Below are 72,089 nucleotides of genomic sequence, written 5' to 3'. Positions count from 1 at the left end.
AAGTGGAGCATTTTGCAAATCAACTTTAAATGATAGTAGAAGGGGGGCGCCTTGGAGTAATGGTGGAATTGTCTTTGTGTGACCTCAAGGGCACGGGTTCATTTAAATAGGTTCACTGCTGCCAGCAGCGGCTAACATTGTTGAATTATTTAAGTGCATTCACTTCAAATATTTTAACTCTGTTTTCTGATTGTTTCTTCCTATTTTGATAGGGGTATACTGTATATGTATAGGCAGCAAACTGGAAATGGTACATTCATTTTTTACCATTTTTTCTTATGAATAACTTGTTAGCTTAAAATTTTAGTTTTATTTTTTTGTAGTAGAAAGTTTGTGAAATGGTTTAGAACTTGTGTTGACTTATGAATTATTGAACTTCTTTAATTGTCGTATTTGAATTCTGTTGTCGTTAAATTTCATTAAATCAAGATTTTGTTAGCTATTGTGTATTTCGGTTTGTCGATTTCAATTTACGACTTTGCATAATAGTATGGTAGAATTTTTTTTGATTTGATTGAAAAAACCAAACAAACCGAACCAAACCAAACCGATTTTAATTGGTTTGGATGACCTTGACAAAAAAATCGAACCAAACCGAACCGCACTTTAATTAGACGATCGGATCGGATGATTTTTTCCTAAAAAATCGAACCAAACCGCACCGCAAATACCCCTAGTTCACATCTAGGAAAGCTTCTAAAAGCCTGGCACTAGGTTCCGTGGTAGGGACACCTTAAAAGTGCGGTAGTGACAGGTTGATGACAATTGCCAGACTTTAAAAGCATGGCAATAATAGGTCTGTATCAATAATATTTTTTTTCCACAAAAAAGTATGGTAAAAAAGTTAGCACGGGAATTGATCCAAAAAAGCTATAGAAAATTGACTGCGGCGAAGCATGCAACCCTTCCTATTGCACCAAAGGCCAATATGTTAGCCTCATAAAAGTCATATATCTCAGATTTTTTTATTTTTATTTTTTTTGTCAATAGATTGGTCAATTTTTAATCTTAGGTATTCTAATGTATTGGACAACTTCCAATTCTAAATATACAACATATTCACACACTCCTCACACATTTTATTATATTTTTTCTCCAATATACTCTCTAAAATTTGAACTCTAGACTTTTAAAATAGAGAGAAAAAAAATGCCATATTATATCTCAGATTTTGAATCTCAACTATAGCTGAGTGAGTGTATGTGACCAAAAAAAAAAAACACACATGCAACCTTTTGAAAAATGTGGCTTGTAGTGTGTAAACATATGAACTCTAATCTTTTAAAAACTCTTTAAAATATTACATAAAATAATTGTTAAAATAATTTGAAATGTATAATTTTTAAAATATTTTAAACTTGGTTTAGAATATTTTTAATAACTTATAAGATATAATTAATTTTATTCATTCACAAAATTTTAATTTAAAGCCCGATGAAGTCTAATTTCTCGTACTTTATTGTACGTATTTGTAGGGGTTTCATATAAATTCTTTATGCTTTTTGTTTTTAATTGACTATATTTGTGATTCTTGATGCTAATTATAATTGATGACAAATTAGTATAATTTTTAGCTATAAATTAAATAATTCCGCTATGTTACTAACAGTATTTTTGTCAATATCTGTCAATTCTTATTTATAATTATGTTTAATGGAAGTGTCTTTGTGGATGTGTCTAATAAAAATATCTTTTTTATAAATGTATTTAATAGAAGTATCTTTATAGATATATTTTTTGGATGTATCTCTTTATATATGTGCTTAAAATATAATAACTAATCATTGTTAGTAATAAGTTGGCAGATAATATGTTGGTACCTATACTTTTCCTAAATTAAATATGTTTAAATCTTTAATCATCCACGTGGTACCTTATTATGTTTTTAGCGTTTCAGGTCAAATTAGGTTCAAGTAAAAATATGGAACATATGGTCAAAAAAAAAAAATGTCACAAAACATAAAGTTCAGCATACTCGGCCTCGTTCAAGTGAGGATCTGCAGCCCAAGTCAAGCTTCGCCCAAGCGAAGAAATGTGGCCCAAGTGAAGCCTCGCCCAAGCGAGATATTGATGCCCAAACGAAGTAGCGTTCAGGCGAGATTTTGTCACCTAGACAAAAGTATTGTCATATGCCTGTGTTAATTAGCACGTGGGCTTGCAATTTGGGTCCCAAAAAAGTCCCATACATTAGATTTTTAAAGTATTTTAAGAAAAATTCAAGAAAAAAACACCAAATCGTTTTTTTAGTTTTACTTTAATTCTCTTTAGTTTTAGATTTAAATTTAGTTTAGGTGTAATTTTGCCCTTATTTTTCATGTGCTCATACACTATTTTACTTGAAGTATTTGTTAGTTTCTTCATCTTATTATTTTAGTAGTAATCTAACATTAAGGCAGAAATGAAAATCCACTACCCTATATTCATTTTCATCATTATTTTCAGATTTTGTATGATGATGGATCCCTCCCCCACCAATCAAGTTCTTTGTGGTTAAAAACTAGGAGGAAGAAACATACATTTTTGGGAGTGAATTACCAACTCGATTTCTATTTATTTTTTAAAATGATAATGCGATTCTTTGTAATATATAGAAACGATCTATATTGGTCCTTATTTTCTATTTTTGTGACACAACATAGTCTCTATAGGTATTTTTTGTCAATTGTTAATGAAAAATACTGACGTATCATATTTAAAAATGGGCAAGAAGAGTTTAATTGTCTCTAAATTCAAATTGATTAGGAATTTATTTGTCTTTATTCTTTAAACAATATCTTTATTAAATTTTTTTATTTATTATATTAATATTCTTTTTTCAATAAATTATTGAATATATAGTATAATAAGTACAAATTAATTAATAAATTATTCAAATTTAAAATATCATTTATTATGAATTATTTTTAAATATAATTTTTAAATATATAAATAATAAATATTAAAATTCGATAAATACATTAATAATAATAATCCTATAATATACTATTAGTATTATGATTTAGATAATTTTCACAATAAAATAAAAACTAATGACATATTATTTAATATACAGTAAAACTTTTTTGAGTAATAACAAATTTAATTTTTTTTATCTCTTTAAACTAAATTAATAATTATATTTGATATCTTTGCACTAAAATACACTATGAGTAAGCTATTAATACTAAATGAAATAAAACATAATATATATATATATATATATATATATATATATATATATATATATATATATATATATATGGAGACCATTTATAAACTCAACAAACTCAAAACATCAATAATATTATTAATCTATTAATAATATTTTGAGTAAAATATATGTAAATTATTTAATTGAATTTTAATATACATAAAATTTTAGTTAATTCACATTATTCTTATATTAAAAAATTTTTATCGATCTGTACCTTATGAGAATATTTATCATATATTAATTAATAGATTAATAATATTATTGATGCTTTGAGTTTTTTGTGTTTATAAATAGCCTCCATAATATATATATATATATATTATTTTATTTAGTATTAGTAGCTTATTCATAGTATATTTCAGTGCAAAGATATCAAACATAAAATTAAATTTGTTATTACTAAAAATTTTTTTTACTATATATCAAATAATATGTTTATTAATTTTTATTTTATTATAAAAATGATCTAGATCATAATACTAATATTATATTATACGATTATTATTATTAATGTATTAATCGTATTTTAATATTTATTATTTATATATTTAAAATTTATATTTGAATTATTTATTTAGTTTCATAATAAATGATTTTTAAATTTAAATAATTTATTAATTAGTTTATATTTATTATACCATATATTTAATAAAATATTAAAAAAATATTAATATAATAATAAAAAATAATTTAAAAAAGATATTATTTAAAGAATAAAGATAAATAAATTCTTAACTAATTTGAATATAGAAACAATTAAGTTTTTGTCCACTTTTAAATCTGACACGTCAATATTTTTTATTTAAAGTTGATAAAAAAATACCTATAAAAATTATATTAGGTCACAAAAATAAAGAATAAAAACTAAAGTAGATCGTTTTTATTGTAAAAAATTATGTTATCATTCTAAAAAATGACAAAGATCGATAGTTCACTCTACTTTTCGGCCGCCGGGGGCTATTCAAAAGAATTTCTAAATTATTGCCTCTTTCCTTTGGGTGTTAGTTAACTAATATCTTATGTTCACTGGTTTATTGGTTAGGAGGCAAACCAAAAATCTAGGCAGCCCCTCGCTCCCTTTGGGCATGTTGGGCTTTTCCCACGTGCAGCCGTCTTGATCCCAGTATTATATTCTATAGAGTACAAATTCAAAAGTCAGACACGATAAACGGCCATTATGTTGGTGCTAATTGCTGAATGGATCCGAATAATAATAATTGAAAATAGTAATCATAATATGGACGAAATTATTGGTTGTATCAAATGCATCTTAATCTATAACTATTATTACATATGAAAACAAAAAACAATAAAAAAAAACTAGTATACATCATGCATGAGATATGATAATATTAGATGTAAATAAAAGTTATAAAATATAAAATATAAACTAAAAATAAATTAAATAATATATATATATATATATATAATTGATTTTTATTATGTACATAGTACTTTTGCATAAAATATTTGAGTAGTATACTTACCTTCTTAAATGGAAATTTTATTATCGTCACTTTAAAAAAAATAAATATAAAATATTGAGTGATTTAGTAGTAATCATTTTCTTTGTCAAAAAATGATTATGCATAGTATTTAAAAGGGATTTGAATTTTTTAAAGTTTGAATTTCATTTTAGAGAATAAAGTGTGATCTTTTATCATTAATTTCATAGGTGGGATTAAGAATAAATATAAAAGAGAAATTATTTAAAGATAAAAAAATCATATTTTATTCTCTAAAGTGAAATTCAAATTTTAGAGGATTCAAATCCTTTAAAAAAAGTTAAAATTGCTAACGTAAAGATAGAAAGAAATATTGTCGAAATATAAAAGGTTAACATAGCGATATAAATAAATATGCATATTCTGATTTTTTGTTTTGATACCTAAAATATAAATTTTTTAACAATACTGGTTTAGATAATTCTCAGGGATTAAACCAAAATTTCACAATATATTGCACACACTAAGTTTTGATGAAGATTAATTTTCAATTTTTTTTATTTATGAAGCTTGAGGTCAAATTTTTAAACACATTTTACATTCGATATTTATTGATATTAGTCTAATACATTTGTTTTTTGTATTTAACTGTATTTTAATAAAAAAATCATTTTTTTTAATATGCTTAGATATACTTAAATACTATCTCAATATATTCAGTTTTACTTTTAACATATATTTTTAAAATAATTTTAAAAATAGTATATATTATTATTTATTAAAACAAAAAATACTTTAAATATTTTATATAATTAAAAAAATATTAATAAAATTTAAAAAATCAATTTATATTTTAATATTAATAAAATATTAAATATTTATAATTTATTTAAAAATATTTTATATTATATATATAATATGTCTACACAGCTTATAAAAATTTAAAATTCATATATCTTCATATTCCGTGTCTAAAATAACAACACATCAAAAAGACATAATTTTACTTGATAATTTTCTAGTTTACAAATAACAACACATCAAAAAGACCTACGAACCAAAAAAAATTTATACATCTCTAAAATACGTTTAATGCATTCACTACTAGAAAACTAGTTATTACAGACGGATATTTCCGACGGATTTTATCCCACGGAAATACAGAGGGAATTTCAGAGGAATTTTTTGTCGGAAAACAAAAAAAATGAATTAGCATAAATTACAGACGGAAAAGAGAATCCGTCGATAATTCCGTCGAAAAAATTAATTTTTTTTCGTAGAATGATTATAGACGGATTTTCCGTCTGTAATTAAGTAGACAAAACGCGCATTTTATTAAATTATTACAGACAGAAAATCTGTCTCTAATTTAAATGAAATCCGTCGGAAATATTGAAAACCCTAGTTTTATCACGCTCCATTCACACCTAGTTTTCAAATGCTGTAGAAGGCTCATCCCTCCAACTCTTCGCCCTGCACCCCGCCGCCAACAGCTACCGCAGTCTCTGCCGCCACGGCAGCCACGCAGCTCCCCGCAACCCCCACAGCCTCGCAGCCCCTAAGCGGCGCAGCCACCGCAGCCCCTACATAGACACAGCCTCCACCGCCACCGTAGAAGATCTGTCGCCGTCGGATTCTGAGCTTCTTTTCATTCCAGATCAGCGCTTTCTTTGTCAGATTTCCTTCGCCAGCTGGTAGATCGCAAACCCTAACTTTTCTATTCGTTCGTATTTTGTATTTTTCTAATTACTTGTTGGAGATCTATTGTTTATGATTACTTGTTGGAAGGTATCGATGCCTTGATCTACGGCGGCAACAAATGAGTTTCAACATATTGCTGCGACATAAAGTTGTTAAACTCATTCGGAGATATCTAGAAGACATCCATGGTTTTGTTGAGGTACTGTTCTCTGATTGTTAGTTCATCATTTCGGCTATTTTCTCTCTTTAATGATTTATCATGTTTCCACCTTCCCTTGCTACTTTACTTCGGTTGTTGATACTTGGCGGTTGGTATTCCAGTGTTGATCTTTACCCTTTTCTGGTCATAAGGTAGATTGAAACTCCAATACTGTCTAAATCCACGCCAGAAGGTGCCCGGGATTATTTAGTTCCTTCAAGAACCCAGGTAGTTAAATATGTTTATGTCATGACAGTGTTACAACTGTTCTTTAAGAATCTTTTTCAGTCAAGACAGTAACATGAGAATATGGTTATAATTTGAATTTCTCAGATATTTCTCTTATCATTTATTTATACATCATACTATTGGGATCCTCCCTGTAAGTTAGAACAACTTTGCACTAGATTTCTCTAAAATATTGGATTATTATTTTTCCCTTTTTAATGTGTTCCAATTATAAATAAAGTAAAGATTAAGACTTTTGATCAAGACTGCTGCTTCTGTTCCATGTCTTAGGGTTAATTCTGGTTTGGTCAAGCCTGGTGATGTTGGAAGGTACTTCTAACTCTTTTATTCATCTCTGCTTCTTTTAACTATTAATATTATCTTTTTATTTTTTATTTCTATGAATTGTCCAGACAAACTTTAGTTAATGATATTAGTTTGATAAAACTCTTTCTAGTGATACTGGATAATTTGAAACATACATTGAAAATAAAGCTTGTCAGAGTTTGCAGCTAGGTTGCCTCAATTAAGAGCCGTTGTTCTGCATAGTCCCATACTTTCTGGCTTAAGGGTCATGTATCCGGTCAAGCACACATACTGGTTCGACATATATAAGGTAGTATATATTTTTCTATTTCTAATAATTTTCTCATTCATACTCCTTGATCTAATTTGAGCTCTTTGAGTTGTGTTCTGCAGAATATCGACAAAATTCCACTAGTTAATTGTCCTGTTCTTATAGTCCATGTAAGTATGCTTCAAAGAAATTCTTTGTGCTATATAACTGCATCTGTTATTTAGTTCTATGTGCTTAGCTTCGTGACTATTTTCAGTCTTTCGACATTTTTGTTTTCTTACCTTACTGTCTAATATGCTTTTTTAGAAATACTAGTGAAACAAATATATGTAATAATAACATATAAATTAACTAAACTATGGATTTAATTAATCATTACCCGAGCAAGATTAAATAAAATTGGAAAAGAAAATAGATCTATGTTAATGAATAAAGTAACTTACTCTCTTGTCCTCCAAATCTTTGAACAGCATGAACAAATCAATTTTGATGGATGCCACCGTGCTTCAAAGAACTTAGTCAATTTTGATGCAGATAAAGACAAGATTACCTCTTTATTTACTTCTTTTCAAATTCTAACACATGGCTACAAGTCACTTACGTTGCCAATACTAGTTGTTGTTTTTGCTAGCAATCCAAATTAGTAGGGTGGTTAAAAGGAATATTGATTGCATGTGCAATGAGTTGATGAACCTTTCTGAAACCATAAAGCTAATTGAAACCAATTATTAGCTTAACTAGGGCCTAAAATGTATATGGCTAGCTGATGAGCGGATAATTTGTACGCTTTTTGGCATTGTTTTTAGTATGTTTTTAGTATGATCTAGTTAGTTTTTAGTATATTTTTATTAGTTTTTAGTTAAAATTCACTTTTCTGGGCTTTACTATGAGTTTGTGTGTTTTTCTGTGATTTCAGGTATTTTCTGGCTGAAATTGAGGGATCTGAGCAAAAATCTGATCCAGAGACTCAAAAGGACTGCAGATGCTGTTGGATTCTGACCTCCCTGCACTCGAAGTGGATTTTCTGGAGCTACAGAAGCCCAATTGGCGCGCTCTCAACGGCGTTGGAAAGTAGACATCCTGGGCTTTCCAGCAATATATGATAGTCCATACTTTGCCCAAGATTTGATGGCCCAAACCGGCGTTCAAAGTCACCTCAAGAAATTCCAGCGTTAAACGCCGGAACTGGCACCTAAATGGGAGTTAAACGCCCAAACTGGCATAAAAGCTGGCGTTTAACTCCAAGGAGAGTCTCTACACGAAAATGCTTCATTGCTCAGCCCAAGCACACACCAAGTGGGCCCGGAAGTGGATTTTTATGTCATTTACTCATCTCTGTACACCCTAGGCTACTAGTTTTCTATAAGTAGGACCTTTTACTATTGTATTTGACATCTAGGAATCTTGGTAGCTATCTTTGAGTTTTATGCTATCTTAGATCATTGGGAGGCTGGCCTCACGGCCATGCCTAGACCTTGTTCTTATGTATTTTCAACGGTGGAGTTTCTACACACCATAGATTAAGGTGTGGAGCTCTGCTGTACCTCGAGTATTAATGCAATTACTATTGTTCTTCTATTCAATTCCGCTTGTTCTTTGTCCAAGATATCACTTGTTCTTCAACTTGATGAATGTGATGATCCGTGACACTCATCATCATTCTCACTCATGAACAAGGTGACTGACAACCACTCTTGTTCTACAAGCATACGAGGCTTAGTGAATATCTCTTGGATTTCTGATAACACGATGCATGGTTGATCGCCTGACAACCGAGTGCTCGCCTGACAAACGAGCCAGCCATTCCGTGAGATCAGAGTCTTCGTGGTATAGGCGAGAACTGATGGCTGCATTCAAGAGAATCCGGAAGGTCTAACCTTGTCTGTGGTATTCTGAGTAGGATTCAATGATTGAATGACTGTGACGTGCTTCAAACTCCTAGCAGGCGGGGCGTTAGTGACAGACGCAAAAGGATCGATGGATTTTATTCCGGCCTGACCGAGAACCGACAGCTGATTAGCCATATGCTGTGACAGAGCATGGGAACATTTTCACTGAGAGGATGGGAGGTAGCCACTGACAACGGTGAAACCCTACATGAGCTTGCCATGGAAAGGAGTAAGAAGGATTGGATGAAGACAGTAGGAAAGCAGAGAGACGGAAGGGAAGGCATCTTCATACGCTTATCTGAAGCTCTCACCAATGATATACATAAGTATCTCTATCTTTATCTTTATGCTTTATTCGTTTATCACTATACCCATTTGAGTCTGCCTGACTGAGATTTACAAGGTGACCATAGCTTGCTTCATAGCAACAATCTCCGTGGGATCGACCCTTACTCACGTAAGGTATTACTTGGACGACCCAATGCACTTGCTGGTTAGTTGTGCGAAGTTGTGTTTATGCCATGGTATTGAGCACCAAGTTTTTGGAGCCATTACCGGGGATTATTTCGTGTATTAAAAAGTATTGATCACAATTTCGTGCACCAAGTTTTTGGCGCCGTTGCCGGGGATTGTTCGTGTATGGACAACTGACGGTTCATCTTGTTGCTTAGATTAGGTATTTTTTTTCTTCAGAGTTCTTAAGAATGAATTCTAGTGTTTCATGATGATCTGTTGAAATCTGGCTGGCTGAGAAGCCATGTCTAATCTGATTGGACCGAGGTTTCAACTAATCATCACAATAGCTTGTTGATCTCTATCAATCTTGCTATTGGAGCAATGATCTGCTAAGGCTTGGCTGGCCATTGGCCATGTCTAGTGTTTTGGACCGAAGCTTTCTCTGAAAGCTTGGCTGGCTGTGAAGCCATGTCTAATTCCTGGACCGGAGTCTTAGACTAGCATTGCAATGATTCCTGGAAATTCAAATTGAGAATTCTGAAACCTTTATTTTCATATAATTTTCGAAAAAAAAGCACAAAAAAATTCACAAAATCATAAAAAAACCAAAAATATTTGATGTTTCTTGCTTGAGTCTAGTGTCTCATCTTAAGTTTGGTGTCAATTGCATGCATTCATTCATGTGTCTTAAGGATCTTCAAGTAATTCTTGATGATTTCTTACTCTGATCTTTGAATTCTTTTGACTTGAGTGTTTATGTGTCTCATATAGTGTCAGTAGTATACAAACTGCTAAAAATATTTGATTATTGTTGCATTTTGATTATTAAAAATCCAAAAATATTTTTAATCTGTGTCTTTTCAAGTCAATAATACAAAGAATTGAAGATTCAGAACATACTGCAGAGGAATTATACAGAAAAAGTTGGGCGTTCAAAACGCCCAGTGAAGAAGGACAGACTAGCGTTTAAACGCCAGCCAGGGTACCTGGTTGGGCGTTTAACGCCCAAAGAGGTAGCATTTTGGGCGTTAAACGCCAGAATGGATACCATTCTGGGCGTTTAACGCCAGGATGGCACAAGGGGGAAGATTTTGTTTTTCAAATCAATTTTTTTCAAGTTTTCAAAGTTTTTCAAAATCAAATCTTTTTCAAATCATATCTTTTCAATCAAATGTTTTCAAAATCAATTTCTTTCCTTTTTCAAAGATACTTACTAACAATTAATGATTTGATTGAACATCTCAAGTTTGTTGCCTTTTCTGTTGAGAAAGGTTTAATGTTTGAATCATATCTTTTCTTGTTAGGCAAGTCATTAATTTTTAAAATCAAATCTTTTTTTTAAAAAAAAAAAATTTGTTTTCAAATCATATCTTTTAAAATTGTTTTCAAATCAAATCTCTTCAATCATATCTTCTTAACCACATCTTTTTCAAAATAAGTTTTCAATCAAATCTTTTTAACTTCTAATTTCAAAATCTTTTTTCAAAAATCACTTGATTTCTTTCTCACTTTTATTTTCGAAAATCAATTAAGTGTTTTTCAAAATGTATTCAAAATCTTTTTAATTGAATTTTCGAAAATCTTCTTCCTCTCTTCCCACATCCTTCTACTTATGGAGTACTACTCCTTCTTAATGCACAATTCGAACTCTATCTAATCAAGTTCGAATTCTTCTACCTTCTTTCTTCTATTTTTCTTTTCCTCTGACACCTCAAGGAGTCTCTATACTGTGACATAGAGGATTCCACATTTTCTTGTTCTCTTCTCTTTCATATGAGCAGGAGCAAAGACAAAGGCATTCTTGTTGAAGCTGACCCTGAACCTGAAAGGACCTTGAAGCGAAAGCTAAGAGAAGTTAAGGCACAACTCTCTGTTGAGGACCTGACCGAATTCTTCAAAGAAGAAGACATGGCAGCCGAAAATAACAACAATGCCAACAATACAAGGAAGGTGCTGGGTGACTTTACTGCACCTACTCCCAATTTCTATGGGAGAAGCATCTCTATCCCTGCCATTGGAGCAAACAACTTTGAGCTTAAGCCTCAATTAGTTTCTCTAATGCAACAGAATTGCAAGTTCCATGGACTTCCAATGGAAGATCCTCATCAGTTTTTAGCTGAGTTCTTGCAAATCTGTGACACAGTCAAGACTAATGGGGTTGATCCTGAGGTCTACAGACTGATGCTATTTCCTTTTGCTGTAAGAGACAGAGCTAGGACTTGGTTGGACTCACAACCTAAAGAAAGTCTAGACTCATGGGAAAAGCTAGTCAATGTCTTCTTGGCAAAGTTCTTTCCACCTCAGAAATGGAGTAAGCTTAGAGTGGAAGTCCAAACCTTCAGACAGAAGGATGGTGAATCCCTCTATGAAGCTTGGGAAAGATACAAACAATTAATCAGAAAATGTCCTTCAGACATGCTTTCTGAATGGAGCATCATAGGTATTTTCTATGATGGTCTCTCTGAACTATCCAAGATGTCTTTGGATAGCTCTGCTGGAGGATCTCTTCATCTGAAGAAGACGCCTACAGAAGCTCAAGAGCTAATTAAAATGGTTGCAAATAACCAATTCATGTACACTTCTGAAAGAAATCCTGTGAACAATGGGACTAGTCAGAAGAAAGGAGTTCTTGAGATTAATACTCTGAATGCCATTCTGGCTCAGAACAAGATATTGACTCAACAAGTCAATTTGATTTCTCAAAGTCTGTCTGGAATGCAAAATGCACCAAGCAGTACTAAGGATGCTTCCTCTGAAGAAGAAGCTTATGATCCTGAGAACCCTTCAATGGAAGAGGTGAATTACCTAGGAGAACCCTATGGAAACACCTATAATTCTTCATGGAGAAATCACCCAAATTTCTCATGGAAGAATCAAGAGAAACCTCAACAAGGTTTCAATAACAATAATGGTGGAAGAAACAGGTTTAGCAATGGCAAGCCTTTTCCATCATCTTCTCAGCAACAGACAGAGAATTCTAAGTAGAACCCCTCTGACTTAGCAACCATGGTCTCTGATCTAATCAAAACCACTCAAAGTTTCATGACTGAAACAAGGTCTTCCATTAGGAATTTGGAAGCACAAGTGGGACAGCTGAGCAAGAAAGTTACTGAACTCCCTCCTAGTACTCTCCCAAGTAATACAGAAGAAAATCCAAAAGGAGAGTGCAAAGCCATAACCATGGCCGAATTTGGAGAGGAAGGAGATGAAGTGGACGCCACTGAAGAAGAGCTCAATGGGCGTGCACTGACCTCCACTGAGTTCCCCAATGAGGAACCATGGGAATCTGAGGCTCAAAATGAGACCATAGAGATTCCATTGGACCTACTTCTGCCTTTCATGAGCTCTGATGAGTATTCTTCCTCTGAAGAGGATGAGTATGTCACTGAAGAGCAAGTTGCTAAATACCTTGGAGCAATCATGAAGCTAAATGACAAGTTATTTGGAAATGAGACTTGGAAGGATGAACCTCCTTTGCTCACCAAAGAACTGGATGACTTGTCTAGGCAGAAATTACCTCAAAAGAGACAAGATCCTGGGAAGTTTTCCATACCTTGTACCATAGGCACCATGACCTTCAAGAAGGCTCTGTGTGACTTAGGGTCAAGTGTAAACCTCATGCCTCTCTCTGTAATGGAGAAGCTAGGGATCTTTGAGGTACAAGCTGCAAGAATCTCACTGGAGATGGCAGACAACTCAAAAAAACAAGCTCATGGACTTGTAGAGAATGTTTTGGTAAAAGTTGAAGACCATTACATCCCTACTGATTTCATAGTCCTAGAGACTGGGAAGTGCATGAATGAATCCATCATCCTTGGCAGACCCTTCCTAGCCACAGCAAAGGCTGTGATTGATGTTGATGGAGGTGAACTGATCATTCAAATGAATGAAGAATCCTTTGTGTTTAAGGCTCAAGGATATCCCTCTATCACCATGGAGAGGAAGCATGAAGAGCTTCTCTCAAATCAGAGACAAACAGAGCCCCCACAGTCAAACTCTAAGTTTGGTGTTGGGAGGCCACAACCAAACTCTAAGTTTGGTGTTGAACCCCCATATTCAAACTCTAAGTTTGGTGTTGGGAGGTTCCAACATTGCTCTGAGTATCTGTGAGGCTCCATGAGAGCCCTCTGTCAAGCTACTGACATTAAAGAAGCGCTTGTTGGGAGGCAACCCAATGTTATATTTTATATATTTTCCTTTGTCATTTTATCTTATTTTGTAGGTTGATGATCATGAGAAGACACAAAATTAATTGAAAAAGCAAAAACAGAATGAAAAACAGGAAGAAAAATAGCACACCCTGGAGGAAGAACCCACTGGCGTTTAAACGCCAGTGAGGCTAGCAGTTGGGCGTTTAACGCCCAGTCTGGCACCATTCTGGGCGTTTAACGCCAGAAAGGGGCACCAGACTGGCGTTAAACGCCAGAAAAGGGCAAGAAACTGGCGTTAAACGCCAGAAATGGGCACCAGCCCGGCGTTTAACGCCATATTTGGCACAGAACGCAAATTTTCTTGCCACTTGGTGCAGGGATGACTTTTCCTTGACACCTCAGGATCTGTGGACCCCACAGGATCCCCACCTACCCCACCACCCTCTCTCTTCTTCTTCACCCATTCACCAATCACCTCAACACCTATTCCATCTTCACTCCTTCATTTTCACACAACCTAAACACCACTTCCCCCCTCCTTGGCTGAATACATAAGCCACTCCCTTCTTCCTCATTTCTTCTTCTTCTACTCTCTTCTTTCTTCTTTTGCTCGAGGACGAGCAAACCTTTTAAGTTTGGTGTGGTAAAAGCGTTGCTTTTTCATTTTTCCATAACCATTTATGGCATCCAAGGCTGGAGAAACCTCTAGAAAGAGAAAAGGGAAGGCAAAAGCTTCCACCTCCGAGTCATGGGAGATGGATAGATTCATCTCAAGGGTGCATCAAGACCACTTCTATGAAGTTGTGGCCTTGAAGAAGGTGATCCCCGAGGTCCCCTTTTCACTCAAAAAGGGTAAATATCCGGAGATCCGCCATGAGATCCGAAGAAGAGGTTGGGAAGTGCTTACCAACCTCATTCAACAAGTCGGAATCTTGATGGTTCAAGAGTTCTATGCCAATGCATGGATCTCCAAGAACCATGATCAAAGTGTGAACCCGGATCCAAAGAATTATCTTACTATGGTTCGGGGAAAATACTTGGATTTTAGTCCGGAAAATGTAAGGTTAGCATTCAACTTGCCCATGATGCAAGGAGATGAACATCCTTACACTAGAAGGGTCAACTTTGATCAAAGGTTGGACCAAGTCCTCACAGTCATATGTGAAGAGGGCGCACAATGGAAGAGAGATTCAAGAGGCAAGCCGGTTCAATTAAGAAGGCATGACCTCAAGCCCGTGGCTAGAGGATGGTTGGAGTTTATCCAACGCTCAATCATTCCCACTAGCAACCGGTCCGAAGTTACTCTAGACCGGGCCATCATGATTCATAGCATCATGATTGGAGAAGAAGTGGAAGTTCATGAGGTTATAGCCCAAGAGCTCTATAAAGTGGCGGACAAGTCTTCCACCTTGGCAAGGCTAGCCTTTCCTCATCTCATTTGTCACCTCTGTTATTCAGTTGGAGTTGACATAGAAGGAGACACCCCCATTGATGAGGACAAGCCCATCACGAAGAAAAGGATGGAGCAAACAAGAGACCCCTCTCATCATGAGATCCCTGAGATACCTCAAGGGATGCACTTTCCTCCACAAGACTATTGGGAGCAAGTAAACACCTCCCTAGGAGAATTGAGTTCCAACATGGGACAACTAAGGGTGGAGCATCAAGAGCACTCCATTCTCCTCCATGAAATTAGAGAAGATCAAAGAATCATGAGAGAGGAGCAACAAAGACAAGGAAGAGACATTGAGGAGCTCAAGCACTCCATAAGACCTTCAAGAGGAAGAACAAGCCGCCATCACTAAGGTGGACCCGTTCTTTAATCTCCTTGTTCTTTATTTCCTTGTTTTTCGAAAATTTTCATGCTTATGTTATCCATGTTTGTGTCTTATGATCATTAGAGTCTTAGTGTCTATGCCTTAAAGTTATGAATGTCCTATGAATCCATCACCTTTCTTAAAAATTGTTCTTAATTGAAAAAGAAAAGAATTGCATGAATTTTGAATTTTATAACAGTTTAATTATCTTGATGTGGTGGCAACACTTTTGTTCTATGAATGTATGCTTGAACAGTGCATATGTCTTTTGAATTTGTGGTTCATGAATGTTGGCTCTTGAAAGAATGATGAAAAAGGAGACATGTTACTGAGGATCTGAAAAATCATAAAAATGATTCTTGAAGCAAGAAAAAGCAGTGAATACAAAAAAAAGAGGAAGCAAGCGAAAAAAAAAACCGAAAAAAGAAAAAAAAAGGGAGAAAAAGAAAGAAAAAGAAAGAAATAAAGTTGTGATCCAAGGCAATAAGAGTGTGCTTAAGAACCCTGGACACCTCTAATTGGGGACTTTAGCAAAGCTGAGTCACAATCTGAAAAGGTTCACCCAACTATGTGTCTGTGGCATGTATGTATCCGGTGGTAATACTGGAAGACAGAGTGCTTTGGGCCACGGCCAAGACTCAATAAGTAGCTGTGTTCAAGAATCATCATACTTAACTAGGAGAATCAATAACACTATCTGGATTCTGAGTTCCTAAAGAAGCCAATCATTCTGAATTCCAAAGGATAAAGTGAGATGCCAAAACTATTCAGAGGCAAAAAGCTAAAAGCCCCGCTCATCTAATTAATACTGATCTTCATAGATGTTTTTGGAGTTCATTGCATATTCTCTCTTTTTTATCTTATTTGATCTTCAGTTGCTTGAGGACAAGCAACAATTTAAGTTTGGTGTTGTGATGAGCGGATAATTTGTACGCTTTTTGGCATTGTTTTTAGTATGTTTTTAGTATGATCTAGTTAGTTTTTAGTATATTTTTATTAGTTTTTAGTTAAAATTCACTTTTCTGGGCTTTACTATGAGTTTGTGTGTTTTTCTGTGATTTCAGGTATTTTCTGGCTGAAATTGAGGGATCTGAGCAAAAATCTGATCCAGAGACTCAAAAGGACTGCAGATGCTGTTGGATTCTGACCTCCCTGCACTCGAAGTGGATATTCTGGAGCTACAGAAGCCCAATTGGCGCGCTCTCAACGGCGTTGGAAAGTAGACATCCTGGGCTTTCCAGCAATATATGATAGTCCATACTTTGCCCAAGATTTGATGGCCCAAACCGGCGTTCAAAGTCACCTCAAGAAATTCCAGCGTTAAACGCCGGAACTGGCACCTAAATGGGAGTTAAACGCCCAAACTGGCATAAAAGCTGGCGTTTAACTCCAAGGAGAGTCTCTACACGAAAATGCTTCATTGCTCAGCCCAAGCACACACCAAGTGGGCCCGGAAGTGGATTTTTATGTCATTTACTCATCTCTGTACACCCTAGGCTACTAGTTTTCTATAAGTAGGACCTTTTACTATTGTATTTGACATCTAGGAATCTTGGTAGCTATCTTTGAGTTTTATGCTATCTTAGATCATTGGGAGGCTGGCCTCACGGCCATGCCTAGACCTTGTTCTTATGTATTTTCAACGGTGGAGTTTCTACACACCATAGATTAAGGTGTGGAGCTCTGCTGTACCTCGAGTATTAATGCAATTACTATTGTTCTTCTATTCAATTCCGCTTGTTCTTTGTCCAAGATATCACTTGTTCTTCAACTTGATGAATGTGATGATCCGTGACACTCATCATCATTCTCACTCATGAACAAGGTGACTGACAACCACTCTTGTTCTACAAGCATACGAGGCTTAGTGAATATCTCTTGGATTTCTGATAACACGATGCATGGTTGATCGCCTGACAACCGAGTGCTCGCCTGACAAACGAGCCAGCCATTCCGTGAGATCAGAGTCTTCGTGGTATAGGCGAGAACTGATGGCGGCATTCAAGAGAATCCGGAAGGTCTAACCTTGTCTGTGGTATTCTGAGTAGGATTCAATGATTGAATGACTGTGACGTGCTTCAAACTCCTAGCAGGCGGGGCGTTAGTGACAGACGCAAAAGGATCGATGGATTTTATTCCGGCCTGACTGAGAACCGACAGCTGATTAGCCATATGCTGTGACAGAGCATGGGAACATTTTCACTGAGAGGATGGGAGGTAGCCACTGACAACAGTGAAACCCTACATGAGCTTGCCATGGAAAGGAGTAAGAAGGATTGGATGAAGACAGTAGGAAAGCAGAGAGACGGAAGGGAAGGCATCTTCATACGCTTATCTGAAGCTCTCACCAATGATATACATAAGTATCTCTATCTTTATCTTTATGCTTTATTCGTTTATCACTATACCCATTTGAGTCTGCCTGACTGAGATTTACAAGGTGACCATAGCTTGCTTCATAGCAACAATCTCCGTGGGACCGACCCTTACTCACGTAAGGTATTACTTGGACGACCCAGTGCACTTGCTGGTTAGTTGTGCGAAGTTGTGTTTATGCCATGGTATTGAGCACCAAGTCTTTGGAGCCATTACCGGGGATTATTTCGTGTATTAAAAAGTATTGATCACAATTTCGTGCACCACTAGCTTGATCTAATTTTGTTATATGTATACATTGTTTCTGGTAAAAATTAAATTGCAACTAAATCAAGCTATCAACTGTTGGTGTAATTTGTCATTTTATAGAAGAAATTAAAGATAGTATCTATTATTGCTTGTTTAGGCTAACTCTTTAACTTGTTTCTTAGGTTATGGCTACAATTTGTTTCTATTATAATTATAATTTGATCCTTGTTTTTGGTACATTTTTATTATTATTTATCTTGAACATAACATTAGGTATTTGATTTTGATGTCTTTTGCAGACTAGTGGATCATTATATGGTGCCTTAATTGGTTCTGTTTTGGCCTTCAATGTTGCTGACTACTTAGGTAATTATCCCTCTAACTGGTTATCATTTTATATATCCCTTTCCTGGGGAAGTTTATGACAAACTTCAATTTTAGGTAGAAGAAGGGAGCTGGTTTCAGCATTGTTATATCTTGTCGGAGCACTCGTAATAGCACTAGCTCCAAATCTTCCTATATTGGTGATAGGGAGATTTGTTTATGGTATAGGAATTGGATTGGTATGTTCTTTTTTACCAAACTGATACATCTAAGTTTATATCTATTAATTTCTGCTTTATTAGGGTAGCAAAATCATCTAGGCAATTTGAGGTGTAGGATTTACTATTGTCATATACTGAATTCATTGGAAGAATATAATCTCGGAGAAACTATATCTATGAGACACATTGCTTAGAACTTAGCTTCAATACTTGCTTTAGGATAGAAGCCTTTTAGCATTGAGCACTATATATATATACTGCAATAGGAATAAGTACACTTCTACATTTTCAAGCGAAATCGTAATAGTACACTAAACATATTCAGTCATATATCTTATTCTATCATAATTAAAGTTTAATATTTTATAGGAATGTATTAAACCTTTTTTTTTTTTGAAAAAAAAAGATTTGGTTTGAATCATTAAATTTTTCTGTAATTCTTCTCTTGCTCTGTTACTATACAATGAGCTAACTGTATCTCCATGCTGTATCCATAAGTTTGTGTTTTAATGTTGCTTCTTTTGTTAAAACGGGAGAGAATTTTTTTTTATAGATTTGAAGTTTAAATATTAGATTGGCACTCCCTTCGGTATTTTCTTTTTCAATTGATTGCATTTTGTCAAATGAAAGAGCCATGTTTGTCTATTCAATATACCGATAAAAGACTCCCTTCTTATCTCAGACTTTAGTTTTGGTATCAATATACCGATAAAAAGACTCTTATTTATATGTTGTATTGAGAGAGGGATGAGATAAGCGACATAAAGTATTAACTTCTTTCTAACGTTGGTAGTTTTTTTGCATCCTGATTTATACTTGCTTTCAATATCTCATTCAAATTCTTTTTCAGGTACAAGCACAACTAGTTTGAGGCTAATGATCCTTATTAAAAATGTATTCATGGAATGAAAATGCACCTATAATGCAAGACCTTGTTAATCTGACATGGGTGTAAAGGCATGAGACTTGTACCATATCCAGTCACCAGTGGAGGTGATTAAATGAGCAGCTCCTACCACCTGTGAGTTTTAATTGTTGCCTTTTGGTGCTTTTGTGTTATCATGGTGACTGGTTGAATATTAGTTATTTAGATGTTCCTAGTTGATCTTACGATGAGATTGTATTTTCTGAACCATCTGAGGGTTTTCTGGCGCATGTGTAGAAATCTGCTATTGTTGTGCCTAGGCTTCCTGCTGTTTGACTTTGCCTAGCCCATGTGAGTTCTTTCAAATGTTCTTTTTCATTCCGCACTCTGTTAAGAACCCTTTAAATGTTTCAATTATTTTGGCTTATGCAGTACCAATTGAAACTGGGAATGGAAAGGAGAGAGGTACCAATTAAGTGTTTTGATCTCTGTTTTTTTGTTGTTCTCTCTGTTTTTTTCTGTTTTGATTCTTTGGCATAGATTGTTCTAGAGGTACCTTTATGAGTGAAGCAAAATTTGTCATGTGTACATTTAATATAGAGAAGTGAAGTTGGCAGTGATAATGGGGCATTAAAGTATACAAACCACTATTTGATAATGGTTCAATTGAGAGTTTTTGTTTAGCTCTTCGTATATTTGGTATTAAGTATTGATTGTACTTTGTTATGGCAGGTATACTTATTTTGGATAATGCTACTACTTAGCAAGCATTCAGCTACTATGTGGAGGTATTATGTCTCCAAATTTTACTACAGTTCCTCCTTTACCCTCCTTTAAGAAGCTCATGGTTCTTGCTTTCTAAGAAGAGATGTGATTCCTTTATGTACCGATTTTTATAGAAATTTGTTCATGCAAAAGAGAGTGCAAAATGCTTTAAATAATATGCTTATTTTTATTCAAGCATTCCAATTCACTCCAATTCTAATTTGGATTTTAATTCTATTTCAGTCAGGAGATGTCAAAATTAACTTTCAATATGGAGCTTGATGCTGCCAATGCAACTTAGTTATCTATTAATATTTTAGATTATCCTCTTTAAGTGTTAAGTAATTTGTGACATTCATGTAACATTGGGATGGTCATCTTATTTTTTTTGGGTATCTTTTTATTAAGACAATGAGATATTGGCCATGATGTTGAAAATACATCCAATTTTATAGGTATCATGTAATGAATATTATGTTTATTTATGTGATTTTTTGGCTTTCTTTTTTCAATTTACAGGTTTGATGGAGTAAAATTAGGAAAACAATCTAAAGTATTCATTTTGCAATGGAAAAATCAAAAAAAAAAAATATTTATCTTACTGACAGATTTACACGGATTTTTTTCTGTCTGTAATCAGAATGTGGGATGATTTTCCAAAGTTCAAATTACAGACGGAAAATCTGTCGGAAAATTTGTCTGTAATTACAGACGGAAAATCTGTCGAAAAATTCGTCTGTAATTACAGACAAAAAATCCGTCTGAAAATCCATTTGTAATTACAGACGGAAAATCCGTCGGAAAATCCGTCTGTAATTACAAACGGAAAATCCGTCGGAAAGTTCGTCGCCTTTGGGAAATGGATAGAAAATTTACAGAGGGAAAATCCGTCGGTAACTGCTAAAAATCCGTCTGTAATTTTTCGACGGAAAAAAAATCCGTCGGTAAATAATTTCCGACGGGGCTTTTACAGAGGGACAAAATCCGTCGGTAACCAAAAATCCGTCTGTAATAAAGACTAAATCCATCTGTAAATCTGTCTGTATTAATCCATTTTCTAGTTGTAATTGTCTAATAGTAACTAAAATCATTCTACTTGATTTATAACAAAAATAATAAAAGATCAAAGTGAATGATTATAATTAGTTTTAATAATTTAATTTTTATATACCGGTAATATTAGAAGAGTTTTACCTAAACTCATTATCAACAAATATAATTGATTTTTAAATTCATTATCTAAAAATCATTTAAAACCCAAATATGATTAAATGATCTGTAAACAGAATATTAAAATTAAATTCTATTTTTAAACACACATAATAACTAACAACAACAACAACAAAGCCTTGTCCCACTAAGTGGGGTCGGCTACATGAATCAAACGATGCCATTGTGCTATGTCATGTATCATGTCTACAGAGAGACTGTTTACATGTAGATTTCGTTTGACCACCTCATGGATAGTCTTCTTAGGTCTTCCTCTGCCTTTCGCCCTTTGTCCATCTTCCATCTCATCCACCCTCCTGACTGGATGTTCTATCGGTCTTCTTCTCACATGTCCAAACCACTTGAGACGCGATTCAACCATCTTTTCCACAATGGGTGCTACTCCAACTCTCTCCCTTATATCTTCATTCCTTATTTTATCCAATCGCGTATGACCACTCATCCATCTCAACATCTTCATCTCTGCCACACTCAGCTTATGTTTGTGCTCCCCTTTAGCCGCCCAACACTCCGTACCATACAGCATAGCCGGTCTTATAGCGGTGCGACTGTTTTGGATCCTATGATTTACATCCTGTTTAATCTCTCCATTATCCTATATGATGCACCCAAGATACTTAAAACTTTTAACTTTTTCTAGGATGTTTTCTCCAATCTTCACCTCTATATTGGGGTTTTCCCTTCTCAGACTGAACTTACATTCCATATATCCGTCTGCTACAGCTTAGCGCAGACCATACACTTCTAAAGCTTCTCTCCATAACTCCAACTTCTTATTTAGGTCTTCCCTTGACTCTCCCAAGGATGATATCATCGGCAAAAAGCATGCACCATGGCACAAGCTCTTGGATGTGCTCTGTGAGTACTTCCAGGACTAAGTGAAAAGGTATGAGCTTAAGGATGATCCCTGGTGTAATCCTATACCAATAGAGAATTCTTCCGTCACACCACCTTGAGTCTTCACACTAGTTGTGGCCCCATCATACATGTCTTTAATTGCCCGAATATATGCGATCCTTACTCTCCTCTTTTCTAAACCTTCCATAAGACCTCCCTTGGTACCCTATCATACGCTTTTTCCAAATCATAAACACCATATGTAGGTCCCTTTTACTACTACGATACCTCTCCATCATCCTTCTTAATAGGTAATCGCTTCAGTGGTAGATCTTCCTGGCATAAATCCAAATTGATTCTCTGTTACTTGTGTCTTTTCTCAACCTGTTTATCACCCTTTCCCATAACTTCATAGTATGACTCATAGCTTAATCCCTCTATAGTTTCCGCAACTTGTATATCCCCTTATTCTTGTAGATAGGTACCAAGGTGCTCTTTCTCCACTCATCAGGCATCTTCTTTGACCTTAAAATCTCATTAAAAAGCTTGGTTAACCAGTTGATGCCTTTTTCTCCAGACCTTTCCAAACCTCAATCGGGATATTATCAAGTCCTACTGTCCTGCCATTTTCATCTGCTTTAAAGCCTCTTTTACCTCGAAGTCTCGAATCCTTCGATAGTAGTCAAAGTTTGATCTTCTTCCCTTGTGCATAATCGACCAAGACTCGGAAGAGTCTTCTGTCCCTCATTAAATAACTCGTAGAAGTAACTCTTCCACCTTTCATTAATCTTCTCCTCTTGGGCCAACACCTCTTCATCCTTATCCTTTATGCACTTAACCTGATCCAAATCTCTCGTTCTTCTTTCCCGACTCTTTGCGATTCTATATATACCTTTTTCTCCTTCTTTTGTGCCCAAAGACTGGTAGAGACCCTCATATGCTCTTGTTTTTGCTTCACACACCTTTTGTCTTTCTTAGCCGCCTTATATTTTTCCCAATTATCTGCATTGCGGCATAAAGACCACTCTTTAAAAACATTCCCTTTTTATCTTTATCTTTTCTTGTATACTCGCATTCCACCACCAGGACTCCTTGTCTCTTGGTCCTATTCCTTTAGATTCACCAAAACTTTCTTTTGCTGTTCTTCTATAACTTCTGCCATCTCCCTCCACATCTCTTCCGCGCTTCCGTTTCCATCCCACTTTGCCTCTTCTCCTACCCGTCTTAGGAAGTTTCTTTGTTCCTCACCTTTCATCCACCACCACCTCGTCCTTGGGTTCTTCGTATAATGTCTTTTCCTTAACTTTTGCTCAACGCGAAAATCCATGACGAGCACCCTATGTTGTGTTGTCAAACTCTCTCCTGGAATAATTTTACAGTTAATGCAAATTTCGACTCTCCTCAACAAGAAAAGTCGATTTGAGAGCTTGTCATGCCACTCTTAGTTTATTTAAAACATTCTCCAAAAATAAAGTACAAATCAACTTTTAAATTAGTAGTATTAGGATCAAATCACATCATTGCTTTAAAAAAATATGAGAAAAGAGATATTTAAAAACGACGTTGTCCAACTGGAGATGTGGCAACAACAGTGATGTCGATGCACGTGACAGAACACCTAAACAACTTCGTTCCGTTTCATTATATAAGCCGACGAAAAGATGTAAAAAGTTTAATAATATCTATTATTTTGGAGAATGTAATTAGTATTTTTAAAAAAAATTAATTAATTCAAAGACAAAATTTTCAAAAGATCTAATTATTATTTTATTTATTGTCTAAAAAATTGTTTAATACATAAATATAATTGAATAACGGCTAAATGATAGTGCATCAAAATTACACATTATTTTTAAACTCACACAATAAATAAATAGATTTAAAAACATTCAATTTTTTCTCTAATAAAATTGTCAACTTCTACTGCATTTTGAAATAGTACAAGGCTAGTGCGACGTAAGCGTGACACCATCTTATCATCATCAATTTTATTTTGCAGCAGTTGTTTCTCGCAGTCATGAAATATAAAATAAAGGAAGGAAACAAAAAGGGTCGTCAATCAGGAAATTAGAGCAATTTAAAATTATATACATTAGTCAACTACCATATCAATATCAAATAATCCTCTCCCATACGCAACTATATATATGGCTTTCGCTTCCCCATCTTTCATTCATTCATCAACAACTCATTCTTCTATAACATAAATAGAAAAACAGAGAGAGACAAAGAGACACATAAATATAAAGACTTCCTTTGAAGATCAACGACCTGATGGCTGTAAAAGTTTATATTGTGTAAGCACTCTTCAATACATATAATGTCATTGCCAAAGTTTATCTACCATATGTTATAATAATTCACTTGCTTTGTAGAATTCTAATCATGTTTGGGCTATGTCCCTCTTTCTAGATTAGCTTCTCTACTGGATCAGTTTTGTATTATTGTTATTATTATCTTCTTTGATGAAATACAATATTCATTTTGTTATGTTATAAATTAAATAATTTTTTGTATGATTTTATTGGCAGGTATTACTCGTTATACGGACATGTAGAGAGACTAGCAAAAGAAATAAAGAAAGGTGTTGATTCTGTAGATGATGTTGAGGCTACTCTATGGCAGGCATGTTCTTAATTAAGTATTCTATATTATATATTCAAGTTAATTCATTCTCAGTAATATTATCTCATTACTAGTAATAGAAGAGTGTTTGACATTCATTTGTTTTAATGATAAGGTACCGGAGACTTTGTCGGAAGAGGTGCTTGGCAAAATGGGAGCACCATCGAAAAGCGATGTACCGCTCATTAACCCGAAAGAGCTACTGGAGGGTGACGGTTTCGTTTTTGGTTTTCCAACAAGATTCGGAATGATGGCTGTTCAGTTTAAATCTTTTCTAGATGCAACTGGAAGCCTATGGCAAACACAACAGCTCGCTGGCAGGCCAGCCGGAATCTTCTATAGTACCGGTTCTCAAGGTGGCGGACAGGAGACTACAGCGTAAGTATTTCACTTTCAACTATTACAATCATGTTACTTGTGTATCAAAAATCAGCTATTAAATCTACTATATATATAAAATATTTGTCTAAATATAAAATATATATTGAAAATGAATTAAATATATGTATTATATATAAATACATAATGAATAATTTGATAAATAATTTTGATGTACACATAGTATTTTTGAAATTATTATCAATCAATTCGTAATTAATAGGATTCATGAATGAAGTACCAATAATGATAATTGTGGAATCAATGGCAGGCTCACTGCTATCACTCAGTTGGTTCACCATGGAATGCTATTTGTCCCGATCGGATATACATTTGGCGGTGGCATGTTTGAGATGAATGAAGTGAAAGGTGGCAGTCCGTATGGTGCCGGAACTTATGCTGGTGGTGATGGATCAAGACAACCGACTAAACTTGAATTGGAGCAAGCATTCCACCAAGGCAAGTATATTGCCACCATCACTAAGAAGCTCAAGAAAGAATGAAACCATCCATAAATTAGGATGTTGAATCCTGATGAGTCTACTAATAGTTACTTGTCATATAATGTATTGAGTTTGTGTTTATTGCATGGAAATAATTGCTTTTTATTACCAAGAAAGCGCTTTGTACTCACGGTTATATTTTTCTATTTGTACCATCAATATTTTATTTATTGATTTGATTAGCTGATGAATAAGTAAATGGAACAATACTAAATAAATAACAAATATTATTATTTTTTGTTTGCACTTGGTTAATAATAATTTACATTTATATTTATAAAAATTTTGTATACAAAAAATATATAATTTATATAGATATTTATTAAAATTGATACACATGAATTAATATAATTTGTACTTATATTTTTTAAAATTTATATACATAAATTAATAAAATTTATTTATTAAATATAATTTAATATTTGTGTTAATTAAATAATAACAAAATAATTTTGTTCAGACGTTAATCAAATCTAGTATTTATACGTGTATTGTGAAATAAAATAAGAAAATCTCAGATTGAATGAACAATCAATTTTTCCAGTTTCATGTACTGAATTGAACAGTTTCCAGTCCTATATATTAACCCTCTGCCTTTTTTTGGGTATTAACCCTCTACCTTTGTATATCGAAACAAGATGTGATGGATAATGTGAAATATTAAATGGGTACATAATTTTTCAAGAACCCATGAAGATAAAAAACATAAGCATTGAAATTGGGCTAAGAAACTGGTTTTATTTTAAGAAGTTGGGTTAACCACAAAAACGAGCGGTTGGATATATAAAATTGGGTTAGTGTGATTGGTGATGAGCAACATCGATGATAGTAACATAGCACTCTTTTCTCTCTCCAATTCTCATATAGTCATTTTCTCTTCCTTTCGGACACGGTATTTCTGTCTCAAAAATACAAGGCAATATCCTTATTTTGTTGAACATCTTCCGTAGCTCTTGCCCGTAATTTCCAGCGGTAAGAATAATATCGTGCTGCTGCAAAATATAGAGAATAGCAATGTAAATTTCATTTATGATGATCTATGTCAAATTTTGAAGAATTTTCGTTCAGGACTTCAGGCTATCATAGGTAGAGTAGTAATACATTTTAAACAACAGTACTTTATAGGATTTGTGGGTAACTCGTTTTAATACTAGTCCTTTTTATTTTAATGAGCTAAGTATGTTTTTTCGTTTTTGATATTTTTAAAATTTCTTAAAATTATTTTTAATATTTATTTTGATTTAAATTTACACTTAATATTTGAAATAAGATTTAACTCTATTTTTGTTCTTAATTTTTTTTATAATTAATGATTAGTCAAAACTTATTTTTTACAAACAATTTCGCTAAATGACCAACTAAAATACTAGCTAATTTGAATAACTTTTCAAAATCATTAAAAATAAAATTTTGAATTTTTAAAAATAGAATTTTTAATTTGTAACCACTTTATTAACGTGAAGCCTAGAGGTGAGCATGAGTAGCAGATACCCAATTATATGTTCGAACTTGAACCGAATTAATTAAATTGGTTCTGGAAATAATGGGTAATTGGATTCGATTCGAACCAAACCGATGGTCTTTGTTAGTGATTGGTTTGGATATCGATTTTGGGGGTGCGAAACCCGAACTAACCCGCGAACCCATCATATATTAATTAAATAAAAAAATAATATATATATATATATATATATATATATATATATATATTACTTTTTCGTTAGACAAAGATTATTCACTATTAATATGTTTGAATTTTAATGAGATTAGCTTTTAATGTATTTGGTATTTAACATGTTTGGATTATTTCTATTGATGTTACATGTTTATTGTACTTGTTGAATTTTTAAGATAAAAATTTGGTTTTTTTATGAATTTCAAAGTTATCGGATATCCAATTACCCGAACCAAACCAATCCGTTCTTAATCGGTTTGGTTTGGTTCGGATACATGTACTAAAAAATACAAATTTGAACCAAACCGAACCAATTATATTTTGATTGGTTCGGTTTTAATTTTACCATGAACTTGAACCAAATCGATCCGTACTCACTTCTAGTGAAGCCCCATTTCATCCTCTCTCATCATGTTGTTGGTATCTCGTCATCAATCGTCCGTCACACTGCCACCGTATCCTCCACCACAACTGCTTTGTGGTACCTCGACGACGCGTAATGATTGCTGGAGCTTTAGGAAACAACGACACAAGAAGATGACATTTACGTAAGAAGATGACATTTACGTTGCGGAAGCGGCTACACTAGAATAATACATAAAGAATATTTCATTAGACTTATATGGCACATTTTTAATATCCTAATCTTATTTTTTTTTAAAAAAAAGAATGTTAGGGGACAGCAGATTTTGTGAGTTGTAGCCATCAATTAGTTATCAATAGTGTATTTAATGGTGTGAGGTTTCATTTAATGGTGGAGAATCACTTATTTTTATTTTACTGACTAAATGCTGACCAGATTTTAATAAATCTGATGGCCTTAAACTTTTCCTTTTTCAAAATCTTAATTTTTGAAAAATTATTCAAATTGACTTACAGTAAAATTGGTTCCTATACTTTCTTTTTTACAAACTACCAACAAAACTTAAGCCATCAGATCTGGTGAAAGAATCCAACCATAACAAAGGAATTTTTAACAACCAGGGTCTTGTTAAACTTGGTCCACTATTTTTGCTTCTAACTTTTATAACTTTTATAGAATATTTTTTTTTTGTTGATCAAACTATTAAACCAGGTTTTTAACTTTTTATCCATTATGAACATTTAATAAAAGTTAAAAATCAATAAAAAGAGTTATTTCTGGATGTCGACTACTTACCATGTAGATATGATATTGAAAGTTCATATCAAACAAGAAGATAGACATTAAAATTGAGCAGCATATAATCATATATACTGCACAATTCCGGCCATTACATCATAATCATTGGCGCACATGTAGTTTAGAGCTTCAACAGTACAAGTAGAGAGTTCAACATTACATGGGTTTATTATTTAATTATAGTACAACCCAAAAGGCTTCAAGAAAGGCATAGTTAATTAACTTGCCATATTGGCAATATTGTAGACACCATTGACAGCCATGTTGGGAACCCACATAACTGCCTTGTTTCCAAGGAAGTGGCAAGCAGTCTCTGTTCCAGGCTTGATTTTCAGCATTTCATAAAGAACTTCCGCATTCATGCCGGAAGTGTCGTGGTGGCAAACCGCTAACGCCTGAGTTCTCCTGCCGTCGGCTGCCACCATTGGAACCATGTATGCGGTGGTTCCATGGATTTCGTGACAATAAAAGACGGTGCTTTGAAAATTGAGCCTGTGACACATAACAGCCTTGTCTCCAAGATTGTGCACTCCCTCTATGGTGTAGTCAGTCTGCTTGTCCAAGAAAGAACTTGAAAACGGTTGAATGTTCTTTCCCAACTTGGAAACGGCGAAACCGATCAAAGTTGATAAGGATTTTGCGCAGTACTTGTCCTCGCCCTTGCCGGCTTCTCTTACGCAAGCATCCTCAAAGGTGAAGGACTCTTTTTCGAGGTCTTTAATTACTTTGCCCCATGTATATACTCCGTATGGTTGAGCAAACGGGATTTTGCTGAACTTCATGTTCATCTTTTTCCCAGGAAATAGCTCATGTTCGAAGAAGAACGTTTTTGGGTACTGTGTGTCGTCCACTTTCATCGGAACATCATTTATTTCAGAATCTGCACGCATTATCATACAAAAAACTCTTATTTTAGGATAATTCTACTCTATTAATCATTCATAAAAGAATTGCAATTATTGCTCTGCAGATGTGTATAGTGTATTGACAGGGGTGTGCATGTGGAGCAGATTAGGTGGAAATTTGTTAGATCTATACCAAGTTCTAAAAACCACACCTGTGGTGTCACCGAATCCATATAATTAAAGGTTTAAGATTTAATTAAAATTTACCTATATTTAAATTAAATATAATAAAATAATAAATTTATGTATAAAATATATAATTTAAAAAAATTAAATTTATTATTTTTAGTTGGTTAACAATTAAAAAATCATACCTGTTTCATCAATTAGTTTATTCTTTTATTTTGAATCCGACTAATTTGACAAACAATTTTTAATTAATCAAATTGGATCAGTCGACTAAGATTGGTTCTCATAACCATAATCCATAACCAACTCTAATATGTGACTGTATAATTGAGGAGTTATATGGACCTTGGGCTCCAGGCTTTAAAAGCTCCTTGAGAGTGTTAGGAATTGGAGTGTTTGGCCAAACTGCTTGCCAGTAATCTTCGTCAGGTATCAATTCTCGCCCACGGCTTCCTATTGCAAAAGAAAGCTGCACCGTACCATTTCCTCCAAACATAAGATATCATAATAATTATATTATATAAACATTTCATATAATTATTTTACTTTAAATCAACGAAACTCAAACCATATATGTGTGCCAGTGGTTTCTTCGGACTACGGTGGCTATAATTATAATGGCTATGATGGTTAAACAACATAAGTAATATTTAAAAATTATTTTTAAAATTAAAGTTATAATTTTTTACATTTTGATAACTTTCTGATTTTTATCTTTTAAATTAAAAATATTATTTATTTTAATAACACTTTAAATGTTGCTAAAACTATATAGTTATTATGTAATCCGTTAATGAGTTTCTCGTCTTATAAATTACCCACTCTTTCTTACTTTCTTTTATATGAGATTAATTTCAACACTTTTTACACTTATAACATTAACCTATTATAATCACCATCATTACATGCAAGATAGCATATGCATGTAAACGTAACTCTCTTAAACTGTATTTTTGGAAAAGCCAATTACTTATATATACGCATACATATATACTCCTTGTTTAAGGAATCAGCCTGCTACAGTTCTTGTTAACTCATCACTGCCTTAATATTTTACTTGATTTTATTTAATATTGACTATAATATTGTTAACAGTGAAAGCCAAATTAAATAAATGTTTTGGATGAAGAAAGTTGGTCTAAAGTTGTGGTAAGAGATCATAGAAAGTGAAATATAGATATTTTCCCGCAGTGAGGGTAAAATATGAGTGAATGAAGGACTATTATACTCTTTTTGGCGAATATATAAGCCAAATTAAAAAGCAAAAGAATACGAAAACTTACACAGAAAAGCATAGCAACAGCACATCGGAACTCCATTTTTATATATAATATAATAAGCAAGAGAATAGATGTGGGAGTGATCGATGCTTGCAATGAACTCACTTATTTATAGTGATACCGGTTCATTATTAGAGGTTTACGTACGGTACATATTTGGACACGGCGGTTATGTAACACAAGACGTGGAGCGACATATGAATTTTAAATTTTTATAAGACCTAGTATTTATATATAATATAAAATATTTTATATACAGTATGTCTAAAATAACACAACTAGAAAATGGCTTAATATAGACAGATTTACAGACAGATTTGGTCTATATTACAGACGGATTTTTGGTTACCGACGAAATTACCGACGAATTTTGTCCCTCTGTAAAAGCCTCGTCGGAAATTATTTACCGACGGATTTTTTTCCATCGGAAAATTACCGACGGATTTTTACCAGTTACCGACGAATTTTCCCTCTGTAAATTCTCCATCCATTTCCCCAAGACGATAAACTTTCCGATGGATTTTTCGACGGATTTTCAGACGGATTTTCCGTCTGTAATTACAGACGGATTTTTCGACGGATTTTCCGTCTGTAATTACAGACAGATTTTCCGACAGATTTTTCGTCTGTAATTTGAACTTTGAAAAATTATCCCACGTTCTGATTACAGACAGAAAATCCGTCTGTAAATCCGTCAGTAAGGTAAAATATATTTTTTTATTTTTCCAATTACAAAATAAACTTGTTTTCATACAAAATAAATATAAATTTAATATAAATTTTTATCTAATTTGTTCAAATATTTATAATATTACAAAAAATAAACAAATTCATCGTATTATAAAGCTAAAAAAAATTATTATAAACAAACAAGTTAATATAATTCAAAATATAAACAAAGTATATTATCAACTATAATCCTCAATATATTGTTCAAACATACTAAATTTTACACAATTTTACATATATTACAGAAAGATTAACTGAATTCTTTCTCAAAAAATGGACATGAATCAGCATCCATCAGCCATATGTGCATGAATTCTTCTGCCTATGAGGGGAAGAAATAGAAAAATAAATCTGCCTAAAAGAACAAATAGCACCAACCATCATATCATTTGTCTTTGTCTCAGCTTCTGAAGCTGATGCACTAGCACGCTCAGTCATTGTTGCATCTTGAAAGTTGGCTTGCTGCTCACCACCCTTCTCTTGTTTAGAAGCTTCTTCTGCAGCTTTTTTTGCAGTTGCTTCCTGCCTGGCTCTCTCTTCTTCCATTGAAACTCTTAAAGCAAGAGCTAGCTCGGGGTCCAAGTTTGGATCCACACCGAACTCAAATCCAGATACACCACCAGCTGCAGCAGCTGCAAATCCACTTCCACCTTCACCATTGCCAGTAAAAATAGGTTTGCTGCCACAAAACAAGGTTACAAAATTACTTCTCAATAGAGAAATCAAATTTGTTATTGTACTACAGGAAAGAATTAAAAAAGAGTCGGAGCAACAATGAATCCTCTAACACAAAAAAAAATAGGATGACAGAATAAGTATGACAAATATTTCACGAGAGCCATCTAAAGCATGCCATTTTTGCTACTTGGGTTTGGCAAAGAAAATATATGAAGGACGAGCCAATGTCTATTTGGTGAGCTAGTAAATAATTGGGGAAAGGATTAAAAGAAAAAGCACAAGAGTCCAAAGCCCCAAACTTCAATCAGATTGGAAGAAAACAGAACAGAATTGGATAGAAGCCGAGCAGATAATAAACAAATTCCTTAACTCACATGTATATCAAAGAAGTCCTGGATCAAATGGGAATCCTTATTAAAAAGTAAGAAATAGAAATAAAATAAAATGAATTGAATTCACAAACCTTATAAGCACATCAGAAAGAGCATTTGTACCAGTTGGAACATGAACAATGTGGCTGGTATCATTATTGTTTACAGCTGCAAGGAGTGCTTCCAGCTTCTCTGTCTTCCCCTCATCTTCCTCGCCGAAATTGACAATGTCAAGTGCAACATTATTCTTTTTTAACTTTCTTCCAATCATCTCCAATACTTTCTTCTCATGCTTTACAGGACTTTAGAAACCATGAAATGAGATAATTAGATGAGAAAATAGCTACAAACAAATGAATTAAATATTTTAGAAAGGGACAATTTTTTGTACCTTCCAGCAAAGACAATAATCCTTTGCTGCTGCTTCTTATTTTGCCAATGCTTAAGAGCCAATTATGCCACCTGAATGCCAGCGGCTAGGTTCATATCACCACCTATTTCTAATCCTAAATCAGGAAGAAAAATTTTCCTTTGGTCTCCCCATACCTGCTCAGACAAGGACAAGAAGGAGGAGCCAAAATCAAGTCATAACAAGAACAGGAAAGAACAAGAATATGCATGCAAATTCCAGATAAAATATCTCAGCAATTCAAATATATAGTTCATAAACAAACTTCATTCTATACTACAATCATAAACAAATATAACTCAGTATATGATGCTCTGGCTGATAGAAGATGATGCACAAGTGACAAAAAGAAATTAGTCAATTTAAGGAACAAAATGTCCTATCTTGCCACAAAACATTAAATAACATTCACCACAAGCTTTGATTTCATGAAAGACATTCACCACAAAACTACCATCCTCTATCTCAAACAATTCTTCTAGAGGCTCCCCTTTGTCCTTTTGTCTAGTTTTTGGTGGATTCTTTGGGAAGGAGTAGCTGAAAAATTACAACAAGTCAAGAACCATTAAATAACAAGTGTAAGAAAAGAAACATTTGATAGATTTAAATTTGTAGGAGAGAATGAGCACCGTGCAAGCATTTACATCTACGCCTAATGGATCTTCTTCTATTATTCATGTTCCTCTGTTTGTGATAGCTAGCTCCCTGCTTCATCATCTCCATCATCTGCCAAGTTTCCATTCTTCATCTTCACCTTTTTTTAACATGTAACATTTTCTAAGGTACAAAAATAAATGAAGCTCAGAATTGTATGTTAGAAACATACCACTACAACCTTAGTGTTGGTCTTGGTCCCTTTAAATAAAGTAACCCTCTATACAAGTTCATGTTGCAATGCTTTTATCTGAAAATGAGTTTCATCAAAAGGTTTATATCATTGCAAGAAAATAAAATTTAAATTTGCAGTCTAAATATCTCAGGGAGAAATAAAAAAGATAAAAAAAATTGAAGAATAAATATTATTGTAAGTATTAAGCAAATGAAAAATCAAACTCAAATATACATTAATATAAACAATGGTATTATATCGAAAGAGTATGCTCTGCAAAGGTGTCAGCACTTCAGAAACAAGCACAATCTCATGATTATATATATATATATATATATATATATATATATATATATATATATATATATATATATATATATAGATATGTATGTATACTCGCTATAGATACATATATTGCATGTGCACTGCATATATACTGATGTTAATTAGCATAGAGAAGTGTCATGCATATGAATCAACTTAGTGCATGAATTGTATGTTTTGTAAGTGAAATATGTTGTAGCAATATATAATTCCTAATTCAATTCAGATGTACAAATAATACTAATAGCAATTAATGAAGTATAGTATAAGTTATATGAATAAGACACGCAAGGTAGAAAATAGAATTATCTTCAAAATATATAGATAAAATATTAATTAAGATTCGTTCTATGCAACTAATGTCAATTAGAAATTGTTCTTATTAGCCCAAAAGGAACACCTTTTCAAAGAAGAGAACTGAATTGAAGTGGACAGTCACACAATTCAGATCCTAATTAAGGATTAAACCATCAAATAATCCATTAAAACACTACAGATAGTGGAAGCAACTGAAAACAACTTTTGAAGCGCTCCATCTACGAAAAGCTCAACTTGCTATATATCCAAACCGTAAAGGAAACAAGAAGCCGCACCTGAACTCAAATTCCGAGTTTTGACCCCGTAATTTTTCCATGAAGCATACTTGTGGAATACATAGATCAAGATTCTAATTGCTGAGTTCCACACATAATTCAATTCTACAAAACCAGTTTATGAATTTTCAAATAAGTAATATATATGCTCAAAAAGCAAATTTTATTGTCATATGATTCAAGAAATTAAATTCTACTGAAACAAAATTGAGTTAGAAACTCAGAAGCAAAATGAAAAAATGAAGAGAAACTCACCTTTTCTTCTCCTTTGGAGGCAGAGATCAAAATCCAGAAACAGGGGAAAGATTGAAACTTCAAAGTCAAAACCAACCAAAATTTAAAACTGCCATTGACCAAACCTAAACTCATTGAACATAAGGATTGAAACAATTGCCGACTCACCATATGCAGTGTATATTTCAGGTTCATTATCCAACTTTGCAGCTCTCACGAATTCGTCATATTCATGTCCCTGATATATTTGCACACAAAAATTAGCACAGCCCAGAAAAGTGGAAACACTAACAATGAGTTTTCCAAGTGTTTCTTACCTCAAATTTGTCAAACCGACCAATAACAAATGTATGATACTTTGTCAGAAATTCCTCTGCCTTCTTTTTCGAATTTATCCTAATAACAGACGAACCAGTCTTTTTCCTTGCCCATATCACTATATCATCCCTGAAATCAACAGTCCCAATTTTAATTGACATGGCCACTAGATAAAAATGTTTAAATAGTTCCACCAATATAATTGACATGACCAATTCTCAAGTTATCTGTGCACTGTGAACAACATTTTAGGTAAATGTGCATCTATTCCATTCAGCTAACATCAGTATATCACTATATTCAAGTTATAAACAAGCTTCTAAATAGCATAAAGAATTAGAAACACTAGCAAACATAGCAAAATAATAACAAAATCATAATGACAAGTTCAGGTGTATAGATGGTTCATTGAAATCACTTGCCTTGACACCAGATAATTCAATGTAGTTAGCTTCACTTATGAAACTTCTACTTCACTTATGGTAAATAAACAGGAACATAAAGAAAATAATATATTCTGAAGAAATTTAGATTGTTAAAAATCATTGATTTCCAAACAGAAAGAATCTTACCATTAGCATGTTTATTGAATTTAAGAAGTGCCTCCCTATGAGCGGGATCAGACCTCTCGCCAGTGCAGAGTAAAGAATGCGAAGATTCCCAGTCAGCCTCTGCACCTGATGTGCTACAGGTATTGACAACATCATCAAAACAGATTATTCCAAAGCACAATCCAGAAAGAATAATTTGCAAGAACCGGAGCATGGGTTGATTTTTTCATAATCTCCAGCCGAAGATAGAAATAGTGGTATTGTGTAGCTTTCTCATTGTACTGTTGTTTTAGAACTCAAGTTAACATACATTATTTACAAACATTTTCATAGGACTTTCACAGCACTTATTTACTTCTATTCCCAAGTAGGAAAAATTACAAAACAAAAGCATTATACACCCTACATCATTTCAAACAACTACAACCTTACCTGCAATAGTAAGCTTCTCCACAGCCGCCCAGGAAGAGGAATTTTATCTTTGGAACTGCCAGAACCACATTGATGAGTTCCCTGATCCTCATCTTCAGATGATGAATCCATCTCATGGAAGTTTTTTGACAAGCTCGAAGAGCTTCCGACATCACATCCATGACTCAGAATCCCTTAATCCCTGGAGGTAAAGCCTCCTTCCAATTTGAAGCTCTATGGAACCAATAAAACGAAAGCAGAAGCTATATACAAAACAATCAATCTGCAAAGTAGTTCATACACACAAAAGAACAAATGAGAAAAAAGAATAAGTCCTAATAAACCTAAACAAGCAAGACCAAGATAAATACAGAAGTAAATTAAGAAAAGCAAAAACCTTGTTGAAAGAGTGTACGGATGGAATAGAAGAATTGTAGCTAACAGAGCTCGATAGGGTTACGGATGTACCAGATCGGGTGGTCCACCACAGGACCGTGCTCCTCATCAACGAAGAAATCATCACGCGTATTATCCTGTGTTCGAAGATTCAACGGTGGCGATAAGGATCTTCTCCTCCTTCTGAAGATCCTCGCGAAGATTGCATAGCAAATAACAACGAAGAAAGCAGCTCCGATAACGGAGAGAGCAAGGACCAAGTAGGGCGAGAGCGCGTGGCTTTTTCCATGGTCTGATGTATCGTCTATGGAGAGAGGAGGAATCGGTGGCGATGGCGGTGGCGGTGGCGGTGGTTGGGAATAATAGTAGTATTGGGGGTTGGTGATGTAGATTTTGAGGCAATCATCACAGTTTGAAGAACAATTCTGCTCCACGTGGCTGAGGGACTCAGATTTCTGGCAAGAGTTTTCTGCAATGGTGAAACACCATTTCTGAGAGAAATTGTGGTTAGTTAGGGTTCTAGGGTGTGAAAGAAGAGAGAGAAAGAGAGAAGGAAGGAAGAAAAAGAAGAAATATGGTTTTGTGTGTGTGAAAGGAGTTCGATAGGCTTGGGATGAAATTAGGTTTAAATTAAAATTTTTCGACGGAAAATTTTAAATTACAGACGGATTTTCTGTCTGTAATAATTTAATAAAATAAAGCATTTTGTTTATTTAATTACAGACGGAAAATCCGTCTGTAACCATTTCCCACGAAAAAAAAATTAATTTTACCGACGGAATTATCGATGGATTTTGTTTTCCGTCTGTAATTTATGCTAATTCATTTTTTTTGTTTTCCGACAAAAAATCCCTCTGAAATTCCGTCTGTATTTCCGTGGGATAAAATCCGTCGGAAATATCCGTCTGTAATAACTAATTTTCTAGTAGTGTAAGTTCAATAATTATATGTTTATTGAATGAGCCACACTTAAAAAAGTCATTAGATTTTATTAGATGAAAATCAAAAGCTAATATAAAAAAAGAGTATTGATAGACTTTAATAAATATAGAATATCCTAATACATAAATAAATATTTTAAATGACAATACTTTACACTACTAGAAAATTAGTTATTACAGACGGATATTTCCGACGAATTTTATCCCACAGAAATACAGAGGGAATTTCAGAGGGATTTTTTGTCGGAAAATAAAAAAATGAATTAGCATAAATTACAAATGGAAAAGAGAATCCGTCGATAATTCCGTCGGAAAAATTAATTTTTTTTTCATAAAAAATAGTTACAGACAGATTTTCCGTCTGTAATTAAATAGACAAAACGCTGCGTTTTGTTAAATTATTACAGACAAAAAATCCGTCTGTAATTTAAATTTTCTATCGAAAATATTGAGGTAACCTTAATTTTATCACCACCCATTCACACTCCATTCACACTCATCCTTCGAACGTTTCTAGCAGATCTCATCCCTCGAACTCTTCTCCTCTGGTAGAAGGTGGTGTCGCCGCCGGCGGGGACAGACCGTGGGTGCCCTCGTCATCTGGGGAAGCTCTACTCGGCCCTCTTCGCATCGTTCCTCCTCTTCTCGCCGTCGCACGAAGTTCTGAGTTGAGCTTGTGGCATCGCCGTCGCGAAGAGTTCCTCCCCTCCTCGCCGTCCATTATTTCTTATTCTCTGCTCCTCGCCGGTTTGTGATTTTGTGATTTAATCTCTGCTCCTCGCCCTCGTTGTTTCTGATTTTGTGATTTCATTTCCGATTTTGTGATTTAATCTCTGCTTCCTTTAATTCTCAAAGGTGCTTGATCTGCGGTTTTGCCTCTTATTTCCATTTCTCTCTCTCTTTTTCTCTCTCTCTCTCTCTCCCCCCTCTCTCTCTCTCTCGTTTTCTTAGTAGCCAAACAACTTGTTCTTGTTCAGGTAGTAGTTGCTGCGTGTATTGGCTTTGATGTTTGTGCAAAGGAGTTGAAGATTGACCAGCCTTGAAGTTTGGTAAATGTGGTGATTCATATCTTCAAATTTTGCTTCAGGTGCCACTCTTCACAGTTTTTCAGTTTTTCAAACCTAATTTCTCTGTTTATTCTTTTGTTAATTGTTATAATTACTGTTTTTTATTTTTTATTCATATTAATTTCTTGTATTGTTTGCTTGATGGAGTATATTTTCTTCTACGATGATAAGCTTTTTTTCTTTTTTTTCAACTTTTTTATTTTCCGATTTGATTTGATTTATTTTGGGGTTGATGGATGATGCTGCTAATCACTTAACTTTGCTTGATTCATGCATCCAGCCATATCCAATGAGGGAAAGGTTTTGATGTTGTCATGATAGGTTTTAGTGAATTACATCATAGTTTGATTTTATTACTAGCTACTTGGGTTTGTGATCATCCAAGATTATCCCTCTCCAGGTGAAACAATAACTTCCTCACAAATGAGATTAGAAGAAGACTTTTCCATTAAAATGACAGCTTTTTTCCAAATTGATATATTAAAATGACAAATTTCAGCATGAAAGTTAAATGCACCAGAGAATTGGCCAATTAATTTTAGATGCAAAGTGACCTAATCTCCTAACCTCATTTTATTGTGTTTTTTAGTAAAGTGTAGATCTAAAACACTTTGATATCAGAAAATACACATTTAAATTTAAAGTCTGATAGTTTGTTTCTAACACAAGTTGGAAAAGGTGGCACCCAACTTTCTGGAGGACAGAAACAGAGAATTGCTATAGCTGATTGGGAGTAGCAAAGGTGGTTGAGAACGACATGTTTAACAAAGAACGAACATGTATGCTCTCTATGCTCCCATCCTTTTCATTCTCTCCTTCCCCTTTGTTTAATTTTGATTATTGCTTGTTCCCTACTGCAATTAAAAGGAAGCTAAGCTAAGCTAAGCTAAAATACTGTAAGTAATGCTTTATAATCTCTTTTTGACACTTTTTTTGTTGGCATTATGCTTTATTTATTTATATTTTTTTTGCTGTTGTAAAGATTAATTTTTTATTCAGAAATTGAATACTGTTGTCTGTACTTCACTTATGGATACTGCTTTGGTGTGGAGTTGACTATTGATAACATCATAGCTGAGTACTTCTATGACAGATTCAATCTCAAGCTGCACACTGCTGGGATCATTGCTGCCAGTTTCGGATTGGCAAATCTTTTCTCCAGGCCCGGTGGAGGGTTCATATCTGATGCAGTTTCAAAGAGGTTTGGAATGAGGGGTAGGCTCTGGGCCTTGTGGCTTTGCCAAACATTCGCTGGTGTCCTCTGCATAATTCTTAGGCTTGTTGGATCTTTGAGTGTTTCTGTTGTTGTTATGATCATATTCTCTGTGTTTGTTCAAGCTACTTGTGGCATGACCTTTGGAATTGTTCCTTTTGTCTCAAGACGGTTTGTGTTCTTCTTCTTCTTTTATTCTCTTTAGAGTTATCTTTAGTTTCATTGAATTGCTTTCCATTTTCTCCAGAGTGTTCTTTTAGTCAAGTTCAGACTCATTGACATAAAGAGGACAAAAATAGAAGTAAAAGAAAAAGTGGAATAGGATAGGTTCTTTTTTCTTTTTGGAAGTCATTGATCATCCTTACCTATGTACTTGGTTGAGACATTGAATTTGATTCTCTGGCATATAGTACATGGTTCATACATCATATTTAGATTTGGAGAAATATTGAAGCCATTCATGATTTTTTATTCATAAATTGAAGCCACTCATAATTCTTGCTTCTTTTTTATTTGATGAAGTGCGTGCATCAACAATCAACATACTTCTCAGTTCAATCTTTTGATTACAAGATAGGGGTTAAAATATTTTAAGTTGACTTTTTGAAACCATTTCTTTTCTCTCTTAAATAATACTTGCTTTGGACATAACTTCTTAGGTGATTTTACATATAATTGAAGAAGTTGAGAATGTATGAAGCTGAAAATCAGATTTATTGATTTTTTTAATTAGGATTATTTTTGAAAATCAGATTTTTCTGGCAACATAAGCTGAAACAAGAACACTCTTAGTGGCAGTAGTTGTTGTTAGTAATAAAAAAGTAGTAGTTGTTGTTAATAATAAAAAAATGTTTGATGTTTGATTATTTATTTCATCTCGAGAATGCAGTGCACTATGTTGGGACTTTGGAAGATGGAACCAAGTTTGATTCCAGTAGGGATAAAGATCAACCTATAAAGTTCACTCTTGGTCAAGGTATTTATTAAAGCAAGTACTGCTTGTTTTTTGATGCCTTGTTTTTCTTGAACAATCAATACATTACTACATAAATTTTTGTCTGATGGTAAAGAAGCTCAGTTTATCATATAAGGATGCAATTTAAGTTCGAATTTTAGTTTACAGTTTTTAATAGGTACATTTTGAAAAAGAATGAGAGTACGATTATGGCTTTGATAACATCTCTGTGGCTGACTTCATGGGTCCAGACTCTGCTGCTTTCACCTGGCTGCCTCAACCTCAGCCTCACACCAATTTCAAGCCTCATTCTTCCAATATCAGATGGGTGTTTTTAGGTTTTGTTTTGTTCTTCAACTTTCTCTTTTGTTTCATGTTTCAACCCAAGTTTAAAAGCAGGGAATTCTATGGATTTTTTTCCGGATCATCACATAACTGCTTCATGATTGCAGCTTGGAAATGGAATACTCAGTAAATTTAATTGTGCTGGAAGTGGCCCTTCAAAGCGGTAATATCTCTTTTCTTCTAAAATCCTTCCTTCTAAACAGTTTAGCAACTATTATTCATAATTTGGCATTTTCATCATGTAATGATATTTAGAAATTTTGTATCATATGCAGCTTGGCCCCTGGTCTTCTATTTGTTTTTATCAGTTGTGATGGGAAACTGTAATGACTTGCATATTAGGCAATGTGGTTTATGAATAGTATAAGACATATTTGATCATATAAACTGAATTTTGAAAAAAAAAATCTATCATTATTAGGATGAGGAAGGATTTTAAATTTTCTAAGGTATTAAAAACGAATCAAGCAAAGAAGACTATGTTAGCTATGTCATAGAAATACCATGCTTGCACCTACATAATTGATTCTGCATTGTATGTACATATCATGTTTAATATTGATCATATTCCTTTTGAGAAATATTTGACAATCCTATTTTCCCTTTGACATTGATCTTTGAAACCCAGGGGTATGGATCTTTTTTATTGTGGGATTTGCCCTTTGATGCTATTCAGTTTTGCATCTATGAGCAGATTAGGATGAGTTATATGGCTGCGGTAAATTTCTCAAGCTCTATAGTTATATGTTTTGTTGCACTGTATTTCTTGATAGAGGATGTGACTGCCATTCCATTTTTAGGCCCGAAAAAATTTGAATGATCCAGAAAATGCAATTATTGGTACATTTGTAGGTAATTAAATATTTAAATAACATCAAAAGACTACTCCTATATATATATATATATATATATATATATATATATATATATATATATATATATATATATATATATATATATATATATTAGACACACGTGTACACATACTAAGTTGTAGGCTTGTAGCACAACATAGATCCCCATTCTCTTAATTAACCTCTTAAGGTGTGTGATTGCTGCTAGCATAGTAGCACTTAAAGCATTATACCAATGTTAAAATGTGATTAACAATCTTGTTTTTCTAGGTGCACTAACTGGAGCTATAACAACTCCCCTTGATGTCATCAAGACAAGATTAATGGTTCAGGTTAAATAATCCTGTTTCCTACTACTTTTCTTTTGCTGTATTCTTCCTTTTCAATCTCGTATAACGCCATATGCAGATGATTCCATGTTATGTACTGTAATCCGCATGCAAATCAGTAAGAATATCCAGTTTCAATTATCAATCCATTAACAAAGTTCTCATTTTTCTCCTAAAGGGATATGCAAACCAATATAATGGAATCGTAGATTGTGTTCAAACAATTATCAAGGAAGAAGGACCTAGTGCACTTTTAAAGGTATGGGTTTTTTGCTTTCTTGGACACACCAGCTTGAGTGGTAACTTTTAGCATGGTCCAAATTCTCACCAAATTATGAACTGTACCTTAACTGCTCAGAGCAGGTTCAGAAAGCTATTGCTAAAATTGGTTTGCTGATCAGCCAAAATTGAATGCTATGAACTTGAACTTGAAATACTCATTGTTCAGTAGGTTGTTTAGAGCAAAGTTTTACAATAAAAGGAGATAATTAACAGAGGAGACATACTCACACTGTAGAGAGACCTGCTATTAAGAACATTAGACTCATCTTATTTTTACTTATTGCGGTTAAGGGTGCTTTATTTTTTTTAGCAGCAAAGTGTTAAGAATGATCATTGCTTTGCATTTGAATGCGAAGATGTGTTTGTACATTACAATACTGTTTGACAGTGATTACTATCAGCATTATAGCAATAGCTGTTTGTTTTTTTACTATTAACTAGATTATATTTGAAACAGCCATGTTTGTGGTGTGAGTTGAGATTTTGTTCACTATTGACTATGCAACATATATTCTGGATTTTGTGCATTATTTGCATCATGGTGTTACATTCTCGATCCTTTATTGGTCAACATCTAATTATTTTAATTTTTTTAGGTACTACTATTTCAGCACATGAATGATCTGGTCTTAGAGAATATTTGTGACCGTGTGAGGAAAGCTGGGATGATGAAGAAGAAGCAGCAGCAGAAAGAGCAAGTGAAGTGAATTTTGCAGATGAGATAAGTGGAATTAACACAGGACCTCCTTCACCAACTTCATCTATTAATTATTAGAGCAGCGAAAATTGTTCAAATAAGTTAGGAAATTGAATAGGAGTTGCTTGCAATATAGGTCTTTTAATTTACTAGTATGAGGAAAATCATTTAGAGCCCTTTGGATACTCATTAACAACTTTTAATTTATTCAATAGACTTTGTTGATGTATGTTTGTTACTTATTATTATAGTTGATGTATCAATACATTTTGTTTATATTTTGAATTATATTGACTTGCTTGTTTATAGTAGTTTTTTTTAGTTTGATAATACGATGAATTTGTTTATTTTTTGAAATATTATAAATATTTGAATACAAATTAGATAAAAATTTGTATTAAATTTATACTTATTTTGTATGAAAATAAGTTTATTTTGTAATTGGAAAAATAAAAAAAATTCTATTTTACCTTACTGACGGATTTACAGACAGATTTTCTGTCTGTAATCAGAGTGTGAGATGATTTTTCAAAGTTCAAATTACAGACGAAAAATCTGTCGGAAAATCCGTCTGTAATTACAGACGGAAAATCCGTCTGAAAATTCGTCTGTAATTACAGACGAAAAATCTGTCGGAAAATCTGTCTGTAATTACAAACGGAAAATCTGTCTGAAAATCCGTCTGTAATTACAGACGGAAAATCTGTCGGAAAATCCGTCTGTAATTACAGACGGAAAATCCGTCGGAAAGTTCGTCGCCTTCGGGAAATGGATAGAGCATTTACAGAGGGAAAATCCGTCGGTAACTGGTAAAAATCCGTCTGTAATTTTCCGACGGAAAAAAAATTCGTCGGTAAATAATTTCCGACGGGGCTTTTACAGAGGGACAAAATCCGTCGGTAATTTCGTCGGTAACCAAAAATCCGTCTGTAATAAAGACTAAATCTGTCTGTAAATCTGTCTGTATTAATCTATTTTCTAGTTGTGTTAATACACAATACTTTAAACGGCAACAGAACCTTTTATTCTTAAATAATTAAATATAAAATATATAAATATCAAATATATGAATATTTTTTATTTAATAAAATTAATTATTATGCAAAAATTTTTATAATATTAAAAACTTATATTAAAATAATATTTTAAACTGCAACATAAAAATATAAAATTATTAAAATTTTATTTTATATTACTTGATAAATAATTAGATTATCATATTTAAAATTTATTAACTAACTACTTTTATTAAAGATATTATATAATATAATTTTTCATAAAAATATTTTAAAAAAATAATTTATTTAAAATATTATTTATAATACATAAAAATATTAATTTTTTTTATTTTTTTAATTTAAAAAAATAGAATAAATAATATAATTTTCAATACATACTTAAATAAAAAAGTTAATATTTTTATGTATTATATATAACTTTTTAAATAAATTTTATTTATCAAATATTTTGATAAAAAATTATATTATATAATAATATATTTAACAAAGTAATTAGTTAATAAATTTTAAATATAATAAATAAATTATTTGTCAAGTAATATAAAATAAATTTATTTTATATTTTTATGTTGTAATTTAAAAAATTATTTTAATATTATAAAAAAATTGTATAATAATTAATTTTAATGAATAAAAAAATATATATTTTTTGTATTTATTTATTTTATATTTTTTAGAACAAAAAATTTCTATCTTTATATTATAAAACATGTGATAATCTTCTTTTATATATATATATATATATATATATATATATATATATATGAATGATGATTGTCTTGATTGATATCTTCGAAGCAGACTTCTTCTTCAAAGATATTGTGTTTGAGGGAAAGTTTCTCAGGACGAACAACTTTCTCAGTAAGGGAATTGGAAGAAGAATGGATAGGAGAGGAGGAGGAGGAAGACAGTGAGAAAAAGGAAAGGCGTCTAGAGAGAGAGTGGAAGAATTTAGACATGATTTCATAAAATCTGATATCATAGCCCTCCTTTGGTTCAGAGAAAATATATATATTATCACTAAACTATCACTCAAATTTTTGAATCTGGATTTTTAACTCTTTTTTTATCCTTTAAATCTATAGCCACCAGGAGTTCTTACGTTTGGATCTTATCACTTTCAAGGACATCGTCAAATTAGCCTTACTGTCTAAACTCTAAGGTCTTACTGCTACAGCCAAGGACGGATTTACATTTAACTGTGTGGGGGCAAGTGCCCCCATTGAATTTCACAAAATTTCACGTAGAACACAAACAAAATATATTTACCCCTATTCAACAAATAAATTTGATCCCACTAAATTTTTTTCTTTGGTTCACACTCTCCCGTATATAAGAAAGAAATAAAAGGACCCAAAACATAAACATTAATCAATAATAATGAATATATAAAAGCACGAATATAAAGCACATCAATTAAATTTTAGTAGATGTATCCATTATCATTAGAAGTGGATATACTATAGATAATGTTAAAATAAAATTATTTTTTATTTGCTAACTCAATGCTTAACAAATTAAAAAATTAAATAAATATAATGAAGAGCTAAAATTTGACTCCATTAAATATCTTTTTATTATAAAAAATTAAAAATTTATCCATAAAAAATATATTTAGCTTAATATTAATAAAAAATAAATATCTAAATTATTTGAATATTTATAAATAATTTTAGACTTTTGGTATGTTTATGTAATTACATATTATGAAAGAACTTTTTTTTATAAATTGTCTATATCAAAATTTGTAACAAAATTTTAAAATCTAATCAATTGTTGAAGAAAGACCAAAAAAAGAATAGATTAAAAATAAAACAAAAGAAAATGTTGTCTGAAATCAAATGACTTAGTTTTTAAAATAAAAAAATATTTTTATAGAAATGAATTGAGACTCAAAAAAATATTATTTTTTATTAGTTTTTTTTTAAATTAGCTTTAGGTTTGCCAATAACAACAACATTAGTTAAAAAAATATTTTTTGCTATAAATATTATAAAGAATCGATTTTATAATCATATAAGAGATGAATTTTTAAATGATTGTTTAATAACATATATAAAAAAAAAATATTTAATTATATTGACAATGGAAAGAAAATATAAAACCTATTTAAATTTCTATTTTAGTGTTTAAATTTATTTGTTAGATAATTTGAAAACAAATTATATTTTATAATAATAAAGTATAATTATAAAAATTATTGTCATATATATATATATATATATATATATATATATATATATATATATATATATATATATATATATATGCATTGCCCCCACTAATAAAATTTTCTGGATCCGTCATTGTACAGCCCCATTGAGTGATAGAATTAAACAGTCTGTACTTCCAGATTTAAAGCGTTTATGTATAAAAATTAAGAACATGAACAGTAAATAAGAATATGAACAGAAAGTTCCCAGATCTATGAACTTCGGAGATATTTTAATGATAATATTTATATTCCTACTTCCCTATCAGGTTCTGATACTAGTTGGCCCCTAGTAAGGATATAAAAGGGAAAAAGGAAAAGAAGGAGGCAAGAGCAAATGTCAGAAAAATGAATGCAGATGCAAGAACAAGGAAATAAATATGAAGTTAGATGCGGCGGTAGTCCGCACGCATATGCAGGTTAGGTATGAGGTTAGATGTGGCGGTAGTCCGCACACATATGCAGATGCAGAAAAGTAAATATGAAAATACGAAAATGAAGAACTGAAGTTTTATTGAATGATTGAAAAAGAAAGAAGAGGGAAGAAGAAGAGCTGGAGAGCTTACAAGGGAACTCTCAGAGCTTCTCTCACTAACTTCTTTCTATGTGTTTGTAAACTAAAAGGGTGCCTTACAATGAGAACAAGGTCTCGTTTTATAATTGAAGATACTACTGTTTCTACAGTACAGGTGAAAATAACCGGTATTATTTCTACAGTACAGGTTGATATGATTTTGAATTAAGTGATTACATAAATTTTGAGATTAAAAGCTAATCCTCTCCGAGGTCAATTCCAAAGCAGTCATCTTCATTTTGATTATAACCGCTTGAGGATTCTGCTGACGAAGTAGGATTTTCTGTGTTTTTTATCTTTTTCGATCATCTGCATGATTTGCTGAAGGTGTTTTGCCAATGATTCTTTTGATTGAGCTCCTGCAAGGGCTGCAGCTATTTGAGCTTTCTGATTGAGAAACGAAGCCGTTTTCGGATCTGAAATCTTCTGACTGTGTGGATTGTTTTTGAACCATTCTCTGACCTTATCTGGATAGGCCATTGGTGAATCAAATTGAGACCACCATTTTATGTAACCATGCCTTTGTAGAGTTGGAAGTGATTTGTAGTGGTCTGATTTTGCATATTTGTATTGCCAGGAAAATACCCATGCTAGTGAAAAATTTGAGAAAAATTTTAACATTACAGGAATACATGATTTCTGACTGTTAAATTTTGATTGAAAAAGTTTATACCCTTCATCTGTTGGTGAGGGTAGAATTTCTGGGATTGGCCCAAAGAAGTCCCACCATTGGTAGAACCAATTTGAAAAAACATAATTGGTTTTTCTTTTAAAATAGATTAACCATAAATGTCTGTACTGAGTATTTTGAAAGGTGTCCCCAAAACTACATTATTTTTTATATTTTTTGCTATAATAAAATCGGTGGGAATTCTATTTCCCTTTTCAATAAAGACATTGGTTATTTTAAAATTGATACTTAGCCTTTCGCCCGTTATTGAGCTAAGACGTTCAGTAGTTTTTTCGAAATATTTTGTGGGGATCAGACCTTCCTTAATACAATTTGAATCTGCACCTGAGTCAAAGAGTGCTATGGTGTCGAAAACAAAATTTTTAACGACAATTCGGACATTTACGCGATGCTTCATGAAAGAGAACACATTTATTATTCTCAAAATTTCTTTTCCCTCATTGTCGTTAGAGATCTTATTTTCTTGTTCCTTAGAGCACTCAGTTTGGTTTAAAAGAGAACCAAGTTCTTCATCACCAAATTCTTCCTCTTGTATTAATTGCGAGAGAATGAGATAATGATTGTATTGATTTCTTTTGATTTCCTGGATTTCTCTCTTAAGATTGTTAACCTCAATTTGGAGGTCCTGAATGGTTATGGGATGAATAACTTGTTTTTCTAATTTTTTGAAAATAGGTTTGACATCATATTTATTGTTAAGGACCAAATTTTTGGGTTTTTTCTCCTTTTGTAAAGATCTTTTTAGTTTCAAAAGGAAGTCTTTCTTTTGTTCTGGATTTTCAATAGCCTCTATAGCATCAAATAAGAGATCTTGATCTTTGAATAAAACATTAATTTGCTTGATATCTGAATCTGAGGATGACTCAACATCATCAACTTGGATGCTGTTGATATTATCATCCGAAGATTCTGGCCCAGAGTTATCATCTGAACTATTGATCATAAGATTATTAATCTGTTCCTCAATCTGAGGATCAAGGTTCAGATTATTAATCTTTCCTTTTAACCAACAATATTTGCTAACATATCCAGGTTTTTTACATGTATAACAAATAATGGGATTTTTTTGGGGATACTTTTGGAAATTCTTTTGGAAACCTGTTTCATTTTTAGGTTTTTGAAAACCTTTTTTGGATCTTCTGAAATTCTTTTCAGGATTAGGTTTAAAATTTTTCGATTGGATGGTCTTTTAGATTTCCTTGGATGACAAGCAAGAAGACCAAATTGTTCACAGAAAGTTCCCAGATCGATACGATTTTGGGTTTTCTCACGAGCAAGTTGCCTTTGAATTTTATCATCTTGACAAATCTTTAGGGCAACCTTTTGGATGAAAGAAATAAGTTGGCCATAACTTAACTCATCATAGGGTATTATCCCGTCTGGGGTTAAGCTCCGAATTTTGTCCCTTATTTTATCTCCCAGGGATTTGGGGAGTCCAGCAAGGACCTTTTCTTTCCAGAAAGGTTGTTGACTGTCTTCTTTGGTATAGACCCTAGTAAGAAAGGTGTCCTTATACCATCAAAATTCAGACAAAGTTTTGCATATGAGATTGGAAAGTAGCTCAGCAGATCGGTCTTTCCAAAGAGATGGATCACCTATGAAGTGGCTTGCTATGGTAAAGATTAAGGTATTGACAGCATCGGGGATAGGTTTCCCGTCATCTCCAATGATGGGTTCGTTCTGATTATTGACTTTTATGGCGGAAAAGATTGAGTATTTTTGCTTATCAGAGAGGTAGTTATCCACTATCCCTTTAGTTGGCCACTGAACCCGGAAACAATAACATTGGCTATAGCTTCTTCAGAGGTTTCATGGGCTGCTTGATAGGCTGTGCCTACCATTGTCATATGCTGAAGCAAAATCATGATATTATATTCCATTTTGCCGTCTATGTTCCATTCATACACATTATTGGCATTGAAGTTGACAAAACCTAGTTCTCTTTCTTTGAGAGCTAGATCTGGAGCGGAAACTCGATTATAACCATATGCAGAGGGTTTGGTTAAATCCTTCCACTTGGTTAGAGAGTTGGTTATAATAGGGCTAACCTTGAGGGATGACTTGCCAGAATCATCATTTTGCTCGGAGCAAGATTCATTAGAGTCATGGCAGAGGGCATTAATGGCTTTAGATGAGCGTGTTTGAATACGAGAAGTAGACTCACCAGAGTTTGTAGGCGTTTCAGGGATAGTGGTAAAACGATTTAAAAGTTGATCAATTTTTTGAATAACTTCTGAATCACCAGATTGTTGTTTTAAAATGGAGGTTTTAAGACTTTGTTTTGCTTTGATACTCATTTTGAAAGGTTTAAAAAGGGGTTTCTCAATACTTTTAGAAGTAGAGGCTTTAGAAATATTTTTCAAAGAGAAAGTAGATCCTGAAGAGGAAAGGTTGTCACCCAAGCATTGTAAAAATCTATTGGTATAATTTGATTGCTTAATGAGATTTTTAATATCTTTAGGGGCGACAGCTTCATCTACATTCTTTGATTTAAAGGGAGAGGCCATAACAGGGTTATGTCCTTCCGTATTTGAAATAATAAAAGCTTCTTTTGGAGGAAACTCAGATCTGACTAAGTTCCCATCTTTGACTTTCCAAGTTGAAATAACATTTGCTGAAAGCGAAGTTTGTTTGGTTTTGAATGGATAATCAATGTTATTTTTGATGGAATAAGCATGAAACCATTCAAAAAAAGTAATATGCATTCTAACTTCATTTAAAAAATTATAGTACTTTTCTTTGAATGATAAGATTTGAGCAGCTGTGTAAGTATGTAAATACCATTCTCTTTGGAGGTCATACTCTTCAGAGTAAAGGTTTTTACATAAGACTTCTCTATTTATAACAAAATCTGTATTACTCATTGGGCATCATTCATAGAAGAGTATTGGGAATCAGCCATAGATGAGTATGTTGGAGATTGAATAGAAGATTCTATTTCAACATCATCATCTGAATGCTTTCCATCGGTTTGATAAACTGCTTGAGAAATGTTTGAATTATTTTGTAAACTAGAAATATGCATTTCAGAATTTACTGGTCTCAAAATTTTTGAAAACTGAGATTGAGAAGTCACTGAAAAAGATATTCTTGCTGAAGCAAAATCATTAGATATTCGTGCTTCAGATCTAGAGGAAAAAGAGTTCCGTCTGCCGAAGAAAATCTCTACTTTCCCTGATTCATCCTGTTTTATTTCTCGCAAGAGAGGTGCTTGCCTAGGTTGCGTTGGGATGGCTCGGTCAATTGACCATGACTAGGGGAGGTCAATTTCATCCCATCTTATGAGCCTTGGGATCATGACGTTGGCCTTTGTCATGTCTGTGACAAACAAAGTAGTTTCACGATCTTGGGACTTAAGAAGGACTCTTGAATTACAAGTGTTCATAACCTTGTATTAAATTCTATAGATTAGAGCGGCTGGAATGGACCCTTCTTTCATGTTGAGACCATGAATTTGAATGTTTAGGAAAAGAGAGTCAAGAATGTTAAAGTCTAACAGGCCGACCATTTTGTTTGGAAAACAGTTGAAGTAAACCGGACCGTGCCCTAGACTTGTTTCAACTATTCTGATTAAGGAGTCTTGGAAGTCATTCTGTCTAATATCTCTCAGACACATGAGGATAGAGGCATTCAAACTTTCTCGTATGAGTGGTTTGACTGCAACTTGGACACACCCTATATGAAGATATCTGTAGTGACGAGCATGTTCTCTAACATATTTTTTGGTCAGAAGATGGAATTCTTCACCATAATCTGGTCCTAGAGGAATGTTGTTCTCAGCGGTTTTAATGATATAGTCTGATTTTCTTTTGTTGTCATTAGGGACATATAACTCTTCTTGAGGGATCTTGGGTGTTTCCCAATTGTCAATTGCTTGATTGATATCTTCGAAGCAGACTTCTTCTTGAAAGATATTATGTTTGGGAGAAAGTTCCTCAGGACGAGCAACTTTCTCAGTAAGGGGATTGGAAGAAGAATTGATAGGAGAGGAGGAGGAGGAAGACAGTGAGGAAAAGGAAATGCGTCTAGAGAGAGAGCGGAAGAGTTTAGACATGATTTCATAAAATCTGATATCATAGCCCTCCTTTGGTTCAGAGAGAACATATATATTATCACTAAACTATCACTCAAATTTTTGAATCTAGATTTTTAACTCTTTTTTTTATCCTTTAAATCCATAGCCACTAGGAGTTCTTACGTTTGGATCTTATCACTTTCAAGGACATCGTCAAATTAGCCTTACTGCCCAAACTCCAGGGTCTTACTGCTACAGCCCCATTGAGTGATAGGATTAAACAGCCTATACTTCCAAATTTAAAGCATTTATGTATAAAAATTAAGAACATGAACAGTAAATAAGAATATGAACAGAAAGTTTCCAGATCCATGAACCTCAGAGATAGTTTAATGATAGTATTTATATTCCTACTTCCCCATCAGACTCTGATACCAGTTGGCCCCTAGTGAGGATATAAAAGGGAAAAGGGAAAGAAGGAGGAAGAAGGAGGCAAAAGCAAATGTCAGAAAAATGAATGCAGATGCAAGAACAAGGAAATAAATATGAAGTTAGATGCGGGGTAGTCCGCACGCATATGCAGGTTAGGTATGAGGTTAGATGTGGCGGTAGTCCGCACACATATGCAGATGCAGAAAAGTAAATATGAAAACACGAAAATGAAGAACTGAAGTTTTATTAAATGATTGGAAAAGAAAGAAGAGGGAAGAAGAAGAGCTGGAGAGCTTACAAGGGAACTCTCAGAGCTTCTTTCACTAACTTCTCTCTATGTGTTTGTAAACTTAATTTTTATACATAAACGCTTTAAATCTGGAAGTACAGGCTGTTTAATCCTATCACTCAATGGGGCTATAGAAGTAAGACCCTGGAGTTTGGGCAGTAAGGCTAATTTGACAATGTCTTTGAAAGAGATAAGATCCAAACGTAAGAAATCCTGGTGGCTATGGATTTAAAGGATAAAAAAGAGTTAAAACCCAGATTCAAAAATTTGAGTGATAGTTTAGTGATAATATATATGTTCTCTCTGAACCAAAGGAGGGCTATGATATCAGATTTTATGAAATCATGTCTAAACTCTTCCGCTCTCTCTAGACGCCTTTCCTTTTTCTCACCGTCTTCCTCCTCCTCCTCTCCTATCCATTCTTCTTCCAATTCCCTTACTGAGAAAGTTGCTCGTCCTGAGGAACTTTCCCCCAAACACAATATCTTTGAAGAAGAAGTCTGCTTCGAAGATATCAATCAAGCAATTGACAATTGGGAAATACCCAAGATTCCTCAAGATGAGTTATATGTCCCTGATGACAACAAAAGAAAATCAGACTATATCATTAAAACCGCTGAGAACAACATTCTTCTAGAACCAGATTCTGGTGAAGAATTCCATCTTCTGACCAAACAATCTGTTAGAGAACATGTTCGTCACTACAGATATCTTCATATTTGGTGTGTCCAAGTTGCAGTTAAACCACTCATACGAGAAGGTTTGAATGCCTCTATCCTCATGTGTCTGAGAGATATTAGACACAATGACTTCCAAGACTCCTTAATCGGAACAGTTGAAACAAGTCTAGGACACGGTCCGGTTTACTTCAACTATTTTCCAAACAAAACGGTCAGCCTGTTAGACCTTAACATTTTTGACTCTCTTTTCCTAAACATCCGAATTCATGGTCTCAACATGAAAGAAGGTCCATTTCAGCCACTCTAATCTATAGGATTCAATACAAGGTCATGAACACTTGTAATTCAAGAGTCCTTCTTAAGTCCTAAGATCGTGAAACTACTTTGTTTGTCACAGACATGACAAAGGCCAATGTCATGATCCCAAGGCTCATAAGATGGGATGAAATTGACCTCCCCTAGTCATGGTCAATTGACTGAGCCATCCCAACGCAACCTAGGCAAGCACCTCTCTTGCGAGAAATAAAACAGGATGAATCAGGGAAAGTAGAGATTTTCTTCGACATACGGAACTCTTTTTCCTCTAGATCTGAAGCAGGAACATCTAATGATTTTGCTTCAGCAAGAAGATCTTTTTCAGTGACTTCTCAATCTCAATTTTCAAAAATTTTGAGACCAGTAAATTCTGAAATGCATATTTCTGGTTTACAAAATAATTCAAACATTTCTCAAGCAGTTTATCAAACCGATGGAAAGCATTCAGATGATGATGTTGAAATAGAATCTTCTATTCAATCTCCAACATACTCATCTATGGCTGATGCCCAATACTCTTCTAGGAATGATGCCCAATGAGTAATACAGAATTTGTTATAAACAGAGAAGCCTTACGTAAAAACCTTTACTCTGACGAGTATGACCTCTAAAGAGAATGGTATTTACGTACTTACACAGCTGCTCAAATCTCATCATTCATAGAAAAGTACTATAATTTTTTAAATGAAGTTAGAATGCATATTCCTTTTTTTGAATGGTTTCATGCTTATTCCATCAAAAACAACATTGATTATCCTTTCAAAACCAAAAAAACTTCGCTTTCAGCAAATGTTATTTCAACTTGGAAAGTCAAATATGGGAACTTAGTCATATCTGAATTTCCTCCAAAAGGAGCTTTTATTATTTCAAATACGGAAGGACATAACCCTGTTATGGCCTCTCCCTTTAAATCAAAGAATGTGGATGAAGCTGTCGCCCCTAAAGATATTAAAAATCTTATTGAGCAATTAAATTATACCAATAGATTTTTACAATGCTTGGGTGACGACCTTTCCTCTTCAGGATCTACTTTCTCTTTGAAAAACGTTTCTAGCCTCTACTTCTAAAAGTATTGAGAAACCCCTTTTTAAACCTTTCAAAATTAGTAGCAAGGCAAAAAAAGTCTTAAAACTTCCATTTTAAAACAACAATCTGGCGATTCAGAAGTTATTCAAAAAATTGATCAACTTTTAAATCGTTTTACCACTGTCCCTGAAACTCCTACAAACTCTGGTGAGTCTACTTCTCGTATTCAAACACGCTCATCTAAAGCCATTAATGCCCTCTGCCATGAGTCTAATGAATCTTCCTCCGAGCAAAGTGATGATTCTGGCAAGTCATCCCTCAAGGTCAGCCCTATTATGACCAACTCTCTAACCAAGTGAAAGGGTTTAACCAAACCCTCTGCGTATGGTTATAATCGAGTTTTCGCTCCAGATATAGCTCTCGAAGAAAGAGAACTAGATTTTGTTAGCTTCAATGCCAATAATGTCTATGAATGGAACATAGACGGCAAAATGGAATATAATATCATGAGTATGCTTTAGCATATGACAATGGTAGGCAAAACCTATCAAGCAGCCCATGAAACCTCTGAAGAAGCTATAGCCAATGTTATTGTTTCCGGGTTCAGTGGCCAACTAAAGGGATGGTGGGATAACTACCTCTCTGATAACCAAAAACACTCAATCTTTTTCGCCATAAAAGTCAATGATCAGAACGAGCCCATCATTAGAGACGACGGGGAACCTATCTCCGATGCTGTCAATACCTTAATCTTTACCATAGCAAGCCACTTCATAGGTGATCCATCTCTTTGGAAAGACCGATCTGCTGAGCTACTTTCCAATCTCAGATGCAAAACTTTATCTGATTTTTGATGGTATAAGGACACCTTTCTTACTAGGGTCTATACCAGAGAAGACAGTCAACAACCTTTCTGGAAAGAAAAGTTCCTTGCTGGACTTTCCAAATCCTGGGAGATAAAGTAAGGGACAAAATTTGGAGCTTAACCCCAGACGGGATAATACCCTATGATGAGTTAAGTTATGGCCAATTCATTTCTTTCATCCAAAAGGTTGCCCTAAAGATTTGTCAAGATGATAAAATCCAAAATTGTATCGATTTGGGAACTTTCTGTGAACAATTTGGTCTTCCTGCTTGTCATCCAAGGAAATCTAAAAGACCATCCAATCGAAAAATTTTTAAACCTAATCCTGAAAAGAATTTCAGAAGATCCAAAAAAGGTTTTCAAAAACCTAAAAATGAAACAGGTTTCCAAAAGAATTTCCAAAAGTATCCCCAAAAAAACCCCATTATTTGTTATACATGTAAAAAACCTGGACATGTTAGCAAATATTGTCAGTTAAAAGGGAAGATTAATAATCTGAACCTTGATCCGCAGATTGAGGAACAAATTAATAATCTTATGATCGATAGTTCAGATGATAACTCTGGGCCAGAATCTTCGGATGATAATATCAACAACATCCAAGTTGATGATGTTGAGTCATCCTCAGATTCAGATATCAAGCAAATTAATGTTTTATCCAAAGATCAAGATCTCTTATTTGATACTATAGAGGCTATTGAAAATCCAGAACAAAAGAAAGACTTCCTTTTGAAACTAAAAAGATCTTTACAAAAGGAGAAAAAACCCAAAAATTTGGTCCTTAACAATAAATATGATGTCAAACCTATTTTCAAAAAATTAGAAAAACAAGTTATTTCATCCCATAACCATTCAGGACCTCCAAACTGAGGTTAACAATCTTAAGAGAGAAATCCAGGAAATCAAAAGAAATCAAGACAATCATTATCTCATTCTCTCGCAATTAATACAAGAGGAAGAATCTGGTGATGAAGAACTTGGTTCTCTTTTAAACCAAACTGAGTGCTCTAAGGAACAAGAAAATAAGATCTCTAACGACAATGAGGGAAAAGAAATTTTGAGAATAATAAATGTGTTCTCTTTCATGAAGCATCGCGTAAATGTCCGAATTGTCGTTAAAGATTTTGTTTTCGACACCATAGCACTCTTTGACTCAGGTGCAGATTCAAATTGTATTAAGGAAGGTCTGATCCCCACAAAATATTTCGAAAAAACTACTGAACGTCTTAGCTCAATAACGGGCGAAAGGCTAAGTATCAATTTTAAAATAACCAATGTCTTTATTGAAAAGGGAAATATCAGAATTCCCACCAATTTCATTATAGCAAAAAATATAAAAAATAATGTAGTTTTGGGGATACGTTTCGTAAATCTTTTGTTTCCATATCTGGCAGATTTTCCTGGACTTACCTCTTTTGTGGGAGGACAGGTAACTTTCTTTGAGTTCTTAGACCTACCAAAACAAAGATCTTTAAACCTAATTAAATCCAAAACCAAACAGATTTGTTTTTTAAAAGAAGAAATCTCTTTCAAAACTCTTGAATCACAACTTACACAACCAAAGATTCAAGAAAAAATAAAAAATCTTTCAAATCACATTGAAAAGTCTATTTGTTCTGATTTGCCTCATGCCTTCTGGAATAGGAAAGAACACATTGTTGATCTTCCCTATAAAAAGGATTTCAAAGAATAAAAAATCCCTACAAAAGCCCACCCCATTCAAATGAATGAGCAGCTTTTGCAGCATTGTCAAAAAGAAATTAAAGATCTTTTGGATAAAAGGTTAATTCGTCCTAGCAAGAGTCCTTGGTCTTGCTCTGCTTTTTATGTTAATAAATAAGCTGAGATAGAACGAGGAACTCCCAGGCTTGTCATCAATTACAAACCTTTGAATCAAGCTTTACAATGGATTCGTTACCCCATCCCAAACAAAAAGGATTTGCTTAATAGGTTAAACTCAGCAAACATTTTTGGCAAATCCAAATCACTGAATCAGACCGATATAAAATGGCATTTACAGTTCCATTTGGGCAATATGAATGGAATGTAATGCCTTTTGGTCTGAAAAATACCCCTTCCGAATTTCAGAAAATCATGAACGATATTTTCAACCCATACTCAAACTTTGCAATCATTTATATTGATGATGTCTTAATCTTCTCCCAAAATCTGGATGATCATTTCAAACATGTTAAAACTTTTATGTACATCATCCAAAAAAAATGGACTTGCTATTTCTAAATAAAAAATTATTCTTTTTTAGACAAAAATCTGCTTTCTTGGTCATATGATTTTTCAGGGAACAATAACTCCTATTGAAAGGTCAATTTTGTTTGCAGAAAAGTTTTCAGATTATATCCTTGATAAACATCAGCTCCAGAGGTTCCTAGGATGTCTCAATTATGTTTCAGATTTCATCCCGAATCTTAACAATCTCATTAAGCCCCTCCATGATAGGCTTAAGAAGAATCCTCCACCTTGGATGGACAAACATTCTGATATTATTAGATTTCTTAAAACCAAAGTCCAGAATCTCCCTTGTCTATACCTACTTGTTTCTCAGGCATTCAAAATAGTGGAAACTGATGCATCAGATTTAGGATATGGTGGTATCTTAAAATAAAAATTGCATGATAAAGAATGTATCATTGCATTTACATCAAAACATTGGAATACTACTCAACAAAAATATTCCACTATCAAAAAAGAAATTTTAGCCATTGTCTTATGCATCACAAAATTTTAATCTGACTTACTCAATAAAAAATTTTTAGTCCGAGTTGACCGTAAATCGGCTAAAGATGTTTTACAAAATGATGTTAAAAATCTTGCATCGAAACAAGTTTTTGCCAGATGGCAAGCTATATTAAGCGTTTTTTATTTTGATATTGAGCACATCAAGGGCAACTCAAACTCTCTCCCTGACTTTCTCACACGTGAATATTTGCAGGGAGACAAGCAAAAAAACGATGCCTAAAAAGGAAACTTTAGCCTCAGCAAGAGGCAGAGGCATTCGCCTAGTCCTACCCGGGCCAATCAGAAGATCTGGGTCTAGCACCCCAACAGGGTCATCTACCTAATAGCCTACTCAACAATCTGGGTCATCTTCCCAACAACCCACTCAATAATCCGTTGAACCGACAAACAACCAAGCCAAACAAACTAAAGCAGACTATGCCTTCCTAATTGAAACCCTCTCGGCCTTACAAGACCAAGTCTCACTAAACTCAACAAAAAGTCTTGGGCTGACATTTCCAACGAGTCAGATGAAGAAATTGACTTGGCTCAATTGATATCCCAAATGGCCAATCATAAAACAGTCATACAAATACCAAAAGAAAAGGCTGTTGTCCAGACACCCCAAACATCCTCAACCTCTACCAAAACACAAAAAGCCCAAACCAATTACATGTCTACAAACAAAACCTCAAACATTATCCATATGGAGCCTGAATTCTGGGATAGCTCGCCAAACAAAGTCATCCCAAAGATTTTTCCTACTGGGTTCCACTTCAGGCCTTTAGCACCCAACAAAACCTGCCAATTTTACAAATTCATCTTAATAGATACTGACTCAGTATCTATTAAACATTACAAGGATAAAACCAATCCTTAATTTATAACCCATTCAACTATCCAAATCCTCAGAATTTTGTCCCCAAAATAATTTGGGAACAACCTAAACAAAATTCAAAAATTTTCTCAAAATTATGACCCAATAGGTTTTAATTATTAGGACTATATGGAAGCCTGGACTAAAGTATTTTGGTTTCAAAATACTCAGTACAGACATTCATGGTTAATCTATTTTAAAAGAAAAACCAATTATGTTTTTTCAAATTGGTTCTACCAATGGTGGGACTTCTTTGGGCCAATCCCAGAAATTCTACCCTCACCAACAGATGAAGGGTATAAATTTTTTCAATCAAAATTTACAGTCAGGAATCATGTATTCCTGTAATGTTAAAATTTTTCTCAAAATTTTCACTAGCATGGGTATTTTTCTGGCAATACAAATATGCAAAATCAGACCACTGCAAATCACTTCCAATCCTACAAAGGCATGGTTACGTAAAATGGTGGTCTCAATTTGATTCATCAATGGCCTATCCAGATAAGGTCAGAGAATGGTTCAAAAACAATCCACACAGTCAGAAGGTTTCAGATCCGGAAACGGCTTCGTTTCTCAATCAGAAAGCTCAAATAGCTGCAGCCCTTACAGGAGCTCAATCAAAAGAATCATTGGCAAAACACCTTCAGCAAATCATGCAGATGATCGAAGAAGATGAAAAACATAAAGAAAATCCTACTTCATCAGCAGAATCCTCAAGCAGTTATAATCAAAATGAAGATGATTGCTTTGGAATTGACCTCGGAGAGGATTAGCCTTTAATCTCAAAATTTATGTAATCACTTAATTCAAAATCATATCAACCTGTACTGTAGAAATAGTACCGGTCATCTTCACCTGTACTGTAGAAACAGTAGTATCTTCAATTATAAAAGGATACCTTGTTCTCATTGTAAGGCACCCTTTTAGTTTACTTATACATAGAGAGAAGTTAGTGAGAGAAGCTCTGAGAGTTCCCTTGTAAGCTCTCCAGCTCTTCTTCTTCCCTCTTCTTTCTTTTCCAATCATTCAATAAAATTTCAGTTCTTCATTTTCGTATTTTCATATTTACTTTTCTGCATCTGCATATGTGTGCGGACTACCGCCACATCTAACCTCATACCTAACTTGCATATGCGTGCGGACTACCGCCGCATCTAACTTCATATTTATTTCCTTGTTCTTGCATCTGCATTCATTTTTCTGACATTTGCTTTTGCCTCCTTCTTCCTCCTTCTTCCCCTTTTCCCTTTTCTATCATCACCAGGGGCCAACTGGTATATATATATATATTAGGGGTGGTAAAATGGGTCGAATTCGTCGGACCGACCCACCAAACCCGCTAAAAAAGGTGGGTCACGCTAGAACTTTAGACTTGTCCAATTAAAAAAATTTGCCAAATTATGTATATATGTTTCAATTATGTGACTTTATTTATTTTATTTTATAATTTCGTATATATGTTCAAATTATGTGATTTATTTTTTAAAATAAAGATGGTTCTATTGACAAATATTATTTTGAACAATTTTATTAAAATTAAAAATTTTAAAAAAGATAGTAAAAAAATTATATTATAATTTGACTATTTTTTACTTGTATTTAATTGTTTAATTGTTATTTTTTGTTAATTTTAATTTATTTTATTTTTCAAAAAACAAAACAAAGTCAAACGGCTAGCATTTTTGTACCCACTTTAGTTGGCAGGGCAGGCCGGCCCGCATTGCCACTCCTAATATATACTATATAGTAATTTTTTTATATATTAAATAATTATAATCATATAATAACATTGAAATCAGAAAACATATTAACTCCGTTATAGTTTAACTATTTAAAATATCATTTTAATATAATTTTTAATATTATAAAAAAAATTGCATAAAAATTTTGCGGGTTTGGCGAATTTTTTTAATTTGACAGGTTTCAAATCCTAGTATGACCCACATTTTTTAGCGAGTTCGGTAGGTCAGTCCGACAGAATCGACCCGTTTTGCCACCTCTAATATATATATATATATATATATATATATATATATATATATATATATTAAGAAGATTATCACATATTTTACTATATAAAGGTAGAAACTTTTTATTCTAAAAAGTATAAATTAAATAAATACAAAAAATATAATTTTTTTTATTCATTAAAATTAATTATTATGAAATTTTTTTTATAATATTAAAATGATATTTTAAATTACAATATAAAAATATAAAATAAAATTTATTTTATATTATTTGACAAATAATTAGATTATTATATTTAAAATTTATTAACTAATTACTTTGTTAAATATATTTTTATATCATATAATTTTTTATCAAAATATTTGTAAAAGTAAAATTTATTTAAAAAGTTATATATAATACATGAAAATATTAAATTTTTTATTTAGGTATGTATTTAAAATTATATTATTTATTCTATTTTTCTAAAAAAATTAAAAAAATAATAAAAAAGTTAATATTTTCATGTAATATATATAGTATTTTAAATAAATTATATTTTTAAAATATTTTTATAAAAAATTATATTATATAATAATATCTTTAATAAAGTAGTTAGTTAATAAATTTTAAATATAATAATCTAATTATTTGTCAAGTAATATAAAATAAAATTTTAATTATTTTATATTTTTATGTTAGTTATAGTTTAAAATATTATTTTAATATAATTTTTTAATATTATAAAAAAAATTTGCATAATAATTAATTTTAATAAATAAAAAATACTCATATATTATATATTTAATTATTTAAGAATAAAAGATTTTTGTTGCCGTTTAAAGTATTGTGTATTGAAATATTGCTATTTAAAGCATTTAGGGTTAAGTTTCTTTATAAATAAGTTTTTTTTATAAATTATTGTTAAAACTTTAAAGACTCGGTTTTCACCCGGGTTAGACCTGGTATAGTTGTGGCCCAAAAATATTTAGATTTCATCGGGTCTAAGACCGAGTTAGGGTCTAAAAAATAAATCCAGTGTATATTTAGAACCGAATTCAGATAAAAACAAACTCGATTTCATCCAATCCATAAACACCTCTAATAATATTATGTCATTTTGACACAAATTCTGTTCGGTTTGTCGGGTGAACGGAGCGGTAAGAGAGACGAGGGAAATCTGGACCTTGGCTGCTGACGAATGGATGGACTTCCCGAATTCGTGTGGAAGAATGGATGGTTGGAGCCTCGCGATCTCATGAGTTGTGGAGTTGGAGAGGGGGGAGCTATATGCAAAAAGGACTCTGATGCTCAAGTCAGGATCCGTACATATGGCAGTAAGAGTGAGGGTATGGTGACGTACCTCAGGAAGGGGTAGGGCCATCCCCCTATATACTCTGCACCTAGGGCGGGTCCCGCAGGAGCAGACCCGCCTTCCAGAAAGTTTCCTTTCCCCCCCAGCTATCAGGCGCTTAGCTGGAGGGGTGGAAGCGTCGGGTCAGCCTCCTGGTTCGGGTTCGAGGTGCCTGTCGGGACGTATTTCTGGGCCAGGGCATTATGCTAGCTGAGCCAGGTCGGAACAGTACCCCCAACGCCCCAGCTACGGCCGTGAGTGCCGTTGTTGGCGTATTCTGATCTCCTTCTGTCGTATCGTCGCTGCGTCGGCCGCTCGTGATTGGGGCATGCCTTCTACGCGCAAGTGGGTTTCATCGCCTCGAGGGAATGTCATTTGTTGCCTCGTTCTCCACGCCAGGCATTTAATGTTCTTAATTGCTGATTTGAACCCTGCGCAGAATTACCATTTTGCCCCTGTCTTTTGCGCTCCCAGGCTTCCGTTATTATTTAGTTCTCCCTGCTTTTGTATTTCAGTTTCCTACTTCCAGATTACCACCAAAAACTCCTCATTTCCCTTCCACACTCTCTAAAGTCACTTTACTCTGAATTGTTCCTGTTTCACCAAAACTTTCTCAAGATTACGCCGCTCCTTTCGATCATCATCACTATTCTGGTAAGTTTCTTCTTTCTTTCCTGCTTCTCAATCTTGCCTCATGCTTATGCTGCTTGTATGCTCTTCCCTGTTTGTGCTTGTTTGGATTAAGTGTTAGATTTGCATGTTTGAGTTTTGACAACGTTAGGTAAATGATAGGGGGTTCCATTTAGGTTCCTGATTTTTTGTCTTTATTTAGCTATAGATTTAGCCTTGGTTTAACTGTAGATAGGCTCATCGTAGCGTTTAGCATTAGTTCTTGTTTTTCTCACCTACCGACCTTGTAGTCTGATCTTGAGTGGTGCCTCCATTGTAGGTATGGCGCAACTTCCTCTTCCGAGGCCCCATGATGACAGATACGCCTGGGTCACCTCAGATGTGAAGGATACACCTTCACAAATAACCTTAGAGGAGCTCATGGAGTTTCGTCTTCGCGACCAACTGTGCGGGGGCGGTGATGAGGAGGGACACTATGAGGTGTTTGTTCCTGCCACCCACTAGCGCATATGCCAGCTTAATCTTAACATCCCCCGAATTGCCGATTGGATCTGGATGTGTAAGGTGATTTCACCGTTCTGGGGGTTCGCATCCCCTTCTCTCCTTTCCAAATGGTGCTTCTTAACTGGTGCGATGTGGCCCTGTCGTAGCTGCATCCGAACAGTTAGGCGGCCATCCGGTGTTTTGAGATGGTCTACGAGTACCTAAACCTGCCGGCCTCTGTGGAAGTGTTCTTATGGTTGTTTGTCTTGACTAACCCTTCCAAAAAGGGAAGACACAAGAAGGGGTTTATGTCCTTCTGGTTTACTCGGGGCAGACGAATATTTGGGGTGTTTAAAGATTCATTTCGTGGTTTTAAAGATAAGTATTTTAAGGTCCGACCCGTCGAGGGTCATCATCCTTTCTAGTTGACCCTGGAAGGGGAGCGGCGAATTCTGACCTACTGGAGTTTCGGGTCCTGGTCCAATGCTTTACGAAGGTTACATACAAAGACCTTACTCAGCGGGATAAGAACATTGCTGACGTGTTGGTGGTCTTTTTTTAACAAGAACAACATCAACCCTCATCTTTTAATGGGTGACCGGGAGATGGGTAGAGGTTATATAAGTAAGTGGTCAGTTGGTTGTGTTGCCCTTCTCCTCTTTTTCTTTTTTTTTTTCGAGCTGACGGGTTGTTGTGTCTACTGCAGTGGACATGGCCGCCGAACACACTGGACTTGAGGATTTGATGGCCCAATTCCTTTCTGAGCATAGTGAGGATAGCTCTGTGACACAGCTGCCAAGCATCTGTCCTCCCCAAATGCCAAAGCACAATCAGCTCTTCCTCCCCTCTCCTTTGGGGCCTAGCCATCCCATCGTAACGACTGGTCCGAGCGGTAGTGGAGTGGTGCCTCTTGAGGTAGACCCGGCTGGAAAGGGTCCTGATGTCACTATAGATGACAATCCTCGCAAGCGGAAGCTGGCCTCTAGTCCTGAGGGGTCATTCACTGTTATGGAGAAGAATTTTGACGCTGGGGGTTTCATTGACTTGCAGCTCATGCCCGACACTGATGAATTCTTTCATGATGGGGACCTGGGCGCTCAGGCTAGGTGGATCTACCGATGTATGTTACGGGCCACGACCATTTCGAGGAAAGCCGAGCCGATCCTGACTCAGGTTGGGTCCTTAGACGAGAAGTATCACCAAACCCTTCAGGAGGTTGAGAGGCTGAAGGCTGAGGTTGGGGTCTTAAAGGAGAAGCTAGCCGACTCAGAGGGGAAACTGGAGACCTCTGACGAAGCGGTCACTCGTCTTACAGAGCGGGAGATGACTCTAGAGTCTCAGCTCAACTCTGCTCGCACCGAAACTTCTGCAGCTCAGGCTAAGGTTAATGCTTTGGAAGCCAAGCTTGAAGAGGTCGAGAAATCGGCCAATAGTGCTAAAGATGAGGTTGCTGGGCTAAAGCAGGAGGTTTCCGACCTGAGGAAGAAAAATAAGGATACAGTGAAGAAGGCGATGTAGGTGATTAATGGGACCGAGGAGGCGATTAAGGCCCAGGTCAAGCTGCTTTCTCCCGACTTCGACGCTTCTACGATTGGAGCGTTCAAGACTATCCGGGATGGTCAAATTGTTGACATTTCGAAGAAGTGATGTACTTTTACTGGTATGTTATTTTGAACTTGTGTAATAGTTTTGTGTAGATCTTTGAACCCTTTTGTAATTTCTATAACTCGTTTACCGTTTTGTTACTGGTGATTGACAATTTGTTTACCATTTTTGAAATCGTCGGTCTGTTTACCATTTTTGGTCAAATTTGTTTGGTAATCTTCTAGTTATTTACTGTTCCATTGTCATTGGTAATTGGGGAAGCCAGTCGGTGGCTTTCATATTTTACAAAATTTCAAACTGTGGCTTATTTTTGTAGCCGTGTATTGTAGTATTGACGGTGTCGTTAGCTTCCGGGGTGATCAGTCCCGAGAGGCCGTAATCTCAGTAGACCGGTTAGTTGGCAAGTCAGATAAAGATACAAATAGAAATAAAGTGAAAAAGGAATATATTAAGTGATTGACAAAAATAAAAAATTGACAATAATTCAACATAAAGTAAAACGGATGTTACTGAATCAGTGGGACGGGTGGCCGTTCTGGATGCTAGGAGTAGAACCTTGTCAAGTTTTTCACGTTCCATGTTCGGGGTACCTCCTTCTCGTCTAGACGCTTCAGTTTGTAAGCCCCGTTACCGACCACTTCCCTCACTCTGTATGGACCTTCCCAATTGGCCGCCAGCTTGCCTTCCCCAGGGGTGTGGAGGCCTACGTCGTTGCGTCGTAGGACCAGGTCATTTGGCTCAAAGGTCTTCCTTAATACCCTGGTGTTGTAACGGAGCGCTATTCTTTGCTTTAACGCCACTTCCGACAAGTGCGTCATTTTCCTGGTTTCGTCGATCAAGTCCTTCTCTACAGCTTTCTCAACTCCACCCAGGAGATGTCGTGGACTAGGCTCCCCGACTTCCACAGGGATAACTCCGTCAACCCTATAGGTAAGTCGTAAAGGGATTTTCCTGGTGGAGGATTGAGGTGTTGTTCTATATTACCATAGGACTGACGCTAGTTCGTCTGCCCACGAACCCTTCTTCTGGTCAAGTCGCCTTTTGATACCATGGAAGATGACTTTGTTTGCTGCTTCCACTTGGCCATTATTTTGTGGGTGCTCCACTGATGAGAACCTCTGTTTTACACCTAGACCTGTGAGGAACTCCCTGAACTTCTTGTCCACAAATTGTGTTCCATTGTCTGATATTACGGTCTCTGGGATTCCAAATCTGGAGATTACCTGTCTCCACATGAACTTACGGCAGTTTGCTGATGAAATGCTGGCCAGTGGCTCCGCTTCGACCCACTTTAGATAGTAATCAATAGTCACGATCAGGTACTTAACCTGCCCGAGCCCTACCGGGAATGGTCCCAAAAGGTCAATGCCTCACTAGCTAAAAGGCCGGGAGGCCATAAGAAAACTTAACTCAGATGCCGGGGTCTTACGAAAATTTGCATTTTCTTGGAACTTCTTGCATCTCTTGAAGAATTCTTGGGAATCCGTCATCATCGAGGGCCAGAAGTAGCCGGCTCTCACGAGCTTCCGAGCCAAAGCCTTTCTCCGATGTGGTGGCCGCAACATCCCTCATGGACTTCTCTTAGCACGTAGTCCATCTGGTCGGGTCGCAAGCACTTCAACAGGGGTTGGTTCAACCCTCTCTTGTATAGCTGGCCTTGTATTATTATGTACTTGGCTGCCTCCCTTCTCAATGCCTTTACTGCCTTGTCGTCGTCGGGGAGCTTCCTACTTTCCAAAAAATCAGCAATTGGGTCCACCCATGAGGGTATGACATCTTCTCGGGTCACGCACAGGGCGACTGTCAGTTCCTTCACTAACCCCTGGATCAAAGAGCAGTTTGCCGTTCTAGGCTTTGTACTAGCCAATTTGGATAGGAGGTCGGCTCGTGTGTTCCTCACTCTTGGAATGTGCTGCACCACGACCTCCTCAAAGTTCTTGCTTAGGTCCCAAACTTTTTCCAGGTATTTTTGCAGTAGAGGGTCTTTGGCTGGGTAAGTTCCATTGATTTGGGAGGTGACGACTTGAGAGTCGCTGTTCACCTCTACTCTTATTACCCCGACTTCTTTTGACAACAGCAGGCCACCAATTAGGGTCTCGTATTCCACCTGGTTGTTGGAGACTGGAAACTCGAACTTGACAAATTGCTCGTACACTATCCCTGTTTAGCTCTCAAGGATTATTCCTGCCCCCCCCAGAGGTCTGGTTGGAAGCTCCATCAACGTGGAGTTTTCACCGCATGCCCGGGGTTTCGTGGGGATTCCCAGTGACTTCAACCAGAAAGTCTGCCATGGCCTGGGCCTTGATTGAATGTCTAGGCTCATATTGTAGGTCATATTGAGATAGCTCGATTGCCCAGGTCATCATCCGTCCCGTTAGGTTGGATTTTTGCAAGACCTGGCATGTCGCTTGGTCCGTTCTGACGATCACTTGATGACCCTGGAAGTACTGTCACAACCTTCGAGATAACTTTTCCAGCTTGCTATACCTTAGCTCTGCCCCTTGCAGCGCTTTACTGACAAAGTAAAACGGCTGTTGGGTTTTTCCTTCCACTCGTACCAAGACGGCCACCAAGGCTTCATCTGTTACCGCCAAGTACAAGAACAGTGTCTCACCATCCTTGGGTTTGCCGAGGACTGGGGGTGGCGAGAGTATGCTCTTGAAGAGGTTGAAAGCCTCCTCGCATGATGGGGTCCATTAAAAAACTATTCCTTTTTTCATCAAGTTGAAGAATGGTAGGGCTTTGGCTGCCGATGCTCCGAGAAAGCGGGAATAGGGCCGTGAGTCTTCCGACCAGCCTTTGTGTGTCCTTAATGCAACTCGGGCTCGTCATTTGCAGGATCGCCTCGCACTTCTCAGGGTTGGCATCCACTCCCCTCTGAGTTATCATGAAACCCAAGAACCTTCTGGCCTCCATGGCGAAGGCGCACTTGAGAGGGTTAAGTCTCATATTGTGTTGTCGGAGGGACGTGAACACGGTCTTTAGGCCCCCAATTAGGTCTTTCGACCGGCCGGTCTTTACCAAGATGCCATCCACATACACCTCCACTGACTTCCCGATAAGTTCGTTGAAGACTTTACTCATTAACCTTTGATAGGTTGCTCTCGCATTCTTTAATCCAAATGGCATTACCCTGTAGCAGTAGGTGCCACTTGGCATTATGAACGCCGTTTTTTCTTCATCTGGTCGGTGCATCAGGATCTGGTTGTAACCAGAATATGCGTCCATGAAACTCAGGAAGCGATATCCCGCAGCCCCGTCCACTAGAGCGTCAATGTTGGGGAAGGGGAAGGAGTCCTTGGGCCATGCCTTGTTGAGGTCGGAGTAGTCTACACACATCCTCCACTTTCTGTTGGCATTCTTAACCAGACTACATTTGACAGCCAGGTTGAGTAGTCTAGCTCTCGGATGAACCCTGCTTCTAGCAAGCTGGCCATTTGCTTGGCAACCTCGTTGGCTCTCTTCTGTGTCATCTTCCTTCGTCTATGGGCTACGGGCTTGGCCTCTGCCTTCACGGCCAGGTGGTGTGACATGAACCGGGGGTTGATCCTTGGCATGTCGGCTGGCATCCAAGCAAACAGATCGCCATTTGCTCGGATCATTTCCATCAAATGCTCTTTCAAGTTGTGGGGAAGGTTTCTATTCACAAAGGTGAACTTATCTTTCGAGTCACTGACCCTGAACTTTTCCAGGTCTGCTTCAGGCTCTAGCCTTGGTTTGTCGTCAACCCTGGCATCCAGGTAGGCTAGGAAGACCCCGGATGCCTCATTTGACTTCTTCCTTAGGGAAAGACTGGCATTGTCGCACGCAACTGCCGTTTCCAGATCTCCCCTGATGGATCCCACCGACCCATCGTCGGCTACAAACTTCATTGTCAGTAGCTTGGTACATATTATCGCCCCAAACTCGTTGTTCGTTTTCCTCCCCAAGATAAGGTTGTAAGCCGTGGAGTCCCTCAGGATGACAAATTCTGCCATTACTGACCTCTTTCCTTGACTTGCCCCTATGGACACCAGGAGGGAGATTATTCCATCAGTTTTCATAAAATTATCCTCTAAGCCGACCACACCGTGCTGGTGAGTTCTTAAGTCGGCTTCTCGGAGACCAAGGGGGCCAAACACGTTTTGGAACATGATGTTTGAGTCAGCTCCAGTGTCAACAAGAATTCGCTTGACCAAACCGGTTCCACTCTTGCTGTGTTTACCATGGGGGGTTCTCCGGTAGGTCGTGGAAGCATTGGTCCTCCGGTCTGAACGATATCGTTGGGATTTTCCTGGGGAACGGCCTTTGGCTAGCTGATGAGATGGCCAGGACCTTAACATCTTTCTTCGTTGCTGACTTAGACCTTGGTGCCACATCCCTCCCGACTACGAGATTCACGATAGTGAGGCCACGGTTGTTGTCCTCTTCGGGTTCTTGCCTTGGTTTCATGACACGTCTCCTGTCGTTGCTAGATCGGTATTGCTCTAGCATCCTGGGTTCTCTTATGAGGTGCGAGAACTCCGCTAGCTTGCCTTCCCGGATCGCCTACTCCAGAACGTCCTTCAATTAAAAACAATCTTGGGTTTTATGGCCGAAGCCCTTGTGGTAGTCACAGTAGAGGTTCTTGTTCCCTTCGGTTCTGTCCTTGAGTTGGCGAGGCTTCGACAAGATGCCTTTGTCGGATATATGCTGGTACACCTTGACGATCGGGGCCGTTAGGGTGGTGTAGTTAGTGAACTTTCCTGCTCGGGGGAACGACTTAAAGGTTTTAGCTGGCGTTCCGTCCTTAGAGTGCTCCTTAGGCCATTCCCCGTTACCGGGCTGACGAGCAGGGTGATAAGTGGGTTGCCGCTTGTTGGCTGCCACGACCTGGCTGACCTCCTCGTCGTTGATGTACTCTCTAGCCACATTTTGGATTTCTTGCATTGTCCACACAGGCTTGGTGGTGAGGTGTTTCCTATAGTCTTCGTTTAACAGCCCGTTTGTCAGACACAAGCTGGCCACTGAGTCGGTCAGGCCTTCGATCTCCAGGCATTCATCGTTGAACCTGTCCAGGTACTTCCTAGTCGGTTCTCCGCTTCTTTGTGTCACCCACAGCAAGTTGATCGGGTGCTTTGCTTTGGCAATGCGCGTGGTGAACTGAGCCAGAAAAGCGCGGGTTATGTCCGTAAAAGTCGTTACAGAGCCTTGAGGGAGGGCGTTAAACCAGCGGATTGCCGGTCCCGCCAAGGTCACGGGAAATGCGCGACATCTCACCTCATCGCCCACACCCTCCAGGTTCATCCTAGCCTCAAAGGCCGTTAGGTGTTCCTGGTGGTCCTGGGTCTCGTCGTACCTCATATCCGTTGGCTTGTCGAAATGTTTCGATAGCCGGACCTCGAGCATGGATTGGTGAAAAGGGGTTGCTCCCATGATTACGGTTTGTCACCGCCTCCTTGGTCTCTCTCTACTATCTTCTCGGTTCTCCTCTGTATGTCTCACTCGGGGTCGAGTGTAGATTATGGGGTCTTGCCGTCTCCTCGGTACTTCCCTACTTTCCCCCTGGCCCTCTGACTGGGATCGGGGGGGTGGTGTACATCTGGAGCGGTCTCTCCGGGAGCTTCTTTCCCTGGTTTCCCCCTCCTTTGAGGAGATCGAAAACGAGGTTGGCTCAGGGCGGGTTGGTAGTGCTCTCTGTTTGCCAGCTCTCGCTCCAAGTTTTTCACCCTGTGGCATAGCTCCTGCATTATTCTCGCGTTGTCGCTTCCCGTTCCTCCAAAGGGACACCTTTCCTGGGAACAGGAGGGAAGCTCATCTCGTCAGGGAGGGGATCTTGTGCGTTCACGGGAGGAAGCCAAGGAGGCTACTCTATTGGTTCGGTGAACCAAGTCCTCCACACGTGGCTTACCTCCATCCTCTCCTTCCACTGGACCTAACAGAAAATCTATTCAGGCCAAGTCCCCACAGACGGTGCCAATGTTCGGTTTGTCGGGTGAACGGAGCGGGTAAGAGAGACGAGGGGAATCTGGACCTTGGCTGCTGACGAATGGACGGACCTCCCGAGTTCGTGAGGAAGAATGGATGGTTGAAGCCTCGCGAAAAGGACTCCGACGCTCAAGTCAGGATCCGTACAGATGGCAGTAAGAGTGAGAGTATAGTGACGTACCTCGGAGAGGGGTAGAGTCCTCCTCCTATATACTCTGTAACTAAGTCGGGTTTCACAGGAGCAGACCAGCCTTCCAAAAAATTTTCTCTCCCCAGCTGTCAGGCGCTTTGCTGGAGAGGTGGAGGTGTCGAATTGGCCTCCTGATTCGGGTTCGAGGTGCCCTCGAATCATATTTCCGGGCCGGGATATTATGCCAGCTGAGCCAGACCAAAACAAATTCAACCAACAACGTCTTTTCTTTCAACTAAGTGGGATTAGTTAACTTGTATTTTATTCTTGAATTCTATTACAGGTCATGTTTATAGCAAAACTATTTATATATATGGATTTTTTTTTAATCATCGTGTATATGATTTTTTTAATTTTCTTCTATTTTTTTTTTGTCAACAATTTATCGTTTATCTAAACTACTTTTTTAGTTAGATGCTTGTCGATTTTTTTTATATATCCAAACAATTTGAAACGAGTTTCTATTATATTTTAGTAAAAAAACGTTATTTCAA

General features: G+C 35.3%; 3 protein-coding genes and 1 non-coding gene across 4 annotated transcripts; 1 reads left to right on the top strand and 3 right to left on the bottom strand.

Moving 5' to 3' along the window:
• Window positions 1-12,001: 12,001 nt before the first annotated feature.
• On the bottom strand, window positions 12,002-12,109 carry LOC130972563 (small nucleolar RNA R71). The gene has a single exon (XR_009083725.1). It is a non-coding gene; the product is annotated as a small nucleolar RNA R71 (small nucleolar RNA).
• A 12,558-nt stretch (window positions 12,110-24,667) lies between these two features.
• On the top strand, window positions 24,668-26,145 carry LOC130969215 (probable NAD(P)H dehydrogenase (quinone) FQR1-like 1). Its single transcript, XM_057894857.1, has 4 exons — window positions 24,668-24,820; window positions 25,055-25,148; window positions 25,264-25,526; window positions 25,798-26,145. Exons 1-4 carry the CDS (start codon window positions 24,798-24,800, stop codon window positions 26,027-26,029), a joined length of 612 nt encoding a protein of 203 aa, XP_057750840.1. The 5' UTR covers window positions 24,668-24,797; the 3' UTR covers window positions 26,030-26,145.
• A 2,740-nt stretch (window positions 26,146-28,885) lies between these two features.
• LOC130965272 (unknown seed protein USP-like) lies at window positions 28,886-31,317 on the bottom strand. The gene is made up of 3 exons (XM_057890011.1): window positions 31,184-31,317; window positions 30,246-30,369; window positions 28,886-29,746 (listed from the first exon to the last, which is right to left on the bottom strand). Exons 1-3 carry the CDS (start codon window positions 31,217-31,219, stop codon window positions 29,085-29,087), a joined length of 822 nt encoding a protein of 273 aa, XP_057745994.1. The 5' UTR covers window positions 31,220-31,317; the 3' UTR covers window positions 28,886-29,084.
• A 38,690-nt stretch (window positions 31,318-70,007) lies between these two features.
• On the bottom strand, window positions 70,008-70,853 carry LOC130965830 (uncharacterized). The gene has a single exon (XM_057890593.1). It carries the CDS (start codon window positions 70,851-70,853, stop codon window positions 70,008-70,010), a length of 846 nt encoding a protein of 281 aa, XP_057746576.1.
• Between the last annotated feature and the right edge of the window lie 1,236 nt (window positions 70,854-72,089).

The sequence above is a fragment of the Arachis stenosperma genome, chromosome 3 (genome assembly GCF_014773155.1).
Source record: "Arachis stenosperma cultivar V10309 chromosome 3, arast.V10309.gnm1.PFL2, whole genome shotgun sequence".
NCBI lineage: Eukaryota > Viridiplantae > Streptophyta > Magnoliopsida > Fabales > Fabaceae > Arachis > Arachis stenosperma.
This window is presented reverse-complemented; position numbering and strand designations above follow the sequence as displayed.

Coding starts and splice junctions, on each gene's coding strand:
- LOC130969215 (XM_057894857.1), top strand. CDS start 24,798: ATGGCTGTAAAAGTTTATATTGT. Junction 25,149..25,263: donor TTGAGGCTACTCTATGGCAG/GCATGTTCTTAA, acceptor TTTAATGATAAG/GTACCGGAGACTTTGTCGGA. Junction 25,527..25,797: donor GGCGGACAGGAGACTACAGC/GTAAGTATTTCA, acceptor AATCAATGGCAG/GCTCACTGCTATCACTCAGT.
- LOC130965272 (XM_057890011.1), bottom strand. CDS start 31,219: ATGGAGTTCCGATGTGCTGTTGCTATGCTTTTCTGT. Junction 30,370..31,183: donor CTGTTGCTATGCTTTTCTGT/GTAAGTTTTCGT, acceptor GGTACGGTGCAG/CTTTCTTTTGCAATAGGAAG. Junction 29,747..30,245: donor TTTAAAGCCTGGAGCCCAAG/GTCCATATAACT, acceptor TAATGCGTGCAG/ATTCTGAAATAAATGATGTT.
- LOC130965830 (XM_057890593.1), bottom strand. CDS start 70,853: ATGGGAGCAACCCCTTTTCACCAATCCATGCTCGAGGTCCGGCTATCG.